The 72,089-nt window shown below is 45.6% G+C and overlaps 3 protein-coding genes and 2 non-coding genes across 5 annotated transcripts in view; all 5 read left to right on the top strand.

Annotated features, from left to right (window-relative positions):
* Positions 1–4,440: 4,440 nt before the first annotated feature.
* On the top strand, positions 4,441–19,421 carry ddias (DNA damage-induced apoptosis suppressor). The gene is made up of 6 exons (XM_045213511.1): positions 4,441–4,820; positions 14,156–14,317; positions 16,399–16,522; positions 16,724–17,289; positions 18,289–18,511; positions 19,326–19,421. The coding sequence occupies exons 1-6, from the start codon at positions 4,705–4,707 to the stop codon at positions 19,419–19,421; spliced, it is 1,287 nt and encodes a 428-aa protein (XP_045069446.1). The 5' UTR covers positions 4,441–4,704.
* Positions 19,422–24,230: 4,809 nt separating this feature from the next.
* On the top strand, positions 24,231–33,267 carry LOC121542078 (60S ribosomal protein L23a). The gene is made up of 5 exons (XM_041851527.2): positions 24,231–24,336; positions 29,114–29,294; positions 29,764–29,940; positions 30,585–30,654; positions 33,204–33,267. The coding sequence occupies exons 1-5, from the start codon at positions 24,246–24,248 to the stop codon at positions 33,216–33,218; spliced, it is 534 nt and encodes a 177-aa protein (XP_041707461.2). The 5' UTR covers positions 24,231–24,245; the 3' UTR covers positions 33,219–33,267.
* On the top strand, positions 29,449–29,520 carry LOC121542249. The gene has a single exon (XR_005995857.1). It is a non-coding gene; the product is annotated as a small nucleolar RNA Z17 (small nucleolar RNA).
* Positions 33,042–33,107, top strand: LOC121542246. The gene has a single exon (XR_005995855.1). It is a non-coding gene; the product is annotated as a small nucleolar RNA SNORD42 (small nucleolar RNA).
* A 22,040-nt stretch (positions 33,268–55,307) lies between the features above and the next one.
* The window catches only part of LOC123483458 (ribosomal protein S6 kinase-related protein-like), an 80,462-nt gene continuing 63,680 nt past the window's right edge, over positions 55,308–72,089 (top strand). The window contains exons 1-2 of the mRNA XM_045213512.1: positions 55,308–55,337; positions 66,413–66,715. Of these exons, the coding sequence (XP_045069447.1) occupies positions 55,308–55,337; positions 66,413–66,715 (333 nt within the window). The remainder of the gene's footprint in view (positions 55,338–66,412; positions 66,716–72,089) is intronic.

Genomic DNA, 72,089 nt, shown 5'->3' on the forward strand with positions numbered 1-72,089 from the left:
GTAGGTGTGGTGAAGTATCGGAGGTGGTAGGTGTGGTGAAGTATCGGAGGTGGAAGGTGTGATGAAGTATCGGAGGTGGAAGGTGTGGTGAAGTATCGGAGTTGGTGGGTGTGGTGAAGTATCGGGGGTGGTAGGTGTGGTGAAGTATCGGAGGTGGTAGGTGTGGTGAAGTATCGGGGGTGGTAGGTGTGGTGAAGTATCGGAGGTGGTAGGTGTGGTGAAGTATCGGAGGTGGAAGGTGTGATGAAGTATCGGAGGTGGAAGGTGTGGTGAAGTATCGGAGTTGGTGGGTGTGGTGAAGTATCGGGGGTGGTAGGTGTGGTGAAGTATCGGAGGTGGTAGGTGTGGTGAAGTATCGGGGGTGGTAGGTGTGGTGAAGTATCGGAGGTGGTAGGTGTGGTGAAGTATCGGAGGTGGTAGGTGTGGTGAAGTATCGGAGGTGGTAGGTGTGGTGAAGTATCGGAGGTGGTAGGTGTGGTGAAGTATCGGAGGTGGTAGGTGTGGTGAAGTATCGGAGGTGGTAGGTGTGGTGAAGTATCGGAGGTGGAAGGTGTGATGAAGTATCGGAGGTGGAAGGTGTGGTGAAGTATCGGAGTTGGTGGGTGTGGTGAAGTATCGGGGGTGGTAGGTGTGGTGAAGTATCGGAGGTGGTAGGTGTGGTGAAGTAACGGGGGTGGTAGGTGTGGTGAAGTATCGGAGGTGGTAGGTGTGGTGAAGTATCGGAGTTGGTGGGTGTGGTGAAGTATCGGGGGTGGTAGGTGTGGTGAAGTATCGGAGGTGGTAGGTCTGGTGAAGTATCGGGGGTGGTAGGTGTGGTGAAGTATCGGAGGTGGTAGGTGTGGTGAAGTATCGGGGGTGGAAGGTGTGGTGAAGTATCGGAGGTGGTAGGTGTGGTGAAGTATCGGGGGTGGTAGGTGTGGTGAAGTATCGGAGGTGGTAGGTGTGGTGAAGTATCGGGGGTGGAAGGTGTGGTGAAGTATCGGAGGTGGTAGGTGTGGTGAAGTATCGGAGGTGGTAGGTGTGGTGAAGTATCGGAGGTGGTAGGTGTGGTGAAGTATCGGAGGTGGTAGGTGTGGTGAAGTATCGGAGGTGGTAGGTGTGGTGAAGTATCGGAGGTGGTAGGTGTGGTGAAGTATCGGAGGTGGTAGGTGTGGTGAAGTATCGGAGGTGGTAGGTGTGGTGAAGTATCGGGGGTGGTAGGTGTGGTGAAGTATCGGAGGTGGTAGGTGTGGTGAAGTATCGGAGTTGGTGGGTGTGGTGAAGTATCGGGGGTGGTAGGTGTGGTGAAGTATCGGAGGTGGTAGGTGTGGTGAAGTATCGGAGGTGGTAGGTGTGGTGAAGTATCGGGGGTGGTAGGTGTGGTGAAGTATCGGGGGTGGTAGGTGTGGTGAAGTATCGGAGGTGGTAGGTGTGGTGAAGTATCGGAGGTGGTAGGTGTGGTGAAGTATCGGAGGTGGTAGGTGTGGTGAAGTATCGGGGGTGGAAGGTGTGGTGAAGTATCGGAGGTGGTAGGTGTGGTGAAGTATCGGAGGTGGTAGGTGTGGTGAAGTATCGGAGGTGGTAGGTGTGGTGAAGTATCGGGGGTGGTAGGTGTGGTGAAGTATCGGAGGTGGTAGGTGTGGTGAAGTATCGGAGGTGGTAGGTGTGGTGAAGTATCGGAGGTGGAAGGTGTGATGAAATATCGGAGGTGGAAGGTGTGGTGAAGTATCGGAGTTGGTGGGTGTGGTGAAGTATCGGGGGTGGTAGGTGTGGTGAAGTATCGGAGGTGGTAGGTGTGGTGAAGTATCGGGGGGTGGTAGGTGTGGTGAAGTATCGGAGGTGGTAGGTGTGGTGAAGTATCGGAGGTGGTAGGTGTGGTGAAGTATCGGAGGTGGTAGGTGTGGTGAAGTATCGGAGGTGGTAGGTGTGGTGAAGTATCGGAGGTGGAAGGTGTGATGAAGTATCGGAGGTGGAAGGTGTGGTGAAGTATCGGAGTTGGTGGGTGTGGTGAAGTATCGGGGGTGGTAGGTGTGGTGAAGTATCGGAGGTGGTAGGTGTGGTGAAGTATCGGGGGTGGTAGGTGTGGTGAAGTATCGGAGGTGGTAGGTGTGGTGAAGTATCGGAGGTGGTAGGTGTGGTGAAGTACTCGGAGGTGGTAGGTGTGGTGAAGTATCGGAGGTGGTAGGTGTGGTGAAGTATCGGAGGTGGAAGGTGTGATGAAGTATCGGAGGTGGAAGGTGTGGTGAAGTATCGGAGTTGGTGGGTGTGGTGAAGTATCGGGGGTGGTAGGTGTGGTGAAGTATCGGAGGTGGTAGGTGTGGTGAAGTATCGGGGGTGGTAGGTGTGGTGAAGTATCGGAGGTGGTAGGTGTGGTGAAGTATCGGAGTTGGTGGGTGTGGTGAAGTATCGGGGGTGGTAGGTGTGGTGAAGTATCGGAGGTGGTAGGTGTGGTGAAGTATCGGAGGTGGTAGGTGTGGTGAAGTATCGGGGGTGGTAGGTGTGGTGAAGTATCGGGGGTGGTAGGTGTGGTGAAGTATCGGAGGTGGTAGGTGTGGTGAAGTATCGGAGGTGGTAGGTGTGGTGAAGTATCGGAGGTGGTAGGTGTGGTGAAGTATCGGGGTGGAAGGTGTGGTGAAGTATCGGAGGTGGTAGATGTGGTGAAGTATCGGAGGTGGTAGGTGTGGTGAAGTATCGGAGGTGGTAGGTGTGGTGAAGTATCGGGGGTGGTAGGTGTGGTGAAGTATCGGAGGTGGTAGGTGTGGTGAAGTATCGGAGGTGGTAGGTGTGGTGAAGTATCGGAGGTGGAAGGTGTGATGAAGTATCGGAGGTGGAAGGTGTGGTGAAGTATCGGAGTTGGTGGGTGTGGTGAAGTATCGGGGGTGGTAGGTGTGGTGAAGTATCGGAGGTGGTAGGTGTGGTGAAGTATCGGGGGTGGTAGGTGTGGTGAAGTATCGGGGGTGGTAGGTGTGGTGAAGTATCGGAGGTGGTAGGTGTGGTGAAGTATCGGAGGTGGTAGGTGTGGTGAAGTATCGGAGGTGGTAGGTGTGGTGAAGTATCGGAGGTGGTAGGTGTGGTGAAGTATCGGAGGTGGAAGGTGTGATGAAGTATCGGAGGTGGAAGGTGTAGTGAAGTATCGGAGTTGGTGGGTGTGGTGAAGTATCGGGGGTGGTAGGTGTGGTGAAGTATCGGAGGTGGTAGGTGTGGTGAAGTATCGGGGGTGGTAGGTGTGGTGAAGTATCGGGGTGGTAGGTGTGGTGAAGTATCGGGGGTGGTAGGTGTGGTGAAGTATCGGGGTGGTAGGTGTGGTGAAGTATCGGGGGTGGTAGGTGTGGTGAAGTATCGGGGGTGGTAGGTGTGGTGAAGTATCGGGGGTGGTAGGTGTGGTGAAGTATCGGGGGTGGTAGGTGTGGTGAAGTATCGGGGGTGGTAGGTGTGGTGAAGTATCGGGGGTGGTAGGTGTGGTGAAGTATCGGGGGTGGTAGGTGTGGTGAAGTATCGGGGGTGGTAGGTGTGGTGAAGTATCGGAGGTGGTAGGTGTGGTGAAGTATCGGAGGTGGTAGGTGTGGTGAAGTATCGGGGGTGGTAGGTGTGATGAAGTATCGGAGGTGGAAGGTGTGGTGAAGTATCGGAGTTGGTGGGTGTGGTGAAGTATCGGGGGTGGTAGGTGTGGTGAAGTATCGGAGGTGGTAGGTGTGGTGAAGTATCGGGGTGGTAGGTGTGGTGAAGTATCGGGGGTGGTAGGTGTGGTGAAGTATCGGGGGTGGTAGGTGTGGTGAAGTATCGGGGGTGGTAGGTGTGGTGAAGTATCGGGGGTGGTAGGTGTGGTGAAGTATCGGGGGTGGTAGGTGTGGTGAAGTATCGGAGGTGGTAGGTTTGGTGAAGTATCGGAGGTGGTAGGTGTGGTGAAGTATCGGAGGTGGTAGGTACCTAGCAGTGATTTATAGATGACCTGGGAAAGGTAGTGGTGTGTACTAATTGTAGGGGTGGCCATGGGGCTGGGGATCAGACATGTCCAGTGCGAGAGAAGCAGGTTGAGGTTTCGCAAGTGCTATGTTTCAGTAAGATTTGATTTTTAGCGTTTATAGCAATGGTTATTAATTGTACTGCAGGGATGGAACGTAAGGCGAAGGAAATAGAGGTTGTGGTGGCAGCTGCAGAGAGGTATTTGGGTGTGCGAGACTTAACATCAGAAGAGTTACAGGGAGTGTTAAGAGATGTCCCATCATCTCAGGTTGAGGGCATGAGGTAGAAATTAATATATTTAAATAGTGGAGAAGAGTGGGGTTAATTATTAGTAATAATTTTGAATTTGTGAGTGTAGTGTTAGATGGTAGGGTATTTCTTTGCTTTATTTTATTTTTCAAGAAAAAGATAAGTGAGTTGTACTCCAGTCTTGTAGGTGGCGGTAATGCAACAAATTGGATGCCAACCGCCGTTAAACCTCATTGAAGAAGAAGAAGATGAAGAAGAAACCGCTTCAAACCTGACGTCACTATTTAAAAGTTGCCGATCGTTCACAGAAATGTCTGCTATGAATTGGAGTTATTCTTCAAAATCCAGTAGCAATTTTACTCTTTTTTTTTTTTTTATAAGCGAAGGGTATTGCTGTCGAGGGATGCAGGAAAGCAGATCAACTCGTTGTTGGCTTGCTAGCTACTGGTAGCATGTTAGCTGCTAGTCATACACATTAACTAAGTGACTTATTTCTGGACAACCAGCCCGCTAATGTCAGTGAGAAGGGCTCTGGTGGACTGTGCTGTGCTTTCTCTTCAGGACTCGTGTGTGTTATACCCCTGTTGTAGAGGATGCTTCTCCAGGATGCGACAGACAGACAAGGACAGGTAAGACACATAGAGGGTAAAGTTAGCGTTTTCAGCCCATGACGTTACTGTTTCTGTGTGAACTACGACCCCGAAGCTGTGTTTTAACGTCTAGAAACGTAAATAATCATCGCTATGATCACTTGCGAAACGGTTTACGAAACATAAGGACCAGATCTTTCATATCAGTGAGGATAAAAAAATATATATATACACTTACTACAGCAGATTTGATCAGATCCATACACTGTGTGCAGCCAGCGGAGGAACCGCTTTCTCCCCAGATCGCTTACACACAGGTATTCGGAGCACACATAGCTAGATAACTATACTGGACAAAAATATAAACGCAACAATTTTAAACGATTTTACTGAGTTACTGTTCATATAAGGAAATCAGTCAATTGAAATAAATGTATTAGGGCCGAATCTATGGATTTCACATGATTGGGCAGGGCATAGGCCCACCCACTTGGGAGCCAGGCCCAGCCAATCAGAATGAGTTTTTAATTATTTATTACCTGACACAAATTCTCCTCAGTTTCATCAGCTGCCTGGAAGGCTGGTCTCAGGCAATCCCTTTAGGTGAAGAACTGTTGCCTCCCGAGGGGCGCAGTGCTAGCTGTGCCACTAGAGATCCTGGTTTGAATCCAGGCTCTGTCGTAGCCGGCCGAGACCGGGAGACCCATGGGGCGGCGCACAATTGGCCCAGCGTCGTCCAGGGTAGGGGAGGGAATGGCTGGCAGGGATGTAGCTCAGTTGGTAGAGCATGGCGTTTGCAACGCCAGGGTTGTGGGTTCGATTCCCACTGGGGGTATGAAAAATAAATAAATAAAATTATGCACTCACTAACTGTAAGTCTCTGGATAAGAGCGTCTGCTAAATGACTAAAATGTAATGTAAAATGTAAGAAGTCAGATATTGAGGTCCTGGGCTGGCGTGGTCTGCGGCTGTGAGGCTTGTTAGACGTACTGCCACATTTTCTAAAACAATGTTGGCTTATGGTAGAGAAATTAACCTTAAATTCTCTGGCAACAGCTCTGGTGGACATTCCTGCAGTCAGCATGCCAATTACACGCTCCCTCAACTTGAGACATCTGTGGCATTGTGTTGTGTGAAAAAACGGCACATTTTAGAATGGCCTTTTATTGTTCCCAGCACAAGGTGCACCTGTGTAATGATCATGCTGTTTAATCAGCTTCTGGATATGCCACACCTGTCAGGTGGATGGATTATCTTGGCGAAGGAAAAATGTTCACTAACAGGGATGTTAACAAATTTGTGCACAATGTGAGAAAAATAAGCTTAAAATAAGCTTTTTGTGCGTATGGAAAAATTCTGGGATCTTTTATTTCAGCTCATGAAACATGGGACCAACACTTTGCATGTTGCGTTTGTATTTTTGTTCAGGATAATTAGCACTGTGGTCAACTCTGCCGTGTCTGTCTTACGTAAACAAGCGCAGTAACATGGAGATATGGCCATGTGGGAGAACTAACCCTAACCCTGTAAAGGGGTGTAGTAATTGACCCTTTTGTTTTTAGAAAAGTATTTATCACAGATATGAAAGATACGTTCCTTATGTTTCCAAAACCGTACCATGTGTTAACGTTCAGACCGCGCATCGGGGCTCTTAACAAGTAGCCCAAGTAGATACTATCGCCAATAGTTTAGCCAATGCACACAGCACCCAGACGCACACAGCACCCAGACGCACACAGTGCTTGACTTGGACTTGGGATGAAAGAAGTGCAGGTGCTGTCTTTTTCCAAGTCGGTCCATTAGAATAGTTCATTATGCTGTAGAGACCGCTGTTCTGGGTATATTCTCTGTTCTGGGTATATTCTCTGTTCTGGGTATATTCTCTGTTCTGGGTATATTCACTGTTCTGGGTATATTCACTGTTCTGGGTATATTCTCTGTTCTGGGTATATTCTCTGTTCTGGGTATATTCTCTGTTCTGGGTATATTCTCTGTTCTGGGTATATTCACTGTTCTGGGTATGTTCTCTGTTCTGGGTATGTTCTCTGTTCTGGGTATGTTCTCTGTTCTGGGTATGTTCTCTGTTCTGGGTATGTTCTCTGTTCTGGGTATGTTCTCTGTTCTGGGTATATTCTCTGTTCTGGGTTTATACAAATGTTTCATGACTTTCCCATGACTTTTATTGAAGCCTATGTGACAGTGAGCTAAGATAAGACGGGGATTTGCCTAGCAGTGATTTATAGATGACCTGGAGCCAGTGGGTTAAAGCCTATGTGACCGTGTAGATTGCCCTCTGCATTGTGTTTTGATTGCTTACATATGACAAAAGGATCAGGGTTGGTGTTAGTCTTTTTCTCTGATAATGACGATGATAATAATGGGTAACTTCCATGAACAAATACTGTACTGCCCTAATATGCCAAACTCCTCTGAAAAGTGAATAAAGGGGACATGAATAGCCATGCTAGCCCAATGACAACACGTAGCCTACAGTAGAAAGCACAGTAGCTAGCTAGCATGTACAGCATTCACAAATCAACAGATATAATGATCATACAGTGGATTCCGAATGTATTCAGACCCCTTGACTTTTTCCACATTTTGTTACGTTACAGCTTTATTCTAAAATTGATTCAATTATTATTTTTCCTCATCAATCTACACACAATACCCCATAATGACAAAGTGAAAACAGTTTTTTTTTAAACCAATACATTATTTACATAAGTATTCAGACCATTAGCTATGAGACTCGAAATTGAGCTCGGGTGCATCCTGTTTCCATTGATCATCCTTGATGTTTCCAAAACTTGATTGGAGTCCACCTGTGGTAAATTCAATTGATTGGACATGATTTGGAAAGGCATACACCTGTCTATATAAGGTCCCACAGTTGACAGTGCATGTCAGAGCAAAAACCAAGCCATGAGTTTGAAGGAATTGTCCGTAGAGCTCCGAGACAGGATTGTGTCGAAGCACAGATCTGGAGAAGGGTACCAAAAAATTTCTGCAGCATTGAAGGTCCCCAAGAACACAGTGGCCTCCATCATTCTTAAATGGAAGAAGGTTGGAACCACCAAGTCTCTTCCTAGAGCTGGCCCCCCAACCAAACTGAGCAATAGGGGAGAAGGGCCTTGGTCAGGGAGGTGACCAAGAAACCGATGGTCACTCTGACAGAGCTCCAGAGTTCCTCTGTGGAGATGGGAGAACCTTCCAGAAGGACAACCATCTCTGCAGCACTCCACCAATCAGGCCTTTATGGTAGAGTGGCCAGACAGAAGCCACTCCTCAGTAAAAGGCACATGACAGCCCGCTTGGAGTTTGCCAAAAGGCACCTAAAGGACTCTGACCATGAGAAACAAGATTCTCTGGTCTGATGAAACCAAGATTGAACTCTTTGGCCTGAATGCCAAGCGTCACGTCTGGAGGAAACCTGGCACCATCCCTACGGTGAAGCATGGTGGTGGCAGCATCATGCTGTAGGGATGTTTTTCAGCGGCAGGGAATGGGAGACTAGTCAGGATCGAGGGGAAAGATGAACAGAGCAAAGTACAGAGAGATCCTTGATGAAAGCCTGCTCCAGAATGCTCAGGACCTTAGACTGGGGCGAAGGTTCACCTTCCAACAGGACAACGACCCTAAGCACACAGCCAAGACAATGCAGGAGTGGCTTTGGGACAATGTCCTTGAGTGGCCCAGCCAGAGCCCGGACTTGAACCTGATCAAACATCTCTGGAGAGACCTGAAAATAGCTGTGCAACAACGCTCCCCATCCAACCTGACAGAGCTTGAGAGGATCTGCAGAGAAGAATGGGAGAAACTCCCCAAATTCAGGTGTGCCAAGCTTGTAGCGTCATACCCAAGAAGACTTGAGGCTGTAATCGCTGCCAAAGGTGCTTCAACAAAGCATACTTGTAAATGTGATGTTTTTGCTTTGTCGTTATGGGGTATTGTGTGTAGGTTGAGGGTAAAAAAACTATTTAATCAATTTTAGAATAAGGCTGTAACGTAACCAAATGTGGAAAACATCAAGGGGTCTGAATACTTTCCCAATGCACAGTAAAGGACAAATACACGATTTTCATGGGACAAATTTTCAGTAACCTACCTCTTCCACATGGATACATAAAACAGGTAAGGTGGCAGGGGATGTTGTTATGAGGAGGAAGGAGAAGGATGGAGGACAGGGGATGTTGTTATGAGGAAGGAGAAGGAAGGAGGACGGGATGTTGTTATGAGGCGTAAGGAGAAGGAAGGAGGACAGGGGATGTTGTTATGAGGAAGGAGAAGGAAGGAGGACGGGATGTTGTTATGAGGAGGAAGGAGAAGGAAGGAGGACGGGATGTTGTTATGAGGCGTAAGGAGAAGGAAGGAGGACAGGATGTTGTTATGAGGAGGAAGGAGAAGGAAGGAGGACGGGATGTTGTTATGAGGCGTAAGGAGAAGGAAGGAGGACAGGGGATGTTGTTATGAGGCGGAAGGAGGACGGGATGTTGTTATGAGGAGGAAGGAGAAGGAAGGAGGACGGGATGTTATGAGGAGGAAGGAGAAGGAAGGAGGACGGGATGTTGTTATGAGGCGTAAGGAGAAGGAAGGAGGACAGGGGATGTTGTTATGAGGCGGAAGGAGAAGGAAGGAGGACAGGGGATGTTGTTATGAGGAGGAAGGAGAAGGAAGGAGGACGGGATGTTGTTATGAGAAGGAAGGAGGACGGGGGATGTTGTTATGAGACGGAAGGAGAAGGAAGGAGGACAGGGGATGTTGTTATGAGGCGGAAGGAGAAGGAAGGAGGACGGGGGATGTTGTTATGAGGAGGAAGGAGAAGGAAGGAGGACAGGGGATGTTGTTATGAGGCGGAAGGAGAAGGAAGGAGGACAGGGGATGTTGTTATGAGGAGGAAGGAGAAGGACTGAGGACAGGGGATGTTGTTATGAGGCGGAAGGAGAAGGAAGGAGGACGGGGGATGTTGTTATGAGGAGGAAGGAGAAGGAAGGAGGACAGGGGATGTTGTTATGAGGCGGAAGGAGAAGGAAGGAGGACGGGGGATGTTGTTATGAGGAGGAAGGAGGACGGGGGATGTTGTTATGAGGAGGAAGGAGAAGGAAGGAGGACGGGATGTTGTTATGAGGAGGAAGGAGGACGGGATGTTGTTATGAGGCGTAAGGAGAAGGAAGGAGGACAGGGGATGTTGTTATGAGACGGAAGGAGAAGGAAGGAGGACAGGGGATGTTGTTATGAGGCGGAAGGAGAAGGAAGGAGGACGGGGGATGTTGTTATGAGGAGGAAGGAGAAGGAAGGAGGACAGGGGATGTTGTTATGAGGCGGAAGGAGAAGGAAGGAGGACGGGATGTTGTTATGAGGAGGAAGGAGAAGGAGACTTGTTAGACCTACATGAAAAAGTAAAGCTTTATTGACACTGGAATGCTGCTGTCTGATTCCATGTAGGCTTACCATCTCCTGCCGTTGGGCCCTTGATCAAGGCACTTAACCCCCCACAAAATAGAACCGCACTGTTAGTCACATGTTGTCAACCCTCCATCTGGAGAGCTCCTGGGTGTTTCAGAGCTGGATCAAAAGCCAAGTCTGCTTATCAAGGTCCTGTTGAGCAGCTGATGTTTAGGCAACAATGTGGTTAGACCAGGGCTTGAACAAAAGCCTGCACACCCAGTAGCTATCCTGGAGGATGGCTGCCACCCTCAATATAAAATATTGCAACATTACAACCAAATACCTTTTGTCTTTATAAAATGATTCCCTAGACATGTTTATACTGTATATAAGGCTGTAATATTCATGTTTCAGGAGAGATTTATGCACAGCCAGTTATTTGTCAATTAGGCTATTCTTAGAATATTTTAAACATTGTCACAATTAAATGGCTACTGTTTAATAGAGGGGAATCCCAGCTTTCCAAAGGTGCAGATTCATTTAGGCTATCTACCGTGCCAGTGGAAATGCGATAACCACATGAATGCTTAGTTAGCTATAGTTAACTAGCGAGAGAACTCGTAGGAGTTATGTTTTGAATTGGTTATCTCGCTAGTCTGTCTGGTGTTATTTTCTACCTGTCCTGCTCTCTGACCCCTAGCACTGGCACACGCACTGAAGGGTCATTACCGTAATGGCTGATATGTAGATTAAAGTGATTCATCATATTTAAGTGTGCCTGAATTACATTAACAAAAATGATGAAACTAATTTCCATGACTTTTCGTGACCTTACAAACCCAACTTGGAACAGCGCATCATTGCCGTTCAGGCGTGTGTATTTTCAATCTGTAACAGTTTACTGTCACTCACAGATTCACAGACTAGCGGCAGATATACAAAGCGGAATCCGGAAATGAATGCCCACTCTCAATTGCTATATAATGCAGATTCCGCTTTGATCAACCTTTTTTGCGTGTCGATCAGGGCCCGCTATTGGCTACTTGGTTATATAGAGGAGCCAGTCCAGCTCTGGCCCAAGTCAAGCACTACACACGCAACAGGCAGACACTGGAAGGTCCCAGTCCAGCTCTGGCCCAAGTCAAGCACTACACACGCAACAGGCAGACACTGGAAGGTCCCAGTCCAGCTCTGGCCCAAGTCAAGCACTACACACGCAACAGGCAGACACTGGAAGGTCAACTGTAGCTTCACCTTAGTCCAAGATGTCCTCTTAAGAGTCTACCGCTACTCCTTAAGGTCCAAGGACTTTATGTTATTTTCAGAGGTAGACTGGATCTGGCCAAAACAGATTCTCCGTTCTAGAAACATAAACCCCTCTGCTTTCACATCACATCAAAATAATAACTGGCTTTATCACAGTTGCAGCCGACAGTATTTTTCAGTGACAACACGTTTCTGGCAGCCGCCTTCTGTTTACACACAGGTGAAGGGAGCCAGCCAGATACAGGTGTTGGGAGCCAGCCAGATACAGGTGTTGGGAGCCAGCCAGATACAGGTGTTGGGAGCCAGCCAGATACAGGTGTTGGGAGCCAGCCAGATACAGGTGTTGGGAGCCAGCCAGATACAGGTGTTGGGAGCCAGCCAGATACAGGTGTTGGGAGCCAGCCAGATACAGGTGTTGGGAGCCAGCCAGATACAGGTGTTGGGAGCCAGCCAGATACAGGTGTTGGGAGCCAGCCAGATACAGGTGTTGGGGAGCCAGCCAGATACAGGTGTTGGGAGCCAGCCAGATACAGGTGTTGGGAGCCAGCCAGATACAGGTGTTGGGAGCCAGCCAGATACAGGTGTTGGGAGCCAGCCAGATACAGGTGTTGGGAGCCAGCCAGATACAGGTGAAGGGAGCCAGCCAGATACAGGTGTTGGGAGCCAGCCAGATACAGGTGTTGGGAGCCAGCCAGATACAGGTGAAGGGAGCCAGCCAGATACAGGTGTTGGGAGCCAGCCAGATACAGGTGTTGGGAGCCAGCCAGATACAGGTGTTGGGAGCCAGCCAGATACAGGTGTTGGGAGCCAGCCAGATACAGGTGTTGGGAGCCAGCCAGATACAGGTGTTGGGAGCCAGCCAGATACAGGTGTTGGGAGCCAGCCAGATCTGTCTGACTGTAGTGTTGTTGTTGTCCTGTAGATGGCACTGCTCCAGATCTGTCTGACTGTAGTGTTGTTGTTGTCCTGTAGATGGCACTGCTCCAGATCTGACTGACTGTAGTGTTGTTGTTGTCCTGTAGATGGCACTGCTCCAGATCTGTCTGACTGTAGTGTTGTTGTTGTCCTGTAGATGGCACTGCTCCAGATCTGTCTGACTGTAGTGTTGTTGTTGTCCTGTAGATGGCACTGCTCCAGATCTGTCTGACTGTAGTGTTGTTGTTGTCCTGTAGATGGCACTGCTCCAGATCTGTCTGACTGTAGTGTTGTTGTTGTCCTGTAGATGCCACTGCTCCAGGTCTGTCTGACTGTAGTGTTGTTGTTGTCCTGTAGATGGCACTGCTCCAGATCTGTCTGACTAGTGTTGTTGTTGTCCTGTAGATGGCACTGCTCCAGGTCTGTCTGACTGTAGTGTTGTTGTTGTCCTGTAGATGGCACTGCTCCAGGTCTGTCTGACTGTAGTGTTGTTGTTGTCCTGTAGATGGCACTGCTCCAGATCTGTCTGACTGTAGTGTTGTTGTTGTCCTGTAGATGGCACTGCTCCAGGTCTGTCTGACTGTAGTGTTGTTGTTGTCCTGTAGATGGCACTGCTCCAGGTCTGTCTGACTGTAGTGTTGTTGTTGTCCTGTAGATGGCACTGCTCCAGGTCTGTCTGACTGTAGTGTTGTTGTTGTCCTGTAGATGGCACTGCTCCAGATCTGTCTGACTGTAGTGTTGTTGTTGTCCTGTAGATGGCACTGCTCCAGGTCTGTCTGACTGTAGTGTTGTTGTTGTCCTGTAGATGGCACTGCTCCAGATCTGTCTGACTGTAGTGTTGTTGTTGTCCTGTAGATGGCACTGCTCCAGATCTGTCTGACTGTAGTGTTGTTGTTGTCCTGTAGATGGCACTGCTCCAGGTCTGTCTGACTGTAGTTTTGTTGTTGTCCTGTAGATGGCACTGCTCCAGGTCTGTCTGACTGTAGTGTTGTTGTTGTCCTGTAGATGGCACTGCTCCAGGTCTGTCTGACTGTAGTGTTGTTGTTGTCCTGTAGATGGCACTGCTCCAGATCTGTCTGACTGTAGTGTTGTTGTTGTCCTGTAGATGGCACTGCTCCAGGTCTGTCTGACTGTAGTGTTGTTGTTGTCCTGTAGATGGCACTGCTCCAGGTCTGTCTGACTGTAGTGTTGTTGTTGTCCTGTAGATGGCACTGCTCCAGATCTGTCTGACTGTAGTGTTGTTGTTGTCCTGTAGATGGCACTGCTCCAGATCTGTCTGACTGTAGTGTTGTTGTTGTCCTGTAGATGGCACTGCTCCAGGTCTGTCTGACTGTAGTGTTGTTGTTGTCCTGTAGATGGCACTGCTCCAGGTCTGTCTGACTGTAGTGTTGTTGTTGTCCTGTAGATGGCACTGCTCCAGGTCTGTCTGACTGTAGTGTTGTTGTTGTCCTGTAGATGCCACTGCTCCAGGTCTGTCTGACTGTAGTGTTGTTGTTGTCCTGTAGATGGCACTGCTCCAGGTCTGTCTGACTGTAGTGTTGTTGTTGTCCTGTAGATGGCACTGCTCCAGGTCTGTCTGACTGTAGTGTTGTTGTTGTCCTGTAGATGGCACTGCTCCAGGTCTGTCTGACTGTAGTGTTGTTGTTGTCCTGTAGATGGCACTGCTCCAGGTCTGTCTGACTGTAGTGTTGTTGTTGTCCTGTAGATGGCACTGCTCCAGGTCTGTCTGACTGTAGTGTTGTTGTTGTCCTGTAGATGGCACTGCTCCAGATCTGTCTGACTGTAGTGTTGTTGTTGTCCTGTAGATGGCACTGCTCCAGGTGTTGCTACAGCTGTCTGGAACAACAGCTGGACTACAGGTACCGTCTCTCTCTAAGGGTAACCAGAGACCACACCATATTTGGGGTGACTGTGTTCGGGAGCTGTCTCAACCCCCTCTTCGGAGCCCCTGCCACCCACCTTCACAGGTAACATCAAGGTTTCAGTGGGTTAGAACCGTGCTTGACTTGGACTGAAATAGGTGCCTGTACTCATTTTGGGTGCAGGTACTGTTTATATTTACAGTGCGTTCGGAAAGTATTCAGACCCCTTGACTTTTCACACATTTTGTTACGTTACAGCCTTATTCTAAAAATTATTAAACTTTTTTTTTTTCATCAATCTACACACAATACCCCATAATGACAAAGCAAAAACAGGTTTTTAGACGTTTTTGCAAATTTATTAAAAATAAAAAACTTAAATATAACATTTTACATAAGTATTCAGACCCTTTACTCAGTACTTTGTTGAAGCACCTTTGGCAGCGATTACAGCCTCAAGTCTTCTTGGGTATGACGCTACAAGCTTGGCACACCTGTATTTGGGGAGTTTCTCCCATTCTTCTCTGCAGATCCTCTCAAGCTCTGTCAGGTTGGATGGGGAGCGTCGCTGCACAGCTATTTTCAGGTCTCTCCAGAGATGTTCGATCGGGTTCAAGTCCGGGCTCTGACTGGGCTACTCAAGGACATTTAGAGACTTGTCCCGAAGCCACTCCTGCGTTGTCTTGGCTGTGTGCTTAGGGTCGTTGTCCTGTTGGAAGGTGAACCCTCATCATGGATCTCTCTGTACTTTGCTCTGTTCATCTTTGCCTCGATCCTGACTAGTCTCCTAGTCCCTGCGGCTGAAAAACATCCCCACAGCATGATGCTGCCACCACCATGCTTCACCATAGGGACGGTGCCAGGTTTCCTCCAGACGTGACGCTTGGCATTCAGGCCAAAGAGTTCAATCTTGGTTTCATCAGACCAGAGAATCTTGTTTCTCATGGTCTGAGAGTCTTTAGGAGCCTTTTGGCAAACTCCAAGTGGGCTGTCATGTGCCTTTTACTGAGGAGTGGCTTCCGTCTGGCCACTCTACCATAAAGGCCTGATTGATGGAGTGCTGCAGAGATGGTTGTCCTTCTGGAAGGTTCTCCCATCTCCACAGAGGAACTCTGGAGCTCTGTCAGAGTGACCTTTTCGGGTTCTTGGTCACCTCCCTGACCAAGGCCCACCCCCGATTGCTCAGTCCGGCCGGGCAGCCAGCTCTTGGAAGAGTCTTGGTGGTTCCAAACTTTAAGAATGATGGAGGCCACTGTGTTCATGGGGACCTTCAATGCTGCAGAAATGTTTTGGTACCCTTCTCCAGATCTGTGCCTCAACACACTCCTGTCTCAGAGCTCTACGGACAATTCCTTCGACTTCATGGCTTGGTTTTTGCTCTGACATGCACTGTCAACTGTGGGACCTTATATAGACAGGTGTGTGCCTTTCCAAATCATGTCCAATCAATTGAATTTACCACAGGTGGACTCCAATCAAGTTGTAGAAACATCTCAAGGATGATCAATGGAAACAGGATGCACCTGAGCTCAATTTCAAGTCTCATAGCAAAGGGTCTGAATACTTATGTAAATAAGATATTTCTGTTTTTTGTTTTTAATAAATGTGCCCCAAAAAATTGTTTGCCTGTTTTCGCTTTGTCATTATGGGGTATTGGGTCATTGTGGGGATATTGGGTCATTGTGGGGATATTGGGTCATTATGGGGTATTGGGTCATTGTGGGGTATTGGGTCATTATGGGGTATTGGGTCATTGTGGGGTATTGGGTCATTGTGGGGTATTGGGTCATTATGGGGTATTGGGTCATTATGGGGTATTGGGTCATTATGGGGTATTGGGTCATTATGGGGTATTGGGTCATTATGGGGTATTGTGTGTAGATTGAGGAATTGTTTTATTTAATCCATTTTAGAATAAGGCTGTAACGTAACAAAATGTGGAAAAAGGGAAGGGGTCTGAATACTTTCCGAATGCGCTGTAGGTTGAGGAGCATCACAATACTTATTTTTTCCAGGAACTCTGCAATATTTTTAAGACAATACATGAGCTGCCGGAACTTAGTTCCTATGAAGTCCACAGGGTTACAGTATGTTCAATTAAAAGACTGGGTTTGTATGAGAATGGCAACATGGATAAACAAAGTGGTCGTGTGTGTGTCTGTGTGTGTGTGTCTGTGTGTGTCCAGGCTGGTGGAGGAGTCTTCAGGTCCAATGGGAGGTGGAGGTCAGAGGTCAGGATGTCGGAGCAGGCTGCTGGTTAAGGCCGTGGAGGACTGTTTCATTGGAAGACATTTTGTTTTTGGGATCAAGGTACAACACTAATGAATCGTCATGGTTATGATTTATGGGCTTTAGATCAAACATCTCAACTGTCTCATGAGAAAGGAAACCACCTGGCTTTTATTACATTATATCAACTATTACAAAATGATGCCAGTGTTCCCCAAGTAGTATGATTGGAGGTTGTATTGTGTTATTCCATCCAGCTATGTTGTGATGTCTCTGGTGCAGATATCTGGCCCCCTCCCCTACAGGAGAGAGTCAGGCCAGTTCATCGCCTGTCAGATCTCTCTGCCCCTGGACTCTGCTCCAGGCTGCTCTGTGGTCAGTTACTACAGAACCCTCCTACAGCAAGCTGCTCTCTGCGCTGACTGGGCAACAGCTCCCCAGCCCAGCGCTGACACCAGTACAGCTCCTCTCCTGCTCCACCCCTCTCCTCTCTGCAGCTTCAACTCTACACTGCCCTCCTGTGGCCGGTCCCTGTCACTGCATCGCACCTTAACCCTCACCCCAACCTCGACCTTCATACACACAGCACACTGGCAACAGTCTCCGGGGGTGATCACGTCGTCTGCAGAACAGGAGGAAGAGGAGGGGTGTAGCTCTGAGGGTGGGGGGGAGGTCACAGGGAGACAGAGAGCCCCTACTGTGTCTCGGTGGCTGACTGTCTGTGAGGAGGGAGAGAGAGAGGAGGAAGTCTCCACCTCGCCCCACGGACCGAGCCAGGGGGAGGGAGGACACAGTAGGAACAGCAGCCAGGGGGAGGGAGGACACAGTAGGAACAGCAGGCAGGGGGAGGGAGGACACAGTAGGAACAGCAGGCAGGGGGAGGGAGGACACAGTAGGAACAGCAGCCAGGGGGCGGGAGGACACAGTAGGAACAGCAGGCAGGGGGAGGGAGGACACAGTAGGAACAGCAGCCAGGGGGAGGGAGGACACAGTAGGAACAGCAGCCAGGGGGAGGGAGGACAAAGTAGGAACAGCAGCAAGGGGGCGGGAGGACACAGTAGGAACAGCAGCCAGGGGGAGGGAGGACACAGTAGGAACAGCAGCCAGGGGGAGGGAGGACACAGTAGGAACAGCAGGCAGGGGGAGGGAGGACACAGTAGGAACAGCAGCCAGGGGGAGGGAGGACACAGTAGGAACAGCAGGCAGGGGGAGGGAGGACAAAGTAGGAACAGCAGCCAGGGGGAGGGAGGACAAAGTAGGAACAGCAGGCAGGGGGAGGGAGGACAAAGTAGGAACAGCAGCAAGGGGGAGGGAGGACACAGTAGGAACAGCAGGCAGGGGGAGGGAGGACACAGTAGGAACAGCAGCCAGGGGGAGGGAGGACACAGTAGGAACAGCAGGCAGGGGGAGGGGAGGACACAGTAGGAACAGCAGCCAGGGGGAGGGAGGACACAGTAGGAACAGCAGGCAGGGGGGAGGGAGGACACAGTAGGAACAGCAGGCAGGGGGGAGGGAGGACACAGTAGGAACAGCAGGCAGGGGGAGGAGGACACAGTAGGAACAGCAGCCAGGGGGAGGGGAGGACACAGTAGGAACAGCAGGCAGGGGGAGGGAGGACACAGTAGGAACAGCAGCCAGGGGGAGGGAGGACACAGTAGGAACAGCAGGCAGGGGGAGGGAGGACACAGTAGGAACAGCAGCCAGGGGGAGGGAGGACACAGTAGGAACAGCTACTGGGATGTTCTGTCCTCTTTCTGTGAAGGCCCTGACTCCCCTGTTCACCCCCCTGCCTCTCTCACGTGGACCGCTCCAACACAGCCTGGCCATATACGGACTGCACCATCCAGCCTGAGGAAGATGGGTGTTTCAGACACGGAGGAGGAGTGCAGGTCAGAGTGTGAACAGACCTGTCTATCGGACTGTGTGGCCTGGGAAGACCTGCCCTTCTCTGAGTGTCTGGGGGAGTTTGTCTGGGATCCTGCAGACACCGAGACACGGACACCAACTGACCATCAGGCCCAGACCAGCCCTGTGGGGAGAAACCTGTCCACTGCCCAGAGAGACACAGAGGCAAGCCCCACATCACACAGAACTCTACTGGACGTTCCTAATGTTGAACAGCTGACCCATAGAGGCCTCCGCCCTCGGTCACCTGGACACACAGCTGACCTGGAAGAGACTTATAACTGTTCAGCTGACCTCTTCCACTTCTCTCAGACCAGCGTCAACACGGACTCACACACACCCAACACGGACTCACACACACCCAACACGGACTCACACACACCCAACACGGACTCACACACACCCAACACGGACTCACACACACCCAACACGGACTCACACACACCCAACACGGACTCACACACACCCAACACGGACTCACACACACCCAACACGGACTCACACACACCCAACACGGACTCACACATGGACACACCTTCAGAGTGTTGTGACTGGGTCCCTTTGTCCCAGTCGACTCCCATCATCAGGAAGACTGCTCCACCACACACACTACGGCTCAGAGCCCAGCGACACACACCCAGCAACACCCAAACACACACACCCAGCAACACCCAAACACACACACCCAGCAACACCCAAACACACACACCCAGCAACACCCAAACACACACACCCAGCAACACCCAAACACACACACCCAGCAACACCCAAACACACACACCCAGCAACACCCAAACACACACACCTAAAGGACTCTCACACACACCTAAAGGACTCTCACACACACCTAAAGGACTCTCACACACACCTAAAGGACTCTCACACACACCTAAAGGACTCTCACACACACCTAAAGGACTCTCACACACACCTAAAGGACTCTCACACACACCTAAAGGACTCTCACACACACCTAAAGGACTCTCACACACACATAAAGGACTCTCACACACAGCTAAAGGACTCTCACACCCCAAGAGACCCCGGCAGCCAGAGCCCAGAGACTATGTACTAGCTCTGCAGTGTCAGAGGTTAACGAGAAGAGCTCTGAAGAGATCACCTGGGGGGAGAAGGACCGGTAGTGTGGATGTGTGTGACAACAGTGAGGTGATCTCTCCCACTCAGAGACCCTGGTGCTCCAGAAGGACAGACCGACAGCAGGCTGGGGGAGGGAGAGAGGACAGTTGGAGGACCACAGGGGGAGAGAGAGAGGACAGAGGGAGGACCACTGGGGGAGAGGGAGAGGACAGAGGGAGGACCACTGGGGGAGAGAGAGAGGACAGAGGGAGGACCACTGGGGGAGAGAGAGAGGACAGAGGGAGGACCACTGGGGGAGAGAGAGAGGACAGTTGGAGGACCACTGGGGGAGAGAGAGAGGACAGAGGGAGGACCACTGGGGGAGAGAGAGAGGACAGAGGGAGGACCACTGGGGGAGAGATGGAGAACAGAGGGAGGACCACAGGGGGAGAGAGAGAGGACAGAGGGAGGACCACAGGGGGAGAGGGAGAGGACAGAGGGAGGACCACAGGGGGAGAGAGAGAGGACAGAGGGAGGACCACTGGGGGAGAGAGAGAGGACAGAGGGAGGACCACAGGGGGAGAGATGGAGAACAGGAGATCTACACATATTCACCAGACACTGACAGAGGGACAGACAGAGGGTTTAGCCAACCAGCAGCCGGGAGACAGTAGGTCTGTCAGCCCCTCCCTCCACGAGGAGAACGAAGCATGTGATTGGTCCAGAGACCTGTTTACTGACTCTTTCTGAGGGCTAATTTCTCCCCCTTCTCCATGACGTGTGCCCTGGTTCACTCCCCGTCAAGGATGTAAAAGCATTGGATTGATTTATGAAATATGCAATGTGACTATAATAAAATGGAGGGAAAATGTAATATGAATTTCATCTGTCTAGTATAAAGCTTATTCGTTTATTTTTTTCCATTGTTCCAAAGCAGTGTACCTTGTACCTTAACCAAATGTCCCTTAACCAAATGACCTTAACCAAATGACCTTAACCAAATGACCTTAACCAAATGACAGGTACATGTCCTTGTCTACACTTCACCACTTGTGTACTTGAGTGTCCAATGGGCTGTGAGAATTTCTGTCGACATGAGGACAATAAAATGAAATCTTGGAGAATTGTTATGGAAGAGGAAGCGAGGCTCAACTCGGCTGAAAATCCGTCCAGCAGGTGGTGTTTGTTTTAGTAGTTTTTGTATGGAGGTCGAATTTGGTCTACAAAATAATGAATGGGTTATTTGCTATAAAAAAGGTTTATTTGATCTAATAGAAGTTTTGTAATACTTCAGTTGTAATGAGTGTACTGCTATAAGTAGGACACGTGACATCCCGGCAATTTTGAGAAAAAACACTATTGGAGTTGTCTCGAGAAGGCTATGCATATTCATGGCATGAGGCTAGTAGCATAGCATCTCTCTCCATTGAATACAGGCGGTTTCAATTTCCTGATCAATCATTTAATTGTATTAGCCAAATTCTTTATACACAAATGTAGATTTTTTTTGTTTTGAAAACTACCCCCTTATTAACGATTTTTGAACGAGAGCTTGATATTTTTATGCAATCATTAAGATTTGGTAAACGCAAACATGCCCTGAAACTCATTGCTGCCTTTCATACAGACAAGCTGATATGATATGTCTGATGTACACTACCGGTCAAAAGTTTGGACACACATACTCATTCCAGGGTTTTTCTTTATTTGTACTATTTTCTACATTGTAGAATAATAGTGAAGACATCAAAACTATGAAATAACACATATGGAATCATGTAGTAACCAAAAAATGTTAAACAAATGAAACAATATTTTATATATATATATTCAAATAGCCACCCTTTGCCTTGATGACAGCTTTGCACACGCTTGGCATTCTCTCAACCAGCTTCACCTGGAATGCTTTTCCAACCGTCTTGAAGGATTCCCCCCGTGGGAATCGAACCCACAACCCTGGCGTCAGTGGCGGTTTTACACGGAGGCCGGGGGAGGCCCGTGCCTCCCTGGAAATGTCCCTGGCCACCCCTGTGGCCCCCCCGTGCTGACCAAAAAAATTATGAATTTATAACTATTTTACACGCGAGCGCCAAAAGCGGAACTAATGCAACGCTCTACACGGCAACGTTCTACACGGGTAAATTAGAGTGGCGCACCCGAAGGTCGAAGGTAAGCAAAACGATTTAATATCATAAGTGACTTGTTGTTCTTGCACATAGCCTACATGTTCCTTTTGTTCCTCACACATAAATCAAATCAAGTTTTTAAATGTCTGGTCTCGATTTGTTTAGAAATGTAATCATATCTAAGCAAACTCATCGAAGCAGAAGCAAATATCCAAATGTTAGTAGGCTATCCTTGCTAGGTCTACACAATGTTGTGATGTTAACCACGTAACTTCATCCGTCTTGGCTGTTGCATCGCGATAACAAATACATTTTTAGTAAAGTAATCAACAGGTTATCTGCCAGTGTTAAGTAGGGAGGGATGGTTAGGTAACAAAATGTAATGCATGCCCCTACGTTTTTTCTTCTTCTAATAGTTATCATGAAACGAGGAAGGGACATAAAGTCATTTTTTGCCCCAGCAAACAAAAAAGTTAGATAGAGTTTATGATTTTATTATTTTGAATTATCTCTGCCAAACATCTATGTACTACAAATCTTCAAGCTCCACAGATGTTTTATGGCATCCACTAAACCTCTTTAGATATTTGTAAATTATACAGTGTGATACCTTTCAACGAAAGTTTATTTTATTTTTTACCAACTATGATTTTTCCTTTTGAAAACAAGCAAAGCAAGAAAAAAAGAAACAAAATCACTCCAATCATTGCACACTTGTGTCGTTCAGACTTTGCAGGTCCAGCTTTGACATGATGATCTAACTAACACTAATATTGTAACTAATATTGTAACTGAAATATGTATGATCCTATGATGAGCGATTGCTTACTTCCCTTTCACTCTTAAAAAATTACTGAAAAAAAATGTGTATAAAAAGGTATATGTAGTATATGTTTGTTTAGTGAGCATTCATGCTGTCATTTTTTCCTAATGTGAACTATGGTGGAAATGTGCTGTCCTAAATGGACTTGCCCATATATGTTGTAAAGCCTTTTTTTGTACACCTGCTCATCAACTGACAGTGAAGTACACAAAGACACAGACACACACACACACACACACACACACACACACACACACAGACACCTGTAATATTCTTGTTTTCATGTTGTTGCTGATATCCATCAGTGTTGTTCATATTGCTACATTGTGTTGACATGATTGTTGCTTTTAAACGAATGTTAACTTAATGTTTATTGTCTGCATCCTATTGGACTACTGGATGTTAATGTGTAACACGTTTCCCTGTTTATGTGCTTTAGCAATACTGTATGTCAATATGGTCATGCTAGTAAAGCCTCTTTGAATTGAATTTCTTTTCTGATTTGGTTTATTTTACCTAAATGGATACAGGGTAGTGTGTTTTGTTTATAAATCACTCAGAAAGTTTTCTTTCTTAAAACAAAATGTGGAATCAACTGTCCACAGTAGTGGGGCTTCCATAAATAGGAAATGGCACATTGTTGTACCCTTTGTTGTATCCTGGAGTTTTGTTCACATTGAATATGAACCCTGTATTTGTACCCTGTACTTTTTATTTTATTTTTATTTTTTTATTTTTTCATTTTTATGGCACTATCTCTCTTGCATCTGCACTCTTGTACAAAATACGTGTTATAATAAATGTCATATGATTTTAAAGTAAAATAAAGTTTATAATCTTTGAATATCATGTGTTGCCAGTTTTTTTATGTGTGCCCCCCTGACTAAACACTGGCCCCTCCTTGGCCCCCCTAGTAAAATGTGTCTAGAACCGCCACTGCCTGGCGTTGCAAACGCCATGCTCTACCAACTGAGCTACATCCCTGCCGGCCATTCCCTCCCCTACCCTAGACGACGCTGGGCCAATTGTGCGCCGCCCCATGGGTCTCTCCTTATAATACTAGTTTATGAAGCTAGCTACATTTTATAGGCTCCTCACAGACTAAGCCAATTTGCCAACGCTAAAATCAATGTCATCTATATATTAAATTTTTTTGCAAGCTAGCGTCATAATTTTGTCTAACATGCCGAAAATGCAGCGTTGATTAAATTTGACACTTCGTGGCCACCGGAGTTTGACACGTGACCACAGTTTGCGTTGAATTGCGGGTCATATAATAATAATCATATGCCATTTAGCAGACGCTTTTATCCAAAGCAACTTACAGTCATGTGTGCATACATTTTTACGTATGGGTGGTCCCGGGGATCGAACCCACTACCCTGGCGTTACAAGCGCCATGCTCTACCAATTGAGCTACAGAGGACCACATATACCATATCAACCCCACAATATCAAAGGTCATCGCTTGCTAAATCGAGGTCTGAGGTGGCAACGTTTGTGAATTGGACCTCCACTTAAGATGGCAATCCAACTGCATTCGATTTCGATGGAAAGTGGCTAGCAAGATGGCTGAGGGAGTAGTGGCGCAGTGGTCTAAGGCACTGCATCGCAGTGCTAGCTGCGCTTCTAGAGATCCTGGTTCGAGTCCAGGCTCTGTCATAGCCGGTCGCGACCAGGAGACCCATGGGCGGCGCACAATTGGTCCAGGGTAGGGCAGGGATGTGGGTTCGTTTCCCACGGGGGGCCAGTATGGAACAAGAGCGTCTGCTAAATGATTAAAATGTAGAAATAACGTGTTTGGACCGCAGCTCATGTATATCCATATTCTGACGCTACAAAGTACCATGATGCAGTTCGCCAGTATCGCGATATGAGTGGCGTTGTCTCGCCCCTGTATTATAGCCGCGGAAACCCCCAGCGCTCTCCCTTTCTCAACATGGCACCGAAGGCGAAGAAGGAAGGTCTGTGAATCCGTACATTGTTTTCGCGTAAAATCAGTTAAAAATGAAGAGCTACGCATGTTGTTTATACACGTATGCAAATGTGAATATATGTTCTTTGCAATCGTTGGACGTAACAGACGTACATAGTTATTTTATCTGTCCAAAAGTCGCGAAATGTATAAAGTAGTCACCGACTGTCTGGCGATGCTAGCTAGCTAGCCAGCCTGTTCGCTGGAACAATCGCTGCTATTTAATTCAGCGGAATACAATTTCTCACATCCATAAGTTTGAGCTAACGTTAGTGATTGCAGCCCTTGTGTGGTGTAAGTAATTTTAATTCGTCACGTTTTTTTTGTTGGGCCGTCTTGACAGCGTGGCCTGTAGTAATGCCTCGATCACACCGACAGGGCCGATGCGTTTTGGTGAACCAGAAGTACGTTCATTTCCAAAGGAGCGTTGCGTTGCAGAGCCAGTTGTACTGTGTGTGGCGCATACGTTGGATTTAATGACGGTATGCATAACTGCTGGAAGTCCCCCCCCAGACGAGTAAATTCAAAGGATTTATTGCGTAAATTGTACGTAATTTTTTTAGATGGAATATAGGAAGGTGTTTTTTTTTTAGGCAGTTCTGCTTGCTTGGCGGTGTGTCACACTTCCATATAAAAGCTGTGCTTTTATTGGCTGCAATTTAATTAATATTGTTTTGCTACCAATATTAACTGGTAGAACAGAGTCTTCTACAATATTAACTGGTAGAACAGAGTCCTCTCCAATATAATAATAATAATATGCCATTTAGCAGACGCTTTTATCCAAAGCGACTTACAGTCATGTGTGCATACGTTTTTACGTATGGGTGGTCCCGGGGATCGAACCCACTACCCTGGCGTTACAAGCGCCATGCTCTACCAGCTGAGCTACAGAGGACCACAACTGGTAGAACAGAGTTCTCTCCAATATTAACTGGTAGAACAGAGTCCTCTCCAGTATTAACTGGTAGAACAGAGTCCTCTCCAATATTAACTGGTAGAACAGAGTCCTCTCCAGTATTAACTGGTAGAACAGAGTCCTCTCCAGTATTAACTGGTAGAACAGAGTCCTCTCCAATATTAACTGGTAGAACAGAGTCCTCTCCAGTATTAACTGGTAGAACAGAGTCCTCTCCAGTATTAACTGGTAGAACAGAGTCCTCTCCAGTATTAACTGGTAGAACAGAGTCCTCTCCAGTATTAACTGGTAGAACAGAGTCCTCTCAGTATTAACTGGTAGAACAGAGTCCTCTCCAATATTAACTGGTAGAACAGAGTCCTCTCCAGTATTAACTGGTAGAACAGAGTCCTCTCCAGTATTAACTGGTAGAACAGAGTCCTCTCCAGTATTAACTGGTAGAACAGAGTCCTCTCCAGTATTAACTGGTAGAACAGAGTCCTCTCCAGTATTAACTGGTAGAACAGAGTCCTCTCCAGTATTAACTGGTAGAACAGAGTCCTCTCCAGTATTAACTGGTAGAACAGAGTCCTCTCCAGTATTAACTGGTAGAACAGAGTCCTCTCCAGTATTAACTGGTAGAACAGAGTCCTCTCCAATATTAACTGGTAGAACAGAGTCCTCTCCAATATTAACTGGTAGAACAGAGTCCTCTCCAGTATTAACTGGTAGAACAGAGTCCTCTCCAGTATTAACTGGTAGAACAGAGTCCTCTCCAAGAAGAATAAGGAAGGATCTAGTGATACAGTCATTAGGTGACCAGTGATAAGATCTGAATGTCTTCCCAATAATGGCTTAGTTCAGGGCAGGACAACAACATGCAAAAGTGTGCTCACCCCAGTTTTACACCGTGGGCAAAATGTTGAATATTTGTAATTTATCTTAGTCTCTCTGGTGTAAAGTAGACCCTATGTAAACGATTGAATTGCATCAACTTGTACCTTGTGTTAAATGAAAGACGCTGTGCATCTTAAGAGCTTTCCGCATTTCTCATCCTCAAAAATGAGACTACGGTCATCCCGATTTCATGCAAGCCTTCAGAGCTTCATCGTTCCCCAACAGAGCTGGAAGACTAGAGGACATTTAAAGAAATGAAACCTTTTACCCCTTTACTCTCCAGCCTCTTTCCACAGTAATTAAGAGACTTTACTTTTTAAGTTGTTTGAGAAAAACGGGAGTAGGAAAGGGCAAGGTTTGAATTTTTTTTGTCATATATTAATCTTTCCACAATGAGAGACATGGGTCAATCCCTCCTATCCAATTCTTCTCCAACCTTGTTGGAGTATAGTTCTGTTGATGTCTTAATTTCAGAAGGAATTTGCAATCCCAGATATGTCATTTTATGAGGTCTCACAAGAAAACGGCTGGTCTAAGATTGAGTTCTGCATAGCTGCACTGTTAAAAGGTACGATTATACTAGTTTATTTTATATCCTGATAAGGTCCCATATTCTTTTCAGGATGTCAGCTAATGCTCGGAGTGACGTTTCTGGTTTAGTGCGGTAAAGCAAAATGTCATCAGAAGGTGAATGTTTAACTGTTGCTGACATATCCAGATGCTGCGTACCATTTTGCACAATGACTCGGTGTGATCGAGCCGTAATGTTATGGCGGATTCACGTGATGTGGGAATTTAACCACAAGTGCACACAGGTTATTGCCTTATGGTAAACAGTATGTAGTCTTCACAATCCGTGCGCCGCATCACAAAGAATCACGGTACACATGAGCAACTTCTTCACTCCTGTGCCACTAGAGATCCTGGTTCGAATCCAGGCTCTGTCGTAGCGGGCCGGCGACCGGGAGACCCATGGGGCGGAGCACAGTTGGCCCAGCGTCATCCAGTGTAGGGGAGGGAATGGCCGGCAGGGATGTAGCTCAGTTGGTAGAGCATGGCGTTTGCAACGCCAGGGTTGTGTGTTCGATTCCCATGGTGGGCCAGTATGAAAAATAATAATGTATGCACTCACTGACTGTAAGTCGCTCTGGATAAGAGCGTCTGCTAAATGACTAAAATGTAATGTAAAAATGTTTGCACGTCAAAGCAACGCACAATATGAAAGCATGTGACGCATTGTAACCCACTCCTCCATCACACCTAAAGCGCCATTGCGATAAATGGAAGCATCTGGATATCTGCAACCAGTTCAACATTCACTTTCTGCTACCATTTCTGTCAAGCCGTCTACGCATACAATTTGATACAATCAATCCAACGAATGCAGAACACACTGCAACGCAAAGGAAAACGCAGCATTCTATTGCAAACGAATGTACTTCTATGTTCTGGTGTACCATGACTCTGTAGGTGTGATCAAGGCACTAGTCTGGCAGATGAGTCGCAGTGGTGCAGATTGCCTCCCAATGAAATGAATCTACTTGTGCCGAAATGCATACAGTCTGACACAACCGGTGTATCCAAGGCTTTAGTTATAGCGCTGCAAACTAGGTTCGATTTTTCTCCTAGCTGAACTCTGCTAGGCGACGGGAACATGCTGTGCTCGCATACATCATTAAGACCTTCGCTTGTAAATCGCGAAACTACTGAACCAAAATATAAACGCAACAATTTCAACGATTTTACTGAGTTACAGTTCATATAAGAAAATCAGTCAATTGAAATAAATTCATTAGGCCCACATTTTTGGATTTCACATGACTGGGCAGAGGCGCAGCCGTGGGTGGGCCTGGCTCCACAGTGGGTGGGGCTATGCCCTCACAGGCCCACCCACGGCTGCGCCTCTGCCCATTCAATCAGAATACGTTTTTATCCCCACAAAAGGGCTTTATTACAGACCTAAGTACTCCTCAGTTTCATCAGCCATCCGAGTGGCTGGTCTCAGACGATCCCTGTAGGTGAAGAAGCCGGATGTGGAGGTCCTGGGCTGGCATGGTTACACGTGGTCTGCGGTTGTGAGACCGGTTGGACATACTGCCAAATTCTCTACGACATTGGTGGCTTATGGTAGAGAAATTAACATTAAATTATCTGGCAACAGCTCTGGTGGACATTCCTGCAGTCAGCATGCCAATTACACGCTCCCTCAAAACTTGAGACATCTGTGGTGTTGTGACAAAACTGCACATTTTAGTGGCCTTATTGTCCCCAGCACAAGGTGCACCTGTGTAATGATCATGCCGTTTAATCAGCTTCTTGATATGCCACACCTGTCAGGTGGATGGATTATCTTGGCAAAGGAGAAACGCTCACTAACAGGGATGTAAACAAATTTGTGAACAACATTTGAGAGAAATAAGCTTTTTGTGCATGAAAAATGTCTGGGATCTTTTATTTTACCTCATGAAACATGAGACCAACACTTAACGTGTTGCGTTTATATTTCAGTTCAGTATATTATGACAGCAGCCTGACGCATCAAAAGTGGTTCTAGCTTAAATGTCCATGTACCAGAATTACATTTGTTTCTGTCTCAACTCAATTGTTTCAATTGACTGATTTCCTTATATGAACTGTAACTCAGTAATATTGTTGCGTTTTAAATTAAGTATAGAAGGTGTGTGTGCAAAAAATTTTTTTAAAGCGATCAAAGCTTGATATGAAATGACCTGTAGAACTGATTCACAAAACCTCAACCACACCGATTTACTGTTACCGTTGCATTACAAACGTTGCTCGACCTTGGACAGAGTACTGCACTGGTGTAGTTAATTTGCATTCTTGCCCGTGGTGGGGATGTCCGATGCAGGTGTTTACAGCACACTGGCCACGTAAAGACTCATTGGTTGCTTACTGCAATGCCGCACAAATTATTTAGACATATTTTGTAACGTCTTATCTCCCCCTGTAGCTGTCCCTGCCAAGACCGAGGCCAAGGTGAAGGCCCTGAAGGCCAAGAAGGCTGTTCTGAAGGGAGTCCACAGCCAGAGGAAGAAGAAGATCAGGACGTCTCCAACCTTCCGCCGCCCCAAAACCCTGCGCCTCCGCAGACAACCCAAGTACCCCCGCAAGAGCGCCCCTCGCAGGAACAAGTAAGTCCTACACAACAGTAAGAATGCTGATAGGTCTGTACATTAGCCACGTGTACAGACCATTTGTTGTGGACTCTTGTATTTTATTAAGTCGTCGTAAAAATTGCTGTCAGTGACATTTTACGGTTTAGTCCAGGTTAGTTTCTCTGCTCGGGGTGCAAATGATGGTAACAGCGATCAAAGTATGATATCCCATGATTCCATCCTTATAAACCACTGATGCACCTTAGAGAAACAGACTAAAACATAGTGGTGGGACGCAGGACATTTGAAGGGCTTAGGTTGGGTCGCAGTGTTAAAGTTTGGTGATCTAATGACCATGAGTTCTCCTCCCCCCCCCTCTCTCCCCCCCTTCCCCCTCTCTCCCCCCCTTCCCCCTCTCTCCCCCTCTCTCACTCCCTCCCCCCTCTCTTCCCCTCTCTCACTCCTCTCTCTTCCCCCTTCTCTCACTCCCCCTTTCCCCCCTCAGGTTGGACCACTACGCCATCATTAAGTTCCCTTTGACGACAGAGTCGGCCATGAAGAAGATCGAGGACAACAACACCCTCGTCTTCATCGTTGATGTCAAGGCCAACAAGCACCAGATCAAACACGCCGTCAAGAAGCTCTACGACATCGATGTGGCCAAGGTCAACACACTCATCAGGTACAACACTACCCCTAACTAACCCTAACTAACCCTGGCCAAGGTCAACACTACCCCTAACTAACCCTGGCCAAGGTCAACACTACCCCTAACTAACCCTGGCCAAGGTCAACACTACCCCTAACTAACCCTGGTACATTAGAAGGTCTTGACTTAGTTAATGGCTACCACCTAGTACATTAGAAGGTCTTGACTTAGTTAATGGCTACCACCTAGTACATTAGAAGGTCTTGACTTAGTTAATGGCTACCACCTAGTACATTAGAAGGTCTTGACTTAGTTAATGGCTACCACCTAGTACATTAGAAGGTCTTGACTTAGTTAATGGCTACCACCTAGTACATTATTTACCCCACTGACCTGCTGCAACATACATGAGGTCATAATATTAATAATAATATCATCCTCCTCCCTCTCTTCTCTCTCTCCCCTCTCCCTCCCCCTCTCTCTCTCCCCCCTCTCTCTCTCCCCCCCTCTCTCTCTTCTCTCTCCCTCCCCACCTCTCTCTTCTCCCTCCCCCTCTCTCTCTCTTCCCTCTCTCCCTCCCCCCTCTCTCCCCCTCTCTCTCTCTCTCTCTCTCTCTCTCTCTCTTCCCTCTCTTCTCTCTCTCTCTTCCCCTCTCTCTTCTCTCTCTCTCCCCCCAGGCCTGATGGTGAGAAGAAGGCATATGTCCGTCTGGCTCCAGATTACGATGCGTTAGATGTGGCCAACAAGGTGAGATCTAGAGTAGAGCAGTATTATGACAGAAACGGCAGGCTCTGCATCTCAATACTCTACAAGACTCCTCTCATGAGAACGCGTCTCAAATGGCCCTCCGTTCCTAATACGGGGTTTACAGAACATTAGGAACACCTGCTGTTTCCATGACAGACTCCGTTCCTAATACAGAGTTTACAGAACATTAGGAACACCTGCTCTTTCCATGACAGACTCCGTTCCTAATACAGAGTTTACAGAACATTAGGAACACCTGCTGTTTCCATGACAGACTCCGTTCCTAATACGGGGTTTACAGAACATTAGGAACACCTGCTGTTTCCATGACAGACTCCGTTCCTAATACGGGGTTTACAGAACATTAGGAACACCTGCTGTTTCCATGACAGACTCCGTTCCTAATACGGGGTTTACAGAACATTAGGAACACCTGCTGTTTCCATGACAGACTCCGTTCCTAATACGGGGTTTACAGAACATTAGGAACACCTGCTCTTTCCATGACAGACTCCGTTCCTAATACGGGGTTTACAGAACATTAGGAACACCTGCTCTTTCCATGACAGACTCCGTTCCTAATACAGAGTTTACAGAACATTAGGAACACCTGCTGTTTCCATGACAGACTCCGTTCCTAATACGGGGTTTACAGAACATTAGGAACACCTGCTGTTTCCATGACAGACTCCGTCCTAATACGGGGTTTACAGAACATTAGGAACACCTGCTGTTTCCATGACAGACTCCGTCTCCTAATACGGGTTTACAGAACATTAGGAACACCTGCTGTTTCCATGACAGACTCCGTTCCTAATACGGGGTTTACAGAACATTAGGAACACCTGCTGTTTCCATGACAGACTCCGTTCCTAATACGGGGGTTTACAGAACATTAGGAAACACCTGCTCTTTCCATGACAGACTCCGTTTCCTAACACGGGGTTTACAGAACATTAGGAACACCTGCTCTTTCCATGACAGACTCCGTTCCTAATACGGGGTTTACAGAACATTAGGAACACCTGCTGTTTCCATGACAGACTCCGTTCCTAATACGGGGTTTACAGAACATTAGGAACACCTGCTCTTTCCATGACAGACTCCGTTCCTAATACGGGGTTTACAGAACATTAGGAACACCTGCTGTTTCCATGACAGACTCCGTTCCTATACGGGGTTTACAGAACATTAGGAACACCTGCTGTTTCCATGACAGACTTCGTCCTAATACGGGGTTTACAGAACATTAGGAACACCTGCTGTTTCCATGACAGACTCCGTTCCTAATACGGGGTTTACAGAACATTAGGAACACCTGCTGTTTCCATGACAGACTCTGTTCCTAATACGGGGTTTACAGAACATTAGGAACACCTGCTGTTTCCATGACAGACTCCGTTCCTAATACGGGGTTTACAGAACATTAGGAACACCTGCTGTTTCCATGACAGACTCCGTTCCTAATACGGGGTTTACAGAACATTAGGAACACCTGCTGTTTCCATGACAGACTGACCAGGTGAAAGCTATGGTCCTTTATTGATGTAACTTGTTAAATCCACTTCAATCAGTGTAGATGAAGGGGAGGAGACTGGGTTTAAAGAAGGATTTTAAAGCCTAGAGACAGTTGAGACATGGATTGTGTAGATGTGCCATTCAGAGGGTGAATGGGCAAGACAAAAGGTTTAAGGCAGTCCCGGTCGGTCTCGGAGGCGGTCTCGGGAGGCGGTCTCGGGAGGCGGTCCCGGGAGGCGGTCTCGGGAGACAGTCCCGGTCGGTCTCAGGAGGCGGTCTCGGAGGCAGTCCCGGTCGGTCTCCAAACATTTCTGTAAAAACCCAAAGATAAAGCCTTATTCCTATTGTTCTGTTAGTCTCGGCCTGGTGGTTCAGCGGCGCTGCGCCAAGTAACTCTGCCTTCCCAGCAGGCCCAGAGAGCAAATCAAGTGCACTATAGGCCCACCGCTGGCCAATCGGATGGCTCAGATGACCATGTCTGCAGTAACGTAGCAGGCGTAAAATAAAGCTACAGCAAATTTGATACTGTGAGATTTCAAAACGTTTAAAACCATGACAGGAGAGAGACTGTCAACGAATACAGCAAAGAGCTGCTGTTTTTATGAGTGAGTTCATGTTTTAACGTTCTTCCTCAGCGCTGTCAACACTTTGTATTCAACACTTTTATAAGCCATAAAATGCACTTTCTTCCTATTTCCACTCGGCGTTACAACAAGTACTGCAGCAGTAATTGTTTAAATCTGTACAGACAGGACACTAGGCCATTTAGAGGAGACTACTGGAGAGTATTGAGATGCACCCATTTTGTTCACTGTCAGCCAATAGCGTTGGAGACGTGTGGTGTCCAATCGGACTGCAGGAGAGGCTCTGAGCAGATGATGAATGATTTTAATTTCTGATGAATACTGACAGACTCAAAGGAACCACTGATGCCAGAGACCACCTGCTTTGTGATGCTTTATAAATGCACTATGACGCCTTATAACAGTCCTATGATGCCTGGCTAACACCTGTCATGTCTTGTGTTCCAGATTGGCATCATCTAGACGGCTGCTGGGGAGATGTACAGAGGAATAAATGTTTATAAAAACGCAACGCCCTCGTCTTGTCTGTTATTGGTTGGTTCTCACTGACAGTCACACCCCCACACGCAGGGCTCCTCCTCATCAAACATGCTACCACTGGTTTGTTGCCGTAGGGCTGGCCTGCCCATCCCTGTTCCTGGAGACAAGACTGCCCAAAACCTACAGGAGGGTATCTCTCCAGGAACAGGGTTGGAGTTAAAACCTACAGGAGGGTATCTCTCCAGGAACAGGGTTGGAGTTAAAACCTACAGGAGGGTAGCTCTCCAGGAACAGGGTTGGAGTTAAAACCTACCGGAGGGTAGCTCTCCAGGAACAGTGTTGGAGTTAAAACCTACAGGAGGGTATCTCTCCAGGAACAGGGTTGGAGTTAAAACCTACAGGAGGGTATCTCTCCAGGAACAGGGTTGGAGTTAAAACCTACAGGAGGGTATCTCTCCAGGAACAGGGTTGGAGTTAAAACCTACAGGAGGGTATCTCTCTAGGAACAGGGTTGGAGTTAAAACCTACAGGAGGTTATCTCTCCAGGAACAGGGTTGGAGTTAACCTACAGGAGGTTATCTCTCCAGGAACAGGGTTGGGCAACCCTGGCCTAGATGTTCCAGTGGAAAGAAAGGCAGGATTGATCTACTCAAGTATTTAAATATCATGTGACTCCACTATATCCGTTTTTTTTTTATGCCCAAAAAATCTATAAACCTGTTTTTGTTTTGTCATTATTGGGTGTTGTGTGTAGATTGATGAGGGGGAAAAAACAATTTAATCAATTTTAGAATAAGGTAATGTAGCTCAGTTGGTAGAGCATGGCTCTTGCAACGCCAGGGTTGTGGGTTCGTTTCCCACGGGGGGCCAGTATGAAAAATGTATGCACTCACTAACTGTAAGTCGCTCTGGATAAGAGCGTCTGCTAAATGACTAAAAATGTAACTGTGGATAAAGTCAAGGTCTGAATACTTTCTGAATGCACTGTATATGAATGTTCAATATGCCCAACAGGCTGGATAGTGAGGTGATTTTCCAGTCTCGCAATAAGCATGGTGTTTGTTGAATGACATGCGTACATGTCTACAACATGGTTTGAGAACATACAGATACATCTGTTTAAAGCAACAAGCAGCGTGTGGGTGCAGCATTTCAGACGGAGAAGGAAGGATGCAGCATTTCAGACGGAGAAGGAAGGATGCAGCATTTCAGACGGAGAAGGAAGGATTCAGTGGATTGTCTCTAGTTCAAGGAAATTGACTGAAAAAAATCTCCTTGTCAGTCTGTGTATTGGAAATGTAATATTGCAATGTACGGCCAGCGTAGTGAGTAGCAACCACCGATTACAATTCCCAAATATTTTACACAGAATTATAGCTTTTATTGCGGGACTTTGCTGTCACCTCCCCACACAATCTTAATGTGCGTATTGAACATTCATACTGGACTGTAAAGTCCTGCAATAATAGCTATGACGCTAATCTCTGCGTAAACTCTATGGGATAGTTATCTGTTGGTGGGCTGAGGAGGCTAATGGCCCGTTTCATGAGTGCGTACTCTGTAGTGAGCCTGTGCAGTCCAATATGAGTATTCAATATGCACAAAAGAACGAATAGTGAGGTTCATGAATACAAGTTACAATTAAGTGTGCACTTGGGAATTTCCCACCCGGACCAGATATGCATCAATAAAAAATTTAAATATAGAGAACCGTTCCGTATGGACCTGGTCGGATCCGAGTGAGGGAAACAGCCGAAAAGTCATTTTTGAAGCTACTTTATTAACGGGAGCTGATAAAGCGAGAGGATTGCTGCGCTTGCAGGTGAGGCAGGGAGAGACGAGACAGCAACCAACCAAGCAGACTCACGATATAGTAGACTAATAGTGCAGTTGCCGTACCAGGCGGTGATACAGCCCGACAGGATGCTCTCAATTGGGCATCTGTAAATGTTTGTGAGGGTTTTAGGTGTCAAGCCAAATTTCTTCTTCCTCCTGAGGTTGAAGAGGTTCTGTTGCGCCTTCTTCACCACACTGTCTGCGTGGGTGGACCATTTCAGTTTGTCGGTGATGTGTACGCCAAGGAATATTGTGCATATTGAATATTCATATTGGACTGTAAAGTCCTGCAATAATAGCTATGATGCTAATATTTGTGTAAACTCTTTGGAATTGTAATCTGTGGATGTGACTGAGTAGGCTGATACCACATCTCATTGGTGCACACTTCATATGTCAGGCTATACGTTGCAATATGTCCAATACTATTATTCCAATACACACAATAGACTGACTGGGACGACTCCTATTGCAGGACTTTTACTGTGAGAAATCACCTCCCCAGTCAGTCTATTGGACATTTACATTTACATTTTAGTCATTTAGCAGGACGCTCTTATCCAGAGCGACTTAGTGAGTGCATACATTATTTTTTGTATTTTTCATACTGGCCCCCCGTGGGAATCAAACCCACAACCCTGGCGTTGCAAACGCCATGCTCTACCAACTGAGCTACATCCCTGCCGGCCATTCCCTCCCCTACCCTGGACGACGCTGGGCCAATTGTGCGCCGCCCCATGGGTCTCCCGGTCGCGGCCGGCTACGACAGAGCCTGGATTCAAACCAGGATCTCTAGTGGCACAGCTAGCACTGCGATGCAGTGCCTTAGACCGCTGCGCCACTCGGGAGGTTACATTGGTTAACTTTCTTTCCCTTTTGAAAATGTGGAGTGAATTGTTTTAATCCCTAGTTTAATCCCATTTTAGATGTAATTTTAAGGCAGCAGAATTAGAAAAAAATTTCAGGGAGGTGTAGGACTTTCTATAGGCACGGGATATGGTCAGAGGGGGTGTAGGACTTTCTATAGGCACGGGATATGGTCAGAGGGGGTGGTGAAACAGGTGCTGAGAGTGCCATCCGTTAATCCATCCAATCACCGATCCCGTAGAGGTTAATCCATCCAATCACCGATCCCGTAGAGGTTAATCCATCCAATCACCGATCCCGTAGAGGTTAATCCATCCAATCACCGATCCCGTAGAGGTTAATCCATCCAATCACCGATCCCGTAGAGGTTAATCCATCCAATCACCGATCCCGTAGAGGTTAATCTATCCAATCACCGATCCCGTAGAGGTTAATCCATCCAATCACCGATCCCGTAGAGGTTAATCCATCCAATCACCGATCCCGTAGAGGTTAATCCATCCAATCACCGATCCCGTAGAGGTTAATCCATCCAATCACTGATCCCGTAGAGGTTAATCCATCCAATTAACAATATAATAAGGCCTATAGCCATTCACCAGTAAGACATCCAGCTTTCACACTCAAACTTCATAAACTACTTCTATGCAAATGTTGTTGATCAGTACAATAAAACACGTCCCAAATGGAAACAGATGTTCACCCAAAACACCCAAAACAAGCTCAATATGCATTCACTCAAAACACCCAAAACAAGCTCAATATGCATTCACCCAAAACACCCAAAACAAGCTCAATATGCATTCACCTGTAATGTGAATAAGCCTACATCTTTATGTACCCAGTTTATCAATATAGTCTTTTACCATTCAAATAAATGACCATTATGTTGTTATATTGGTACAAACTGTCTGATTGTATGATTGATTCTAGAGTAATGATATTGAACTCAAGATGCCCAACAGAGCAGTAGCTGCGTTTATCAATTAGGGTTGAATGTTTTCCCGGTATTTTATAATTTTCTCTCTCGAGTATCTCCCGGTATTCCCACCCAAACCGGAAGGGTCATTCTAAAAGGATACAGTGCCTTGCAAAAGTATTCATCCCCCTTGGCGTTTTTCCTATTTTGTTGCATTACAACCTGTAATTTTAATGGATTTTTATTTGGATTTCATGTAATGGACATACACAAAATAGTCCAAATTGGTGAAGTGAAATGAAAAAAATAACTTGTTTCAGAACATTCTAAAAAATAAATAACGGAAAAGTGGTGCGTGCATACGTATTCACCCCCTTTGCTATGAAGCCCCTAAATAAGATCTGGTGCAACCAATTACCTTCAGAAGTCACATAATTAGTTAAATAAAGTCCACCTGTGTGCAATCTAAGTGTCACATGATCTGTCACATGATCTCAGTATATATACATCTGTTCTGAAAGGCCCGAGAGTCTGCAACACCACTAAGCAAGGGGCACCACCAAGCAAGCGGCACCATGAAGACCAAGGAGCTCTCCAAACAGGTCAGGAACAAAGTTGTGGAGAAGTACAGATCAGGGTTGGGTTATAAAAAATATCTGAAACTTTAAACATCCCACGGAGCACCATAAAATCCATTATTAAAAAATGGAAAGAATATGGCACCACAACAAACCTGGCAAGGAGGGCATTAATCAGAGAGGCAACAAAGACACCAAAGATAACCCTGAAGGAGCTGCAAAGCTTCACACGGAGATTGGAGTATCTGTCCATAGGACCACTTTAAGCCGTACACTCCACAGAGCTGGGCTTTACGGAAGAGTGGGCAGAAAAAAGCCATTGCTTAAAGAAAATAATAAGCAAACACATTTGGTGTTCGCCAAAAGGCATGTGGGAGACTCCCCAAACATATGGAAGACGGTACTCTGGTCAGATGAGACTAAAATTGAGCTTTTTGGCCATAAAGGAAAACGCTATGTCAGGCGCAAACCCAACACCTCTCATCACCCCGAGAACACCATTGAAGCATGGTGGAGGCAGCATCATGCTGTGGGGATGTTTTTCCATCGGCAGGGACTGGGAAATGATGGATGGCGCTAAATACAGGGAAATTCTTGAGGGAAACCTGTTTCAGTCTTCCAGAGATTTGAGACTGGGACGGAGGTTCACCTTCCAGCAGGTAAATGACCCTAAGCATACTGCTAAAGCAACACTCAAGTTGTTTAAGGGGAAACATTTAAATGTCTTGGAATGTCCTAGTTCAAGCCCAGACCTCAATCCAATTGAGAATCTGTGGAATTACTTAAAGATTGCTGTACACCAGCGGAACCCATCCAACCTGAAGGAGCTGGAGCAGTTTTTCCTTGAATCCCAGTGGCTAGATGTGCCAAGCTTATAGAGACATACCCGAAGAGACTTGCAGCTGTAATTGCTGCAAAAGGTGGCTCTACAAAGTATTGACTTTGGGGGGGTGAATAGTTATGCACGCTCAATATTTTATTTATTTATTATTTCTTGTTTCACCATAAAAAATATTTTGCATCTTCAAAGTGGTAGCATGTTGTGTAAATCAAATGATACAACCCCCCCCTCCCCCAAAAAATAAAAAAAATAAAAATCAATTTTAATTCCAGGTTGTAAGGCAACAAAATAGGAAAAATGCCAAGTGGGGTGAATACTTTTGCAAGCCACTGTATATGTCTGGATGTAATCTATAAATGTCTGGATGTGATTAGAGCTTTTGGTCGACATGATTGCGCCGTTAATTATCCAATAAAAGCAAATGATATTTAGGCTTCATCACATTACGCACGACAGACAAACATAAAAGCCCATAGATGTAGCTAGCTATATAAAAGCCCATAGATGTAGCTGTCTATATAAAAGCCCATAGATGTAGCTAGCTATATAAAAGCCCATAGATGTAGCTGTCTATATAAAAGCCCATAGATGTAGCTATCTATATAAAAGCCCATAGATGTAGCTAGCTATATAAAAGCCCATAGATGTAGCTAGCTATATAAAAGCCCATAGATGTAGTTAGCTATATAAAAGCCCATAGATGTAGTTATGCTATCTATATAAAAGCCCATAGATGTAGCTATCTATATTAAAGCCCATAGATGTAGCTATCTATATAAAAGCCCATAGATGTAGTTAGCTATATAAAAGCCCATAGATGTAGCTAGCTGTATAAAAGCCCATAGATGTAGTTATGCTGTCTATATAAAAGCCCATAGATGTAGCTATCTATATAAAAGCCCATAGATGTAGTTATGCTGTCTATATAAAAGCCCATAGATGTAGCTATCTATATAAAAGCCCATAGATGTAGTTAGCTATATAAAAGCCCATAGATGTAGCTAGCTATATAAAAGCCCATAGATGTAGTTATGCTGTCTATATAAAAGCCCATAGATGTAGCTAGCTATATAAAAGCCCATAGATGTAGCTATCTATATAAAAGCCCATAGATGTAGCTAGCTATATAAAAGCCCATAGATGTAGCTAGCTATATAAAAGCCCATAGATGTAGTTATGCTGTCTATATAAAAGCCCATAGATGTAGCTATCTATATAAAAGCCCATAGATGTAGTTAGCTATATAAAAGCCCATAGATGTAGCTAGCTATATAAAAGCCCATAGATGTAGTTATGCTGTCTATATAAAAGCCCATAGATGTAGCTATCTATATAAAAGCCCATAGATGTAGTTATGCTGTCTATATAAAAGCCCATAGATGTAGCTATCTATATAAAAGCCCATAGATGTAGTTAGCTATATAAAAGCCCATAGATGTAGCTAGCTATATAAAAGCCCATAGATGTAGTTATGCTGTCTATATAAAAGCCCATAGATGTAGCTAGCTATATAAAAGCCCATAGATGTAGCTATCTATATAAAAGCCCATAGATGTAGCTATCTATATAAAAGCCCATAGATGTAGCTATCTATATAAAAGCCCATAGATGTAGCTATCTATATAAAAGCCCATAGATGTAGCTATCTATATAAAAGCCCATAGATGTAGCTAGCTATATAAAAGCCCATAGATGTAGCTATCTATATAAAAGCCCATAGATGTAGCTATCTATATAAAAGCCCATAGATGTAGCTATCTATATAAAAGCCCATAGATGTAGCTATCTATATAAAAGCCCATAGATGTAGCTATCTATATAAAAGCCCATAGATGTAGCTATCTATATAAAAGCCCATAGATGTAGCTAGCTATATAAAAGCCCATAGATGTAGCTAGCTATATAAAAGCCCATAGATGTAGCTAGCTATATAAAAGCCCATAGATGTAGCTATCTATATAAAAGCCCATAGATGTAGCTATCTATATAAAAGCCCATAGATGTAGCTATCTATATAAAAGCCCATAGATGTAGCTATCTATATAAAAGCCCATAGATGTAGCTAGCTATATAAAAGCCCATAGATGTAGCTAGCTATATAAAAGCCCATAGATGTAGTTATGCTGTCTATATAAAAGCCCATAGATGTAGCTATCTATATAAAAGCCCATAGATGTAGTTATGCTGTCTATATAAAAGCCCATAGATGTAGCTATCTATATAAAAGCCCATAGATGTAGTTAGCTATATAAAAGCCCATAGATGTAGCTAGCTATATAAAAGCCCATAGATGTAGTTATGCTGTCTATATAAAAGCCCATAGATGTAGCTATCTATATAAAAGCCCATAGATGTAGTTATGCTGTCTATATAAAAGCCCATAGATGTAGCTATCTATATAAAAGCCCATAGATGTAGTTAGCTATATAAAAGCCCATAGATGTAGCTAGCTATATAAAAGCCCATAGATGTAGTTATGCTGTCTATATAAAAGCCCATAGATGTAGCTAGCTATATAAAAGCCCATAGATGTAGCTATCTATATAAAAGCCCATAGATGTAGCTATCTATATAAAAGCCCATAGATGTAGCTATCTATATAAAAGCCCATAGATGTAGCTATCTATATAAAAGCCCATAGATGTAGCTATCTATATAAAAGCCCATAGATGTAGCTAGCTATATAAAAGCCCATAGATGTAGCTATCTATATAAAAGCCCATAGATGTAGCTATCTATATAAAAGCCCATAGATGTAGCTATCTATATAAAAGCCCATAGATGTAGCTATCTATATAAAAGCCCATAGATGTAGTTATGCTGTCTATATAAAAGCCCATAGATGTAGCTATCTATATAAAAGCCCATAGATGTAGTTAGCTATATAAAAGCCCATAGATGTAGCTAGCTATATAAAAGCCCATAGATGTAGTTATGCTGTCTATATAAAAGCCCATAGATGTAGCTAGCTATATAAAAGCCCATAGATGTAGCTATCTATATAAAAGCCCATAGATGTAGCTAGCTATATAAAAGCCCATAGATGTAGTTATGCTGTCTATATAAAAGCCCATAGATGTAGCTATCTATATAAAAGCCCATAGATGTAGTTAGCTATATAAAAGCCCATAGATGTAGCTAGCTATATAAAAGCCCATAGATGTAGTTATGCTGTCTATATAAAAGCCCATAGATGTAGCTATCTATATAAAAGCCCATAGATGTAGTTATGCTGTCTATATAAAAGCCCATAGATGTAGCTATCTATATAAAAGCCCATAGATGTAGTTAGCTATATAAAAGCCCATAGATGTAGCTAGCTATATAAAAGCCCATAGATGTAGTTATGCTGTCTATATAAAAGCCCATAGATGTAGCTAGCTATATAAAAGCCCATAGATGTAGCTATCTATATAAAAGCCCATAGATGTAGCTATCTATATAAAAGCCCATAGATGTAGCTATCTATATAAAAGCCCATAGATGTAGCTATCTATATAAAAGCCCATAGATGTAGCTATCTATATAAAAGCCCATAGATGTAGCTAGCTATATAAAAGCCCATAGATGTAGCTATCTATATAAAAGCCCATAGATGTAGCTATCTATATAAAAGCCCATAGATGTAGCTATCTATATAAAAGCCCATAGATGTAGCTATCTATATAAAAGCCCATAGATGTAGCTATCTATATAAAAGCCCATAGATGTAGCTATCTATATAAAAGCCCATAGATGTAGCTAGCTATATAAAAGCCCATAGATGTAGCTAGCTATATAAAAGCCCATAGATGTAGCTAGCTATATAAAAGCCCATAGATGTAGCTATCTATATAAAAGCCCATAGATGTAGCTATCTATATAAAAGCCCATAGATGTAGCTATCTATATAAAAGCCCATAGATGTAGCTATCTATATAAAAGCCCATAGATGTAGCTAGCTATATAAAAGCCCATAGATGTAGCTAGCTATATAAAAGCCCATAGATGTAGTTATGCTGTCTATATAAAAGCCCATAGATGTAGCTATCTATATAAAAGCCCATAGATGTAGTTATGCTGTCTATATAAAAGCCCATAGATGTAGCTATCTATATAAAAGCCCATAGATGTAGCTATCTATATAAAAGCCCATAGATGTAGTTAGCTATATAAAAGCCCATAGATGTAGCTAGCTATATAAAAGCCCATAGATGTAGTTATGCTGTCTATATAAAAGCCCATAGATGTAGCTATCTATATAAAAGCCCATAGATGTAGTTATGCTGTCTATATAAAAGCCCATAGATGTAGCTATCTATATAAAAGCCCATAGATGTAGTTAGCTATATAAAAGCCCATAGATGTAGCTAGCTATATAAAAGCCCATAGATGTAGTTATGCTGTCTATATAAAAGCCCATAGATGTAGCTAGCTATATAAAAGCCCATAGATGTAGCTATCTATATAAAAGCCCATAGATGTAGCTATCTATATAAAAGCCCATAGATGTAGCTATCTATATAAAAGCCCATAGATGTAGCTATCTATATAAAAGCCCATAGATGTAGCTATCTATATAAAAGCCCATAGATGTAGCTAGCTATATAAAAGCCCATAGATGTAGCTATCTATATAAAAGCCCATAGATGTAGCTATCTATATAAAAGCCCATAGATGTAGCTATCTATATAAAAGCCCATAGATGTAGCTATCTATATAAAAGCCCATAGATGTAGCTATCTATATAAAAGCCCATAGATGTAGCTAGCTATATAAAAGCCCATAGATGTAGCTAGCTATATAAAAGCCCATAGATGTAGCTAGCTATATAAAAGCCCATAGATGTAGCTAGCTATATAAAAGCCCATAGATGTAGCTATCTATATAAAAGCCCATAGATGTAGCTATCTATATAAAAGCCCATAGATGTAGCTATCTATATAAAAGCCCATAGATGTAGCTAGCTATATAAAAGCCCATAGATGTATCTATCTATATAAAAGCCCATAGATGTAGCTATCTATATAAAAGCCCATAGATGTAGCTAGCTATATAAAGCCCATAGATGTAGCTATCTATATAAAAGCCCATAGATGTAGCTATCTATATAAAAGCCGATAGATGTAGTTAGCTATATAAAAGCCCATAGATGTAGCTAGCTATATAAAAGCCCATAGATGTAGCTAGCTATATAAAGCCCATAGATGTAGCTATGCTGTCTTGGGTAAATTAATGAAACAGGCTACTGTAGGCTAATCTCTTTGAGTATGGACTGTATTACTGTACTATACTGTGTTATATGGTCTGGAATGATGCACCTCGTTCAAACCATGAAGCTGGGAGAGAACATGCAAAGCTGGTGCATGACATGTGGCCTACAAAGTTACAATTATAGGCTAGCGAATTTGATTAATTTTGAAATATAATAGGGCCCATTTTACATGCGTATCTTTAGTAGGCTGACATACTTTTCCTAATATTAGCCTCTATTGTTGCTTCATTCCTTCCTCGCTTTCAACAGTTAAATTATAGTTTCATTGTCCCCATTTTCATCCTTGTAATAAATAATATAGATAATAATATGAATAATATAGATAATAATGAATAATATAGCACTAGAATAAGATGCAGACGGCTTTCACTTTACATAATAATTAATTATGGTTATGGTCTAAAATGTCTACCACCATCACCATCTCACCTTTCAAACTCCTCTGGAGTTCTATTGGCTGCTGTATTTAACATTCAGCAAACAAGAGCTTGCATCCCTCTTCAAATAGTCTATTAGTATAAGAAATTATATTTTTTTTTTAAATTCCAGCAAGCTATTATAGTCTAACTTTTCCTGGGACTCCAAGAGCTAAGGAGCGTTTTTAAGGAAAGAGGCCAGCAGAGCGCAGATGCATATTGCGCAAGAGAGATGCTATTAGTTAAAAGCTCATGCATAACCCATCATTCATTAGCTAAATACAAGGCTAATACTGCATTGAATGTATAACCTGGAAGAGGTAGGCTAGGACATGATCTATACATACACACATCAATCTTGAACAGGATTATCTATTTTGGATGCAGAGAGTGCTCGCGTGAGCGCACATTTTAAGCAACGATATTCGAGTGACAGGATGTTTTAAAGCTCTGCAGCTGCAAACATTTTTTTTAATAAGGTGACCCCCAAAAGATGTGTAAAGATACACATTCAGTCCTTATACTCCTGTAGGATAGGCTATGCTGTACCTGTAAAGAGTTACGAGATGATACAGGTGAACTGCACTCCATAGAGCCCCACAGTGAAGGTGTCATAATACCCATAAAACCTAGCGGTCAAACAGGGACATGGTTCCAATCCTTTTTCCACATTTAATCTTTACCATAGGGGACTTTAGCAACACTTGAATAAGGGCTGTGTTTGATGTAGACTTACCCTGGCGTGAAGTTTTGATAACCGTGTCAATCTCTCTCGGACAAGGTGACTTATCAAAATAAAAAAAACTGGAGGTTGTGGTGACTGGCCTTAAATCAAACCGCCACGCATTGCCCCGCTAGTAACTGGTCAATGAGTCACTAGTTGTAGTTGGTCACAGAAGCAGTTCTAACCTTCTTCTCCGGGAAGCAGAAGGGCGGAGGTGTGTGTTTCATGATTAACGACTCATGGTGTAATTGTAGTAACATACAGGAACTCGAGTCCTTCTGTTCACCCGACCTAGAATACCTCACAATCAAATGCAGACCGTATTATATCCCAAGAGAATTATCTTCGGTTATAGTCACGGCCGTGTACAGTGGAGAAAAAAAGTATTTAGTCAGCCACCAATTGTGCAAGTTCTCCCACTTAAAAAGATGAGAGAGGCCTGTAATTTTCATCATAGGTACACGTCAACTATGACAGACAAATTGAGAGAGAAAAAAATCCAGAAAATCACATTGTAGGATTTTTTATGAATTTATTTGCAAATTATGGTGGAAAATAAGTATTTGGTCACCTACAAACAAGCAAGATTTCTGGCTCTCACAGACCTGTAACTTCTTCTTTAAGAGGCTCCTCTGTCCTCCACTCGTTACCTGTATTAATGGCACCTGTTTGAACTTGTTATCAGTATAAAAGACACCTGTCCACAATCTCAAACAGTCACACTCCAAACTCCACTATGGCCAAGACCAAAGAGCTGTCAAAGGACACCAGAAACAAAATTGTAGACCTGCACCAGGCTGGGAAGACTGAATCTGCAATAGGTAAGCAGCTTGGTTTGAAGAAATCAACTGTGGGAGCAATTATTAGGAAATGGAAGACATACAAGACCACTGATAATCTCCCTCGATCTGGGGCTCCACGCAAGATCTCACCCCGTGTCAAAATGATCACAAGAACGGTGAGCAAAAATCCCAGAACCACACGGGGGGACCTAGTGAATGACCTGCAGAGAGCTGGGACCAAAGTAACAAAGCCTACCATCAGTAACACACTACGCCGCCAGGGACTCAAATCCTGCAGTGCCAGACGTGTCCCCCTGCTTAAGCCAGTACATGTCCAGGCCCGTCTGAAGTTTGCTAGAGTGCATTTGGATGATCCAGAAGAGTATTGGGAGAATGTCATATGGTCAGATGAAACCAAAATAGAACTTTTTGGTAAAAACTCAACTCGTCGTGTTTGGAGGACAAAGAATGCTGAGTTGCATCCAAAGAACACCATACCTACTGTGAAGCATGGGGGTGGAAACATCATGCTTTGGGGCTGTTTTTCTGCAAAGGGACCAGGACAACTGATCCATGTAAAGGAAAGAATGAATGGGGCCATGTATCGTGAGATTTTGAGTGAAAACCTCCTTCCATCAGCAAGGGCATTGAAGATGAAACGTGGCTGGGTCTTTCAGCATGACAATGATCCCAAACACACCGCCCGGGCAACGAAGGAGTGGCTTCGTAAGAAGCATTTCAAGGTCCTGGAGTGGCCTAGCCAGTCTCCAGATCTCAACCCCATAGAAAATCTTTGGAGGGAGTTGAAAGTCCGTGTTGCCCAGCAACAGCCCCAAAACATCACTGCTCTAGAGGAGATCTGCATGGAGGAATGGGCCAAAATACCAGCAACAGTGTGTGAAAACCTTGTGAAGACTTACAGAAAACGTTAGACCTGTGTCATTGCCAACAAAGGGTATATAACAAAGTATTGAGAAACTTTTGTTATTGACCAAATACTTATTTTCCACCATAATTTGCAAATAAATTCATTAAAAATCCTACAATGTGATTTTCAGGATTTTATTTTCTCATTTTGTCTGTCATAGTTGACGTGTACCTATGATGAAAATTACAGGCCTCTCTCATCTTTTTAATTATTAATTAATTAATTAATTAATTAATCTTTTAAGTGGGAGAACTTGCACAATTGGTGGCTGACTAAATACTTTTTTCCCCCACTGTATATTCCCCCTCAAGCCGATACCACGACGGCCCTCAAAGAACTTCACTGGACCTTATGCAGACTGGAAACCACATATCCTGAGGCCACATTTATTGTAGCCGGGGATTTTAACAAAGCAAATTTGAGGACTAGGCTGCCGAAGTTCTATCAACGACTGTTGTACTCGCGCTGCTAAAATCCTCGACCATTGCTATTCAAACTTCCGGGATGGTTATAAGGCCCTCCCCCGCCCTCCTTTTCGGCAAATCTGACCACGACTCCATTTTGCTCCTCCCTTCCTATAGGCAGAAACTCAAACAGGAAGTACCCGTGCTAAGGACTATTCAACGCTGGTCTGACCAATCGGAATCCACACTTCAAGATTGTTTTGATCAATCACGCGGACTGGGATATGTTCCGGGTAGCTTGCGAAAATAATTTTGACGAATACACTGAAACGGTGACTGAGTTTATCAGGAAGTGTATAGGAGATGTACCCACTGTGACTATTAAAACCTACCCTAACCAGAAACCGTGGATAGACGGCAGCATTCGCACAAAACTTAAAGCGCGAACCACCGCATTTAACCATGGCAAGGTGACTGGGAATATGGCAGAATACAAACTGTGTAGCTACTCACTCCGCAAGGCAATTAAACTGGCAAAACATCAGTATAGAGACAAAGTGGAGTCGCAATTCAACAGCTCAGACACGAGACGTATGTGGCAGGGTCTACAGACAATCACGGATTACAAAAAGAAAACCAGCCACGTCGCCGACACCGACGTCTTGCTCCCAGACAAGCTAAACACCTTCTTCGCCCGCTTTGAGGATAACACAGTGCCACCGACGCAGCCCGTTCCCAAGGACTGTGGCCTCTCCTTCTCCATGGCCGACGTGATTAAGACATTTAAGCATGTTAACCCCCGCAAGGCTGCCGGCCCAGACGGCATCCCTAGCCGCGTCCTCAGAGCACATGCAGACCAGATGGCTGGTGTGTTTATGGACATATTCAATCTCTCCCTGTCCCAGTCTGCTGTCCCCACATGCTTCAAGATGGCCACCATTGTTCCTGTACCCAAGAAAGCAAAGGTAACTGAACTAAATGACTATCGCCCCGTAGCACTCACCTCTGTCATCATGAAGTGTTTTGAGAGACTAGTCAAGGATTATATCACCTCTACCTTACCTGTCACCCTAGACCCACTTCAATTTTCTTACCGTCCCAATAGATCCCCAGACGATGCAATCGCCATCACACTGCACACTGCCCTATGCCATCTGGACAAGAGGAATACCTATGTAAGAATGCTGTTCATTGACTATAGCTCAGCATTCAACACCATAGTACCCTCCAAGCTCATCATTAAGGTCGAGGCCCTGGGTCTGAACCGTGCCCTGTGCAACTGGATCCTGGACTTCCTGACGGGCCGCCCCCAGGTGGTGAATGTAGGAAACAACACCTCCACTTCGCTGATCCTAAACACTGGGGCCCCAGAAGGGTGCGTGCTCAGCCCCCTCCTGTACTCCCTGTTCAACCATGACTGCGTGGCCAAGCACGCCTCCAACTCAATCATCAAGTTTGCAGACGACACAACAGTAGTAGGCTTGATTACCAACAATGACGAGACCGCCTACAGGGAGGAGGTGAAGGCTCTGTGAGTGTGGTGCCAGGAAAATAACCTCTCACTCAACATCAACAAAACAATGGAGATGATCGTGGACTTCAGGAAACAGCAGAGGGTGCACCCCCCTATCCACATCGACGGGACCGCAGTGGAGAAGGTGGAAAGATTCAAGTTCCTTGGCGTACACATCACCGACAAACTGATATGGTCCACCCACACAGACAGTGTGGTGAAGAAGGCGCAACAGAGCCTCTTCAACCTCAGGAGGCTGAAGAAATGTGGTTTGGCACCTAAAACCCTCACAAACGTTTACAGATGCCCAATTGAGAGCATCCTGTCAGGCTGTATCACCGTACCGCCTGGTACGGCAACTGCACAGCCTGCAACCGCAGGGTGGTGCGGTCTGCCGAACGCATTACCGGGGACAAACTACCCGCCCTCCAAGACACATACAACACCCGATGTCACAGGAAGGCCATAAAGATCATCAAGGACATCAACCACCCGAGCCACTGCCTGTTCACCCTGCTATCATCCAGAAGGCGAGGTCAGTACAGGTGCATCAACGCTGGGACCGAGAGAATGAAAAACAGCTTCTATCTCAAGGCCATCAGACTGTTAAATAGCCATCACTAGCACATTAGAGGATGCTGCTGCCTATTGAAATCACTGGCCACTTTAAGAAATGGAACACTAGTCACTTTAATAATGTTTACATATCTTGCACTACTCATCTCATATGTATATACTGCATTCTATTCTATAATATTCTACTGTATCTTAGTCCATGCCACTCTGTCATTGCTTGTCCATATATGTATATATTCTTAAATCCCATTCCTTACTAGTTTTGAAAAACAGCTTCTATCTCAAGGCCAGATAGTTTTGTGTGTATTGGGTATATGTTGTGAAATTGTTAGATATTACTGCACTGTCGGAGCTAGAAGCATAAGCACTTCGCTACACCCGATATAACATCTGCTAAACACGTGTATGTGACAAATAAAATGTGATTTGATTTGAAGTGAATCGCCATTAGCTGGGTTTATATACTATATGGCTACAGTAGCTCATCACTCTCAAACACAACATGGCCAGTATTACTAATTACATTACTACATATAACTTACCCATGGAAGATGATGGATTCATTTTAAATGGTCTTGCCTGGCATGGATCCAAGTTGTCCTTCAGAAATGTCCGGAAATATTTTCACCAGAGACGTCACTAGTGGCAGCCAATCACGAGGGAGGCTGCTATTCAGCGCGGGACTATGTCCCCCTAAACTATAAAAACACGGATACACACACACACACTGATACACAGACACTGACACACACACACACACACAGATGGGTAAGGGAATTGCTGTTACAAGAAAATGTTCAGAGTACGTAGCATCTAGCATTCTGAATCAGGTGATTCAATCCCTGGTCCTATCACACTGTCCAGTCATCTGCAGCAAAGAGAGATATACAAAAGCTCAAAATCACTCAGAACAGGGCTGCTCTATCCGTAGGGATATTATCTATCCGTAGGAATATTATCTATCCGTAGGAATATTATCTATCCGTAGGAATATTATCTATCCGTATGAATATTATCTATCCAAATGCATCAGAATCTTTCATGGCTTCACGTTGAAAACATATTACTATCAAGTCTTCTGATTTTCTTTAGGAATGTTATATTTGTCAAAAACCACAGTATTTTTCAGACCAGTTAGTACATACTAGCAACACGCATAACCACCCAACCAGACGGGTATATTCAGGGCATCTAAGACAACCCAAGCCAAGGACAAATCACCTTAAACCTACAGTTTTATATAGAGCCATAGCTGAATGGAACTCTTTACCAATCCATATTTCTCAGGCAAAAAGTAAATCCACCTTCAAGAAAAAACTAAAAGAACGTCTATGCGATAGACCATGTGACAGGAAATAGAAAGCATCAACTGAATGTTGAATGTGTTACCTGTCAGGTATTTGTAATTGTTTGTAATGTCTTATTAATTGGTGTTGGACCCCAGGAAGATTAGCTAATGTTACGGCGTTAGCTAATCGGGACCCTAAAAAAAATATTGGATTCACACACACACACACACTGATACACACACACACACACACACACACACACACACACACACACACACACACACACACACACACACACACACACACACACAGGGAAACGGCACATCACACACACCTACAGACACACAGATACTCCCAGTGTCTGTGTGGTCCTCTGAAGCTCAGCTGGTAGAGCACGGCGCTTGTAACGCCAGGGTAGTGGGTTCGATCCCCGGGACCACCCATACACAAAAAAATGTATGCACGCATGACTGTAAGTCGCTTTGGATAAAAGCGTTCGCTAAATGGCATATTATTATTATTATTATTATTATTATTACTAACATCACATAGGTACTCGCAGACTAACATCACACAGCAAGAACTCTCCTGATGCTCTAGTGTAGCCGCTGAAGATGATGTCAGCAGCGTCCTGAATGAAATACTCTGAGACAGGAAGTCACGGTTCAGCGACAGGAAGTCACGGTTCAGAGACAGGAAGTCACGGTTCAGAGACAGGAAGTAGAATACAGCAAGGACGCCCTATAATCTGCTTGTGTCCTAAATGACACCCTTTTCCCTATATAGCGAGAATTACATTATTATGTTACAGAGCCTTCGGAAACTATTCAGACCCCTTTTGTTATGTTACAGCCTTATTCTAAAATGGATTAAATAAATAAAATCCTCATCAATCTACACACAATACCCCATAATGACAAAGCGAAAACAGGTTGTTCGAAAAATAGAATACTTAAGTATTCAGACCTTTTGCTATGAGACTCGAAATTGAGCTCAGGTGCATCCTGTTTCCATTGATCATCCTTGTGATGTTTCTACAACTTGATTGGAGTCCACCTGTGGTAAATTCAATTGATTGGACATGAATTGGAAATGCACAGACCTGTCTATGTAAGGTCCCACAGTTGACAGTGCATGTCAGAGCAAAAACCAAGCCATGAGTTTGAAGGAATTGTCCGTAGAGCTCCGAGACAGGATTGTGTCGAGGCACAGATCTGGGGAAGGATACCAAAAATGTATGCAGCATTGAAGGTCCTCAAGAACACATTGGCCTCCATCTTTCTTAAATGGAAAAAGTTTGGAACCACCAGGACTCTTCCTAGAGCTGGCCGCCCAGCCAAACTGAGCAATTGGGGGAGAAGGGCCTTGGTCAGGGAGGTGACCAAGAACCCGATGGTCACTCTGACAGAGTTCTAGGGTTCCTCTGTGGAGATGGGAGAACCTTCCAGAAGGACAACCATCTCTGCAGCACTCCACCAATCAGGCCTTTATGGTAAATACATTTAAACTAAGTTTTTCACAATTCCTGACATTTAATCCTAAGTATTGGACTGGCCATCACTGATCCTAACTGACCTAAAACAGGGAATTTTTACTAGGATTTAATGTCAGGAATTGTGAAAAAGCTGAGTTTAAATGTATTTGGCTAAGGTGTATGTAAACTTCCAACCACGGGGACTGTGGGTTATGAGTTAACCTGCGCATCACTATACCACTCTAGCAGTATAGCGATGTCTATATACAGTTGAAGTCGGAAGTTTACATACACCTTAGCCATGATTTATTTCAGCTTTTATTTCTTTCATCACATTCCCAGTGGGGCAGAAGTTTACATACACTCAATTAGTATTTGGTAGCATTGCCTTTAAATTGTTTAACTTGGGTCAAACGTTTCGGGTAGCCTTCCACAAGCTTCCCACAATAAGTTGGGTGAATTTTGGCTCATTCCTCCTGACAGAGCTGGTGTAACTGAGTCAGGTTTGAAGGCCTCCTTGCTCGCACACGCTTTTTCAGTTCTGCCCACAAATGTTCAATAGGATTGAGGTCAGGGCTTTGTGATGGCCACTCCAATACCTTGACTTTGTTGTCCTTAAGCCATTTTGCCACAACTTTGGAAGTATGCTTGGGGTCATTGTCCATTTGGAAGACCCATTTGCGACCAAGCTTTAACTTCCTGACTGATGTCTTAAGATGTTGTTTCAATATATCCACATAATTTTCCTTCCTCATGATGCCATCTATTTTGTGAAGTGCACCAGTCCCTCCTGCAGCAAAGCACCCCCACAGCATGATGCTGCCACCCCCGTGCTTCACAATCTTTGTCCCCATGTGCAGTTGCAAACCGTAGTCTGGCTTTGTTATGGCGGTTTTGGAGCAGTGGCTTCTTCCTTGCTGAGCGGCCTTTCAGGTTATGTCGATATAGGTCTCGTTTTACTGTGGATATAGATACTTTTGTACCTGTTTCCTTCAGCATCTTCACAAGGTCCTTTGCTGTTGTTCTGGGATTGTTTTGCACTTTTCGCACCAAAGTACGTTCATCTCTAGGAGACAGAACGCGTCTCCGTCCTGAGCGGTATGATGGCTGCGTGGTCCCATGGTGTTTATTCTTGCGTACTATTGTTTGTACAGATGAATGTGGTACCTTCAGGCGTTTGGAAATTGCTCCCAAGGATGAACCAGACTTGTGGAGGTCTACAATTTTATTTTCTGAGGTCTTGGCTGATTTCTTTTGATTTGTGTATGTGTCATAGTGTGTGAATGTGTGTCATAGTGTGTGTGTGTGTGTCATAGTGTGTGTGTGTGTCATACTGTGTGTATGTGTCATACTGTGTGTGTATGTGTCATAGTGTGTGTGTATGTGTCATAGTGTGTGTATGTGTCATAGTGTGTGTATGTGTCATAGTGTGTGTATGTGTCATAGTGTGTGTATGTGTCATGGTGTGTATGTGTCATAGCGTAGTCAGAGCATGAAATCTGCCCTCATCATGGAACCAGTGGTGCGTTATGGGTAACTATGGCTTGGCAATCCTTTCACTCCGGTGTGTGTCTGTGTGTGTGTGTGAATCTCAACCCTCCAGTGATCAGGGGACTGCTCCTCTCTGCCAGCCCAGCACACTACACCAGGCACTGGGCTGAGATTAGCCTCACACGCCCTTAGATACTGAGGCCGAGCTCCATGCAATCCAGGACCTCTATTTCAGGTGGTGTCAGAGGAAGGCCCGAAGAATTGCCAAAGACCGTTCACTCTGCTACCGTCCGGCAAACGGTACCGGCGCATCGGCTCTCAGATCAACAAGCTCTGAGACAGCTTCTACTCCCAAGCCATAAGACTAAAAATAAATAGTTAACTAATGGTTACCCGAACAATCTGCACTGACCCTACCTTGCACTGACCCTACGCACACTCACTGGACTTTACAGTGCATTCGGAAAGTATTTTATTTTATTTTATTTTATTTCACCTTTATTTAACCAGGTAAGCCAGTTGAGAACAAGTTCTCATTTACAACTGTGACCTGGCCAAGATAAAGCAAAGCAGTGCGATAAAAACAACAACACAGAGTTACATATGGGGTAAAAAACATAAAGTCAAAAAATACAACAGGAAATATATATACAGTGTGTGCAAATGTAGTAAGTTATGGAGGTAAGGCAATAAATAGGACATAGTGCAAAATAATTACAATTTAGTATTAACACTGGAGTGATAGATGTGCAGAAGATGATGTGCAAATAGAGATACTGGGGTGCAAATGAGCAAAATAAATAACAATATGGGGATGAGGTAGTTGGGCGGGCTAATTTCAGATGGGCTGTGTACAGGTGCAGTGATCGGTAAGGTGCTCTGACAACTGATGCTTAAAGTTAGTGAGGGAGATAAGAGTCTCCAGCTTCAGAGATTTTTGCAGTTCGGTCCAGTCATTGGCAGCAGAGAACTGGAAGGAATGGCGGCCAAAGGAGGTGTTGGCTTTGGGGATGACCAGTGAGATATATCTGCTGGAGCGCAGACTACGGGTGGGTGTTGCTATGGTGACCAATGAGCTAAGATAAGGCGGGGATTTGCCTAGCAGTGATTTATAGATGGCCTGGAGCCAGTGGGTTTGGCGACAAATACGTAGTGAGGGCCAGCCATCAAGAGCGTACAGGTCACAATGGTGGGTAGTATATGGGGCTTTGGTGACAAAAAACGGATGGCACTGTGATAGACTACATCCAATTTGCTGAGTAGAGTGTTGGAGGCTATTTTGTAAATGACATCGCCGAAGTCAAGGATCGGTAGGATAGTCAGTTTTACGAGGGCATGTTTGGCAGCATGAGTGAAGGAGGCTTTGTTGCGAAATAGGAAGCCGATTCTAGATCTAACTTTTGATTGGAGATGCTTAATGTGAGTCTGGAAGGAGGACACCTAGGTATTTGTAGTTGTCCACATACTCTAGGTCAGACCCGTCGAGAGTAGTGATTCTAGTCGGGTGGGCGGATGCCAGCAGCGTTCGATTGAAGAGCATGCATTTAGTTTTACTAGTGTTTAAGAGCAGTTGGAGGCTACTGAAGGAGTGTTGTATGGCATTGAAGCTCGTTTGGAGGTTTGTTAACACAGTGTCCAATGAAGGGCCAGATTCAAATTCATCTGCCAACTACATTACATTAACAGCTGAACAACAGAAGATTAATTTTTATCACGTTGGTAAATTGTCTTTACTGTGTTTTCTCTGTATTTATAAAAAAAATGCACGAGTTTATAAGGACAGTTGGAGAATCTCCTTTGAGAGGGCGGGGCTGGGGAGCGAGGAGGAGGCGGGTGTAACGCTGCCAGCTCCCAGTCTGATTGGACAAGTGACATGTGGGCGGGTGTAGGGGGTGACGTGTCCTACAGAAGGGATTATCTTGTTTATGTCGCCATGTCTGCTGCTGACGACGACATGGTGGAAGACTTTAGGAAGGACTAGCTTCTAATGTTTTACTACCGAGGGCCGAGCATAGTGTAGTCGCCGGGTTGCAGAGAATCCGTGTGTGTGAGTGAGGGGTGTGTGTAGCGCATAGTGGAAGCGGATGGGACGATGTTTGAGTTGGGATGAGGAGGATGATGATGAAGGAGTAGTGTCGTGGTCGTGGTGCATGACAACAAGCTGAGAGAGACAGACCAGATGGGGGCAGACGCCAGTAAAGTCAGCAAGGTGAGATAACAGGGCTCTTCCTCTCTCTCTCTCTCAGGTAGTGGGCGACAGGTACACCGCTGCGGGGGTTTGACGCACGTTTGTGGATTCCCTGGCCGTCCTTGACGCTGAAACTTCTCTGACTATGACTGCCTCAGTATCAGTGAGCGTTGTTGGGGTTTAACTAACTTCTTCATTAAACAGAAGAGACCAGCTCATATAGCTACTCCTACTGTCTCACTCTCAGTGCATGTTGATCTAGGATCTGTCCATATAATCTTACAATATTATCCTATGTTATGTAGTATATTAACTAGGAGTGTTATTTCAGATGCAGCCGTCCCAGTAATTTTGTGATAAAACTACAGTGCAGTATGTGGCCCTGTGGCCCTGTTCTTGGTGGACGATGGCTCTGTTCTCCACAGATGACAATACTGACACGATGCATGAATGAACATACAACTGTAACGCGCTACGATACACTCACCAAGTTAGGCTGCTGGGTAGTGAGGCGTTGGGACGTTTAATGGCAGAAAGAACGCTTGGCCTACATTGATCTGTTGTACAGTCTCTCTCTCTCTCTCTCTCTCTCTCTCTCTCTCTCTCTCTCTCTCTCTCTCTCTCTCTCTCTCTCTCTCTCTCTCTCTCTCTCTCTCTCTCTCTCTCTCTCTCTCTCTCTCCCTCACTCTCTCTCTCTCTGTCTCTCTCTCTCTCTCCTCTCTCTCTCTCTCTCTCTGTCTCTCTCTCTCTCTCCTCACTCTCTCTCTCTCTCTCTCTCTCTCTCTTCTCTCTCTCTCTCTCTCTCTCTCTCTCTCTCTCTCTCTCTCTCCTCACTCTCTCTCTCTCTCTCTCTCTCTCTCTTCTCTCTCTCTTCTCTCTCTCTCTCTCTCTCTCTCTCTCCCTCACTCTCTCTCTCCTCTCTCTCTCTCTCTCTGTCTGTCTGTGCAGTGAACTGTGATTTTCCTGTGTTTATATACAGTGGGGAGAACAAGTATTTGATACACTGCCGATTTTGCAGGTTTTCCTACTTACAAAGCATGTAGAGGTCTGTCATTTTTATCATAGGTACACTTCAACTGTGAGAGACGGAATCTAAAACAAAAATCCAGAAAATCACATTGTGTGATTTTTAAGTAATTAATTTGCATTTTATTGCATTAATTTAATATTAACATTAATAAATAGCCCAAGGTCAAAACACTGTTTAAAGGGTCAAATTAATAATCAATATGCAGAAATAGTCGTGATTATATTGAAAACCTAAACATACAATTTACTATCTACACATACATGTGCAACAATAGTAATCATATTACTTTCATTTTTGTAAACGAGCACCTTTATAAACTGCACACACACCAAAAACCCTGTTGTTTTGACAAGTGGCAATAAGTTCCTCATCGATTAGCGGGGGGATATGCGTTGTTGAAACTACCACAACTCAAAAACCACATGGAAACTGGAGATCTGCAGAACAGCCTGCTACATTTTGGAATGTTACATTTTGATACGGGGGGGTCACCAAAACAGAAAGAGAAACGCAACACTGTTTTGTTAATCACTCATTGCGCGGGAGATGAGGTCGCACGTCCTGTTAAAACTGACACAGCTCAAAAACCACACAGAATCTGGGAATAATGTGTACATCACCTGGTTAGAGAACAACTTGTAGAAGACGGCTAGCTGCATTTTGAAGTGTTGCATTTTGATTCAAGTGGGTTTCGACAACGCGGTAAGTGTAATGTTTTGTTAATCACTTCCATCGATATCATGCTGCAATCAATAGAACGGGGCAAACGTTTGGGGTGTAGTGCTGTTTAAACTAACACTATTCAAAGGCCACACGGAAACTTACACGGAAACTAACCTATACATGGTTGGTTAGATGAGAACTTGTAGGAGGCATGCATCCTACCTGGCAGGCCGCTCCTACCAGGTGACGTGGAGAGGATCTGTGTCTGCACCACGTACTCTCACTACTGGTGTCCCCCAGGGCTCGGTTCTAGGCCCTCTCCTCTTCTCTCTATACACCAAGTCACTCAGCTCCATCATATCCTCACATGGTCTCTCCTATCATTGCTATGCGGACGACACTCAACTACTTTTCTCCTTCCCCTCTTCTGACACCCAGGTGGTGACACGCATCTCTGCGTACCTGGCAGATATCTCAGCTTGGATGTCAGCCCCTCACCGCAAGCTCAACCTCAACAAAACGGAGCTGCTCTTCCTCCTGGGGAAGGCCTGCTCGCTCAAAGACCTCTCCATCATGGTTGACTACTCCACGGTGTCCCCCTCCCAGAGTGTAAAGACCTCTCCATCATGGTTGACTACTCCACGGTGTCCCCCTCCCAGAGTGTAAAGGCCTCTCCATCATGGTTGACTACTCCACGGTGTCCCCCTCCCAGAGTGTAAAGGCCTCTCCATCATGGTTGACAGCTCCACGGTGTCCCCCTCCCAGAGTGTAAAGACCTCTCCATCATGGTTGACAGCTCCACGGTGTCCCCCTCCCAGAGTGTAAAGACCTCTCCATCATGGTTCAGCTCCACGGTGTCCCCCTCCCAGAGTGTAAAGACCTCTCCATCATGGTTGACAGCTCCACGGTGTCCCCCTCCCAGGGAAGGCCTCTCCATCATGGTTGACAGCTCCACGGTGTCCCCCTCCCAGAGTGTAAAGGCCTCTCCATCATGGTTGACAGCTCCACGGTGTCCCCCCTCCCAGAGTGTAAAGACCTCTCCATCATGGTTGACAGCTCCACGGTGTCCCCCTCCCAGAGTGTAAAGACCTCTCCATCATGGTTGACTACTCACCGGTGTCCCCCCTCCCAGAGTGTAAAGACCTCTCCATCATGGTTGACAGCTCCACGGTGTCCCCCTCCCAGAGTGTAAAGACCTCTCCATCATGGTTGACAGCTCCACGGTGTCCCCCTCCCAGAGTGTAAAGACCTCTCCATCATGGTTGACAGCTCCATGGTGTCCCCCTCCCAGAGTGTAAAGGCCTCTCCATCATGGTTGACTACTCCACGGTGTCCCCCTCCCAGGGAAGGCCTCTCCATCATGGTTGACAGCTCCACGGTGTCCCCCTCCCAGAGTGTAAAGGCCTCTCCATCATGGTTGACTACTCCACGGTGTCCCCCTCCCAGAGTGTAAAGGCCTCTCCATCATGGTTGACTACTCCACGGTGTCCCCCTCCCAGAGTGTAAAGGCCTCTCCATCATGGTTGACAGCTCCACGGTGTCCCCCTCCCAGAGTGTAAAGGCCTCTCCATCATGGTTGACTACTCCACGGTGTCCCCCTCCCAGGGAAGGCCTCTCCATCATGGTTGACAGCTCCACGGTGTCCCCCTCCCAGAGTGTAAAGGCCTCTCCATCATGGTTGACAGCTCCACGGTGTCCCCCTCCCAGAGTGTAAAGGCCTCTCCATCATGGTTGACAGCTCCACGGTGTCCCCCTCCCAGAGTGTAAAGGCCTCTCCATCATGGTTGACTACTCCATGGTGTCCCCCCTCCCAGAGTGTAAAGGCCTCTCCATCATGGTTGACTACTCCACGGTGTCCCCCCTCCCAGAGTGTAAAGGCCTCTCCATCATGGTTGACTACTCCACGGTGTCCCCCCTCCCAGAGTGTAAAGGCCTCTCCATCATGGTTGACTACTCCACGGTGTCCCCCTCCCAGGGAAGGCCTCTCCATCATGGTTGACAGCTCCACGGTGTCCCCCCTCCCAGAGTGTAAAGACCTCTCCATCATGGTTGACTACTCCACGGTGTCCCCCCTCCCAGGGAAGGCCTCTCCATCATGGTTGACAGCTCCACGGTGTCCCCCTCCCAGAGTGTAAAGACCTCTCCATCATGGTTGACAACTCCACGGTGTCCCCCTCCCAGAGTGTAAAGGCCTCTCCATCATGGTTGACAACTCCACGGTGTCCCCCTCCCAGAGTGTAAAGGCCTCTCCATCATGGTTGACAGCTCCACGGTGTCCCCCTCCCAGAGTGTAAAGACCTCTCCATCATGGTCGACAACTCCACGGTGTCCCCCTCCCAGAGTGTAAAGGCCTCTCCATCATGGTTGACAGCTCCACGGTGTCCCCCTCCCAGAGTGTAAAGGCCTCTCCATCATGGTTGACAGCTCACGGTTCCCCCCTCCCAGAGTGTAAAGACCTCTCCATCATGGTTGACTACTCCACGGTGTCCCCCCTCCCAGAGTGTAAAGACCTCTCCATCATGGTTGACAGCTCCACGGTGTCCCCCCTCCCAGAGTGTAAAGGCCTCTCCATCATGGTTGACAGCTCCACGGTGTCCCCCCTCCCAGAGTGTAAAGACCTCTCCATCATGGTTGACAGCTCCACGGTGTCCCCCTCCCAGAGTGTAAAGACCTCTCCATCATGGTTGACAGCTCCACGGTGTCCCCCTCCCAGAGTGTAAAGACCTCTCCATCATGGTTGACTACTCCACGGTGTCCCCCTCCCAGAGTGTAAAGGCCTCTCCATCATGGTTGACAACTCCACGGTGTCCCCCTCCCAGAGTGTAAAGACCTCTCCATCATGGTTGACTACTCCACGGTGTCCCCCTCCCAGAGTGTAAAGACCTCTCCATCATGGTTGACAGCTCCACGGTGTCCCCCTCCCAGAGTGTAAAGGCCTCTCCATCATGGTTGACAGCTCCACGGTGTCCCCCTCCCAGAGTGTAAAGACCTCTCCATCATGGTTGACAGCTCCACGGTGTCCCCCTCCCAGAGTGTAAAGACCTCTCCATCATGGTTGACAGCTCCACGGTGTCCCCCTCCCAGAGTGTAAAGACCTCTCCATCATGGTTGACAGCTCCACGGTGTCCCCCTCCCAGAGTGTAAAGACCTCTCCATCATGGTTGACAGCTCCACGGTGTCCCCCTCCCAGGGAAGGCCTCTCCATCATGGTTGACAGCTCCACGGTGTCCCCCTCCCAGAGTGTAAAGGCCTCTCCATCATGGTTGACAGCTCCACGGTGTCCCCCTCCCAGGGAAGGCCTCTCCATCATGGTTGACAGCTCCACGGTGTCCCCCTCCCAGAGTGTAAAGGCCTCTCCATCATGGTTGACTACTCCACGGTGTCCCCCTCCCAGAGTGTAAAGGCCTCTCCATCATGGTTGACTACTCCACGGTGTCCCCCTCCCAGAGTGTAAAGACCTCTCCATCATGGTTGACAGCTCCACGGTGTCCCCCTCCCAGAGTGTAAAGACCTCTCCATCATGGTTGACAGCTCCACGGTGTCCCCCCTCCCAGAGTGTAAAGGCCTCTCCATCATGGTTGACTACTCCACGGTGTCCCCCTCCCAGAGTGTAAAGGCCTCTCCATCATGGTTGACTACTCCACGGTGTCCCCCTCCCAGGGAAGGCCTCTCCATCATGGTTGACAGCTCCACGGTGTCCCCCTCCCAGAGTGTAAAGGCCTCTCCATCATGGTTGACAGCTCCACGGTGTCCCCCTCCCAGAGTGTAAAGGCCTCTCCATCATGGTTGACTACTCCACGGTGTCCCCCTCCCAGGGAAGGCCTCTCCATCATGGTTGACAGCTCCACGGTGTCCCCCTCCCAGAGTGTAAAGGCCTCTCCATCATGGTTGACAGCTCCACGGTGTCCCCCTCCCAGAGTGTAAAGGCCTCTCCATCATGGTTGACAGCTCCACGGTGTCCCCCTCCCAGAGTGTAAAGGCCTCTCCATCATGGTTGACTACTCCACGGTGTCCCCCTCCCAGAGTGTAAAGGCCTCTCCATCATGGTTGACTACTCCACGGTGTCCCCCTCCCAGAGTGTAAAGGCCTCTCCATCATGGTTGACTACTCCACGGTGTCCCCCTCCCAGAGTGTAAAGGCCTCTCCATCATGGTTGACTACTCCACGGTGTCCCCCTCCCAGGGAAGGCCTCTCCATCATGGTTGACAGCTCCACGGTGTCCCCCTCCCAGAGTGTAAAGACCTCTCCATCATGGTTGACAACTCCACGGTGTCCCCCTCCCAGAGTGTAAAGACCTCTCCATCATGGTTGACTACTCCACGGTGTCCCCCTCCCAGGGAAGGCCTCTCCATCATGGTTGACAGCTCCACGGTGTCCCCCTCCCAGAGTGTAAAGACCTCTCCATCATGGTTGACTACTCCACGGTGTCCCCCTCCCAGAGTGTAAAGACCTCTCCATCATGGTTGACAGCTCCACGGTGTCCCCCTCCCAGAGTGTAAAGGCCTCTCCATCATGGTTGACAGCTCCACGGTGTCCCCCTCCCAGAGTGTAAAGGCCTCTCCATCATGGTTGACAGCTCCACGGTGTCCCCCTCCCAGAGTGTAAAGACCTCTCCATCATGGTTGACAACTCCACGGTGTCCCCCTCCCAGAGTGTAAAGGCCCTTGGTGTGACCCCTGTACAACACCGTGTCATTCTCAGCAAACATCAAAGCTGTGACTTGCTCCTGCTGGTTCATGCTCTACAACATCCGTAGAGTACGACCCTACCTCACACAGGAAGCGGCGCAGGTCCTAATTCTAATCCTCCCTTCCTTCAGGCTATGCTCAAACCCTACACCCCAACCCGAGTACTCCTTTCTGTCACCTCAGGTCTCTGGGCCCTCCCACCCCTACGGGAGGCCAGCTCCCGCTCAGCCCAGTCCAAGCTCCTCTGTCCTGGCACCCCAATGGTGGAACCAGCTTCCCCCTGAAGCTAGGACAGCAGAGTCCCTGCACATCTTCCGAAAACATCTGAAACCCTACCTCTTCAAAGAGTATCTTAAATAATCCCACAGCATCCCCCCTTCTCACCCCATTCTCACCCCCCTCGCGCACACTTCTCATAGCCCCCCCAAAAGAAAGAAGGAAAAAAGAATGCCTTTCGTGAACTAACACGCTACTGCTAACACCACCACTACCTCTAATGCTACCGCTAACACTAATGCTACCGCTAACACTAATGCTACCGCTAACACCACCACTACCTCTAATGCTACCGCTACTACTACCTCTAATGCTACTGCTAACACTACCTCTAATGCTACCGCTAACACTACCACTAGCTCTAATGCTACTGCTAACACTAACGCTAACACTACCCCTACCTCTAATGCTACCGCTAACACTAACGCTAACACTACCACTACCTCTAATGCTACCGCTAACACTACCACTACCTCTAATGCTACCGCTAACACTACCACTACCTCTAATGCTACCGCTAACACTAACGCTACCACTACATCTAATGCTACCGCTAACACTAATGCTAACACTACCACTAATGCTACCGCTAACACTACCACTAATGCTAGCTCTAATGCTACCGCTAACAACACCACTACCACTACCTCTAATGCTACCGCTAACACTAATACTAATGCTACCGCTAACACTACCTCTAATGCTACCGCTAACACTACCTCTAATGCTACTGCTAACACTACCGCTAATGATAACACTACCTCTACCTCTAATGCTACCGCTACCACTAACACTAACACTACCACTAATGCTACCGCTACTTCTAACACTACCATTTACATTTTAGTCATTTAGCAGACGCTCTTATCCAGAGCGACTTACAGTTAGTGAGTGCATATATTTTTCATACTGGCCCCCCATGGGAAACGAACCCACAACCCTGGCGTTGCAAGCACCATGCTCTACCAACTGAGCTACAGGGGACTACCACTACCTCGTAACGCTACCGCTAACACTACCTCCATTTATTTTTATTTCTAGCACTGACTTTGCTGATAGCTACTTTATTGAGGAAAAATGTAGTTACTATGACTTTGATATTGGCTTGTCCCACCTAGCTATCTTAAGATAAATGCACTAACTGTAAGTTGCTCTGGATAACAGCGTCTGCTAAATGGCTAACATGTAAATGTCAATCTATATTTTGGAATGCGGATGTACATTTTGTTAGGCTGCCATCAAGAAAAAGGGAACAAAGCACTTTTTCTGTTAGTTAAAGGAAAGATCCACCCAAAACCACTAATTCCTATAATTTACAGTATTAAATAACACTAATATGTGAGAACAATATTTTTTGTGAACAAATGTTCAATTTTGTCATTATTATAAGGTTGGTAGCAACGTGCTACTCTGTTCTTTATCTGTTGCAGCTCAAGTCGGCTACAAAACCCACCATGCAATGTTTTCTCTATGCGCTGGCTAGCTAGCTAGCAAACTAGCAAACGTAGCTACACACAATAATACCAAAGACAATATCAGCATGTGAAGTAGCTAGTTAGCTGTAAAATCGCATAAACAAACTGCACTATCAATTTAGGAGTCTACAATCTCACCATGTTCAACCTGCAGATCGATGTACCTCGCAGAGTGGAGTCTGACGGCCATTCACAACGGCACCATGCAACGGCACCATGCAACGGCACCATGCAACGGCACCATGCAATACACCCTGGACTGAAGAGGCAGACAAATAGGAGGAATGTGTTAGACCCTCTGTTAAATTACACATTTCTCGAGGTGGGAATATTGCAAAAATATGATCAATGGCTCATTTCGAGAGAGAACCTCTCGCATTATGCCATCGGCCAGTGTTGAAATCTGACATGTATTATAGAAGTTTTCGCGATCTAAAAGTCGTATTCCTATTAACTTCCAGTGTAGTGAGAGCGGCTTTATCGCAATGGAACTTCATACCAGTCGAATTTCTTCCTCCTTGAACGGCAATAGCTCCGATACACATGAAAACATGAATTGACCCTGGGAATTGATAGAACATCGCTCAGAGATGCACAAAAACAATATAACATTAAAAATCGGTGAATCTTTCTGTCACCAGAATTTCTGTATCAGTGTTTCAAACTGAACTCTTATATTACTCCATCTGCTCCATCTGTATCCCAGAGGTTTTCCATCTGTATCCCAGAGGTTTCCATCTGTATCCCAGAGGTTTCCATCTGTATCCCAGAGGTTTCCATCTGTATCCCAGAGGTTTCCATCTGTATCCCAGAGGTTTCCATCTGTATCCCAGAGGTTTTCCATCTGTATCCCAGAGGTTTTCCATCTGTATCCCAGAGGTTTTCCATCTGTATCCCAGAGGTTTTCCATCTGTATCCCAGAGGTTTTCCATCTGTATCCCAGAGGTTTTCCATCTGTATCCCAGAGGTTTTCCATCTGGATCCCAGAGGTTTTCCATCTGGATCCCAGAGGTTTTCCATCTGGATCCCAGAGGTTTTCCATCTGGATCCCAGAGGTTTTCCATCTGGATCCCAGAGGTTTTCCATCTGGATCCCAGAGGTTTTCCATCTGGATCCCAGAGGTTTTCCATCTGGATCCCAGAGGTTTTCCATCTGGATCCCAGAGGTTTTCCATCTGGATCCCAGAGGTTTTCCATCTGGATCCCAGAGGTTTTCCATCTGGATCCCAGAGGTTTTCCATCTGGATCCCAGAGGTTTTCCATCTGTATCCCAGAGGTTTTAAATCTCTAATAAACAGACTCTCCCAGCTTACAATTATCAGGTCTTTATTCAGAGAGCGCTCTGCCCCAAAATGGGTGCACAGTCTTTTCATACTCACACACACATCATAGGCTACTCCTTGCTCAGGCAGGCTGCATTTTTTCACTATTCCCATACATAGTTATCGCATTCTCACAATATTCTGCAAGCCTCTCCCCCTCCCGGTGTGGGGACATCTGTTTTTGAAACCGGTCTCCTGTTATTGGTGTCAACGTTTGCACTTCTGCTTGCCTAACTACAAGAGAACACAATTGGGTGGTTGTTTTGAACTTTTAGTCATTTAACTTATATAATTTATCTATCACTTTCCTTTAACTTCAACAAATCACGACCCACCATAGGATATAAACAGTGACAAATGTTGGCCAGCGAGAGACCGCCCCGAATTATTCGTGCCATTTGAGAAAGGAAATGATAGCTGCGTTCTAAGTCCTGTGACATTTACATTTACATTTTAGTCATTTAGCAGACGCTCTTATCCAGAGCGACTTACAGGAGCAATTAGGGTTAAGTGCCTTGCTCAAGGGCACATTTACGTCATTTAGCAGACACTCTTATCCAGAGCGACTCACCAATTGGTGCGTTCACCCTATAGCCAGTGGGATAACCACTTTACAATTTTTGGGGGGGGGGGGGGGGTTAGAAGGATTACTTTATCCTATCCCAGGTATTCCTTAAAGAGGTGGGGTTTCAAATGCCTCCGGAAGGTGGTGAGTGACTCCGCTGTCCTGGCGTCGTGTGACCCCCAGCGCATATGATAAAATCAGCAGTACAAAACCAAAGATATTGATCTGTTTTAAGCAATTGATCATGTCATCGTGTTGACTATAACTTCTATACTAACATCACCGATCTGAGGTCAAAAGGACGTGTAATTCCCCCCAAATCCAAGGGGTCAAAACGTCAGCTTGTGATGCAGTAACACAAACTGGCCACATCATGGAAAGCAGTGTAATATACATTCATTAGATATGGCAATTTAGGATGATAGTAAATGAAGCAAACTCTACTGATTTGTACAATAATGACAGTCATTTCTAACTAGTTTAACCATTTTAGAGATTTTAAAAACGCTGTTATGCACAATTTAAACGGGCGCTCTAGAATGATCTCCCCATAGTGACTGTGCAGCCCAGTCATTTCACTTCCCTACTATTAACAATTGTTTGTTTCTTTTTGACCTTTTTTAATGTAAAACAATCACAGTAAGGTACTTAATTGTTACCCAGAAATGATTTGATATTGAGTAAAAAAAAATGGCTGCATTGGATCTTTAATGCGTGTCCTGATAGCCCCAGGACGCCCACGGGATGTGATGCAGACAGACAACTCTGAACCAATTAGACACTAATGATGTCAGAGAGAGAGAGAGAGAGAAAAAATATAGCCATCCTGTCAGATCTATAGAAAGGCTCTTGGGGTCAGGACCATTTACGTCATTTAGCAGACGCTCTTATCCAGAGCGACTTACAAATAGGTGCCTTCACCTTATAGCCAGTGGGATCACCACTATGCATTCACCTTATAGCCAGTGGGATCACCACTTCACAATGTTTTTTTTAGTTTTTTAGGGCTGTTTGGAATTGATTCTATGTCTATCCTCCTCATACCTACCCCCCTCCTCCTCTCTCCACCCCTCCACAGATACCCCCAGCAGGGTCCGGGGGAAGAGAGGAGGCTCAGTGTTCTTCAGGATGGAGAGGCTTATTTTCCTCGGTTGGTCTGTCCATCCCTGCCAGCCTCTGTCGCCTGGCCCCTCCCACCCTGCGGCTCGGCCACCGGAGGATGATCAGAGACAAGGCCCCGCCTATCCCGGACCAGGTGTTGGGGGCAGGAGGAGTAGGAGGGCCTGATAGACTGAGAGCAGAGTGGAGTCTACCTGGCTTCATATCCATGTTCCTCCCTGAGTTCCCCCACAGAGCTGTACCAGGTCACCAACACTTCCAGGTAGGACATGCACGCACACGCATGCACACACGCACACACACACACGCATGCACACACACCAAGACAACATGCAATAATGGTCTGATTGCTCTCCTCTTTTTGTTTTTTTGTTTTTTTTGGGGGGGGGAATGGATCAGCTTAATATTGCAGATAGATTGTATCTTCTATCAATGTAATTGTCTGCATCACTTCCAATCCCCCATGTTTTTTTTTTATATACAGTGGGGAAAAAAAGTATTTAGTCAGCCACCAATTGTGCAAGTTCTCCCACTTAAAAAGATGAGAGGCCTGTAATCTTCATCATAGGTACACATCAACTATGACAGACAAAATGAGAAAAGAAATTCCAGAAAATCACATTGTAGGATTTTTTATGAATTTATTTGCAAATTATGGTGGAAAATAAGTATTTGGTCAATAACAAAAGTTTCTCAATACTTTGTTATATACCCTTTGTTGGCAATGACACAGGTCAAACGTTTTCTGTAAGTCTTCACAAGGTTTTCACACACTGTTGCTGGTATTTTGGCCCATTCCTCCATGCAGATCTCCTCTAGAGCAGTGATGTTTTGGGGCTGTCGCTGGGCAACACGGACTTTCAACTCCCTCCAAAGATTTTCTATGGGGTTGAGATCTGGAGACTGGCTAGGCCACTCCAGGACCTTGAAATGCTTCTTACGAAGCCACTCCTTCGTTGCCCGGGCGGTGTTTGGGATCATTGTCATGCTGAAAGACCCAGCCACGTTTCAGGTTTTCACTCAAAATCTCACGATACATGGCCCCATTCATTCTTTCCTTTACACGGATCAGTCGTCCTGGTCCCTTTGCAGAAAAACAGCCCCAAAGCATGATGTTTCCACTCCCCATGCTTCACAGTAGGTATGGTGTTCTTTGGATGCAACTCGGCATTCTTTGTCCTCCAAACACGACCGAGTTGAGTTCTTACCAAAAAGTTCTATTTTGGTTTCATCTGACCATATGACATTCTCCCAATCCTCTTCTGGATCATCCAAATGCACTCTAGCAAACTTCAGACAGGCCTGGACATGTACTGGCTTAAGCAGGGGGACACGTCTGGCACTGCAGGATTTGAGTCCCTGGCGGCGTAGTGTGTTACTGATGGTAGGCTTTGTTACTTTGGTCCCAGCTCTCTGCAGGTCATTCACTAGGTCCCCCCGTGTGGTTCTGGGATTTTTGCTCACCGTTCTTGTGATCATTTTGACCCCACGGGGTGAGATCTTGCGTGGAGCCCTAGATCGAGGGAGATTATCAGTGGTCTTGTATGTCTTCCATTTCCTAATAATTGCTCCCACAGTTGATTTCTTCAAACCAAGCTGCTTACCTATTGCATATTCAGTCTTCCCAGCCTGGTGCAGGTCTACAATTTTGTTTCTGGTGTCCTTTGACAGCTCTTTGGTCTTGGCCATAGTGGAGTTTGGAGTGTGACTGTTTGAGGTTGTGGACAGGTGTCTTTTATACTGATAACAAGTTCAAACAGGTGCCATTAATATAGGTAACGAGTGGAGGACAGAGGAGCCTCTTAAAGAAGAAGTTACAGGTCTGTGAGAGCCAGAAATCTTGCTTGTTTGTAGGTGACCAAATACTTATTTTCTACCATAATTTGCAAATAAATTCATTAAAAATCCTACAATGTGATTTTCTTGATTTCTTTTCCTCAATTTGTCTGTCATAGTTGACGTGTACCTATGATGAAAATTACAGGCCTCTCTCATCTTTTTAAGTGGGAGAACTTGCACAATTGGTGGCTGACTAAATACTTTTTTCCCCACTGTATATACTCCCCTTTATTACTTTTCAACCCCACCATCCTTTCCCTACTTGGAGTAAATTAGTGAACAACAATGCCCAGGCCTCTACTTCCAGTCTATACTTACTATCTACACCTTATGGACAGAGTTAATTTTACAATAAATCTATTATATATATATTTTTTAATTTTTTTAACATTATTATAATTTTTTTTGCTCCTGAAACTTCCTCTACTCTCAACCTCTCCGGTCATTTTCATGATGTCCATCCGGTTTGCTTCTATATGCCATATCTTTCTAACTGTGCTCTTTCCCAATTGCTCTCCTCTTACTCCGTCTCGATAACCCGACCCGAGGCAACAGTGACTAGGCAACAGTGACTAGGCAACAGTGACTAGGCAACAGTGACTAGGCAACAGTGACTAGGGTCTGGTTTCAATGACTCTTTTGGCAACTTTGATCAGGGAAAAAAAAAAAACAGACAGAATGTTGTGATTCGAAACCAAAGTTTTCAGGCTAAACCTTTGCAGTGGTTTTATTGAAGGTAGTTGACGCAAACTAGCCACTCATTAAAAATGACCTCGGTGCTCTTCATCTTGCTAGCTACTGTTTTGTATTATTCAAGCGGATCAGGTAGTGATGTCCTCGCTATGCCAAATAGTCCATCGTCCGCAGTGGCGTGTATTCATGCATGCCAAGGGAAGCCAGGCTTCCACCAAACATTTACCAAGAAAACAACAGACAAAATAATTTTGTCTCTGTATTTCATAAATGTCCTTCATTAGGCTGAATGTATCTCACCGGAGAAACGAAACAGCGCCCCTCTGTCTCAGTATGTTGCCGCCCGTAGCATTGAATGCAAGTGAAGCCAGCGAGCTGTACAAGGTTTTTTTGATAAAAAAGTATGAAATAAAACACAGTTAAGCTGAGTGAGGTCCTGCCACACCAAAACAAAGTGTCAAGGGAAGCCAGGTTGGATTTGGCTTCAGACCAATCACATCACATCACAAGCCAAAAGTCATTATTGACAGAGATAGGGATTTGGACTTGTGGTTTTACTTAATTCCCCGTACTGGCCATTGATTATAAAGGTGATTCTGATTTAACCATTAATCCATACATTGTGCCCCTGACCTGAGAGGATGGAAGTTCAATGTGTAGCTAGATGTAGAAGGCTAATGTTAACTAGCTAACGTTGCCCATGAAAGGAAGTTAGCCTAGTGAGCAAGCATTTTAGCCAGGAAGCCTAGGACAACAAAAAATAAAAGCATGTACTGTATGACAGATTCATAGACCGTTTCGTCAACATGAAAGAGAGGTATTAGCGTTTCTCTACAAGTAGGGTGAATCAACATGTTTTTCTACTTGCACGCACACACAGACACAGACACAGACACACACAGCAATCGGTACATTTAAAAAAAAAGTACATTTACATTTTAGTCATTTAGCAGACGCTCTTATCCAGAGCGACTTACAGTTAGTGAATAGATATTTTTTTTATACTGGCCCCCCGTGGGAATCGAACCCACAACCCTGGCGTTGCAAACGCTATGCTCTATCAACTGAGCTACATCCCTGCCGGCCATTCCCTCCCCTACCCTGGACAACGCTGGGCCAATTGTGCGCCGCCCATGAGTCTCCCGGTCACGGCCGGCGGCGACAGAGCCTGGATTCGAACCAGGATCTTTAGTGGCACAGTTGCCTTAGACCACTGCGCCACTCAGGAGTAGTATGTGGCTGACCGGTACCATGGTCAGCCACATCATATTTAGCTTACGTTGATTGGACTAAATAGTTTTTGGTATCTTTTAGTTGTCACTGTATTAGACTAAGCATAGCGGTGATTTGATGATGTTGAAATGGTGCTGGAATAGTGGAGGCAGCTCCTGTTGCAACTCTCTGTGGTTCTAAATCAATAGTTGTTTAGTGGTCCGAAAACGTCTGAAACATGAACTTGCCTGACCATTCTGTAGGTCATCTAACTGTTTGTTACATACAATATGCTTTATGGACTCCACCAGACAGATGTTGCTCTCCGGTGTTGTGATGAAACAAAGGTGTGGTTGAATTAATTCTGCCACTGTGTCTTCTTATTGTCTCGGCCTTTAGGCCTATATGTCCTCTGTAGCTCAGCTGGTAGAGCACGGCGCTTGTAACGCCAGGGTAGTGGGTTCGATCCCCGGGACCACCCATACGTAAAAATGTATGCACACATGATGATTGTAAGTCGCTTTGGATAAAAGCGTCTGCTAAATGGCATATTATTTATTATTATATCACGGTGTCAAGGCATATGAATTAACAGGTTATAGAGCAAACAACTTAATTATCACAACACATACAGTTGAAGTCGGAAGTTTACGTACACCTTAGCCAAATACATTTAAACTCAGTTTTTTCACAATTCCTGACATTTAATCCTAGTAAAAATTCCCTGTCTTAGGTCAGTTAGGATCACCACTTTATTTTAAGAATGTGAAATGTCAGAATAATAGTAGAGAATGATTTATTTCAGCTTTTATTTCTTTCATCACATTCCCAGTGGGTCAGAAGTTTACATACACTCAATTAGTATTTGGTAGCATTGCCTTTAAATTGTTTAACTTGGGTCAAACGTTTCGGGTAGCCTTCCACAAGCTTCCCACAATAAGTTGGGTGAATTTTGGCCCATTCCTCCTGACAGAGCTGGGGTAACAGTCAGGTTTGTAGGCCTCCTTGCTCACACACGCTTTTTCAGTTCTGCCCACAAATGTTCTATAGGATTGAGGTCAGGGCTTTGTGATGGCCACTCCAATACCTTGACTTTGTTGTCCTTAAGCCATTTTGCCACAACTTTGGAAGTATGCTTGGGGTCATTGTCCATTTGGAAGACCCATTTGCGACCAAGCTTTAACTTCCTGACTGATGTCTTGAGGTGTTGCTTCAATATATCCACATAATTTTCCTTCCTCATGATGCCATCTATTCTGTGAAGTGCACCAGTCCCTCCTGCAGCAAAGCACCCCCACAGCATGATGCTGCCACCCCCGTGCTACACGTTTGCGATGGTGTTCTTCGGCATGCAAGCCACCCCCTTTTTCCTCCAAACATAACGATGGCCATTATGTCCAAACAGTTATATTTTTGTTTCATCAGACCAGAGGACATTTCTCCAAAAAGTACGATCTTTTATAGGATTAAAATAATAATAATATAGTACTAAAACATACAATTTGGACCAAAGTTTTTTCTAACAATGAGTTAGACATGAGGAATCCAAAGAAATGGTCAAAAGCCACCCACGGATCCCCCAAACCCCACGGCAATCCCACCCCAGCAACGAGTATATAGTATCAGTTCTCTATGTCTGACAAGTAGTATGGCGCTGCGGCTTGGAGTATTGTTTCTTCATCCTATGTAATGTATTCTCACAGACTTTTAAAAAAAAATGTTGTTCAGAAAAATGTGTCATTGAAGTTGTTGGGTTTATGTCCCATCCTACATTTTACATTTTTACATTTTTAGTCATTTATCCGATGCTCTTATCCAGAGCGACTTACAGTTAGTGAGTGCATATATTTTTACAGTTTTTCATCCTACATCCTGATATTACCAGGTGGTTC

This window comes from Coregonus clupeaformis, unplaced genomic scaffold (assembly GCF_020615455.1).
Source record: "Coregonus clupeaformis isolate EN_2021a unplaced genomic scaffold, ASM2061545v1 scaf0117, whole genome shotgun sequence".
Taxonomy (NCBI): domain Eukaryota; kingdom Metazoa; phylum Chordata; class Actinopteri; order Salmoniformes; family Salmonidae; genus Coregonus; species Coregonus clupeaformis.

Excerpts from the sequence above, each read along its gene's own strand:
- ddias (XM_045213511.1), top strand. The coding sequence starts at position 4,705 with ATGTCAGTGAGAAGGGCTCTGGTGGACTGTGCTGTGCTTTCTCTTCAG. Across the intron at positions 4,821-14,155 it reads CGACAGACAGACAAGGACAG|ATGGCACTGCTCCAGGTGTT; the intron begins GTAAGACACATA and ends GTTGTCCTGTAG. Across the intron at positions 14,318-16,398 it reads CCTGCCACCCACCTTCACAG|GCTGGTGGAGGAGTCTTCAG; the intron begins GTAACATCAAGG and ends GTGTGTGTCCAG.
- LOC121542078 (XM_041851527.2), top strand. The coding sequence starts at position 24,246 with ATGAGTGGCGTTGTCTCGCCCCTGTATTATAGCCGCGGAAACCCCCAG. Across the intron at positions 24,337-29,113 it reads ACCGAAGGCGAAGAAGGAAG|CTGTCCCTGCCAAGACCGAG; the intron begins GTCTGTGAATCC and ends CTCCCCCTGTAG. Across the intron at positions 29,295-29,763 it reads AGCGCCCCTCGCAGGAACAA|GTTGGACCACTACGCCATCA; the intron begins GTAAGTCCTACA and ends TTCCCCCCTCAG.